Source organism: Oxyura jamaicensis, chromosome 4 (assembly GCF_011077185.1).
Source record: "Oxyura jamaicensis isolate SHBP4307 breed ruddy duck chromosome 4, BPBGC_Ojam_1.0, whole genome shotgun sequence".
Lineage (NCBI taxonomy): Eukaryota > Metazoa > Chordata > Aves > Anseriformes > Anatidae > Oxyura > Oxyura jamaicensis.
In genome coordinates this window covers 95,211,781-95,283,869 of record NC_048896.1, presented here as the reverse complement: position 1 = coordinate 95,283,869, position 72,089 = coordinate 95,211,781, and positions in this window count along the sequence as shown.

The following is a 72,089-nucleotide window of genomic DNA, read 5'->3' as shown; positions in this document are numbered from 1 at the left end:
GGATCCAGTGCTAAGCTGCTAATTACTTGCACTTTTCAAAGGGCAGGACTACAACCATTCAAGTGTTTCCAGGAAACGATTTATCTCTTTCTTTTCCATCTGTTTTTCTGTGCCTGTGGACAAGTCTGGAACAAGCTCCTGCCCAGGCTGTCTCCAAGCTAAGCCTCCCTGAGCTTGCCACGCAACGTGTTGATCATCACTGCGCTGGCCTGCACAGAGGGAAACATCACAAACAGCCTTTGAAAAGCAAGCCAGGGTTCACTCACCGAGGATAGCTCCCAGGAGATTCAGCTCCACCTTGAGTCATCTAAGCTCTGTGCCTGCTGTGAGCGAGGCACTTCACAGCAAGCTAAATGGACGGCTGCAGCTCGATTCAGCTCCTTGAACCGATGTCTGGTGCTATTTGAGGTGCTGTAGGACACCCCACCTGTCCTCTGGTGGCCTTTCCAGGAGGACACATCTCTTGCATGGCTCCAAGTGTTATAAAGCTAAGGGTCCTGTGCGTATCTCAGGTGCTTCAGGGCCTATCTGGTGCTGGTTTATGCCTGTGCTTAAGAAACTGAATTGAATCCCTGGGACTGGTGAGGAAAGAGAGAACTCTCAGTGTTGGAGGGGAATAAAGAAATGGATGAATAAACAGAAGGGTAAAGGAGAATGGGTGGGTGGATAAGATGAGCAGAAGATTCTCCACTATTTCTAGTGATTCCCAGCTAGGTGCCTATGGATGAGGCAGGTAGAGGAGGTTCTTCTAGCTAACACTTGATTTATACCAGTTCCAGTGGGAATAATTTCACTTCACAATGACAATAATTTCACTTTAAACCTGGGTCTGGCCAGCCTCATGCGTGTCACACACTCAAAAATACAAGCCTGGAATTGGTTCTTGTTTGCCACATCTAGAAATCTCAGCTGAGATCAGTTGTTTAGTGGCAAAGAGATGGGAGGGAAAGGACCCCAGGACTGAGGTGAGAGGAAAAGTAGCAGCATGGATCCAGAACTGGCAGAGACACTGGGAGCAAATCGGGAAAACAGATTTTCCCCATGGAAAAAGTTAACAGCAGGAGCTCTGAAATATCAGGTCTTTTGCCAAGCAATGGATTGTACAACGAGGAGATGGGGAAAGAGCAGTGAGGTGGCTCGTTAGCAGGGAGCACTCTATTAGGTGTCACTCTATTAGGTGTGTTAGTCCGAGCTGGCTGCTCAAGGCTCCTTCTTGGTAAAAGGCTGGAAGTGTCTCTTTCATTAGTGTTCATCCCACTCTGTCAGTGAGAAAGGAGGGAAAACTCAGCAGCCAGTTCTGGCACAATTGTCAGGAGGCTCCGATAACTAAAGCTAACAGATACAACAGAGAGACAGGGCATTTAGTTTTTTATGCTGTTTTTTATTCTCTCTTTCAGTGTGGGTAAAGTGTGGAGCAGGGAGAGGTATTGGAGAAGATGAGGGCAGGGATGGGAGGTGGTGGGCGAGGATTGCCTGCTGATCTGCTGGTTCCTCATGGCTGACGGTGCAACAGCACAATCTCAAAGCCATAGAATCACAGGATGGTTTGGGCTAGAAAGGACCTTCAAGACCATCTAATGCCACACACACCCTGCCATGGGCAGGGACACCTCCCACTAAATCAGGTTGCTCAAAGCCCCATCCAGCCTGGCCTTGAGAAAAGATTAGGGTTTTTCCTAATCCACAAATATTTGGGTTCCTCCTCTTGCCTTTAGAGAGCCCGTGGTGGTCCCAGAGCTCCCACTGCTAGGACCAGGGAGTGCAAAAGCGTCACATATCACTTAAAGCACTGCTGCTCCCTTAGCAATTCTGGCCAATGTATTTCACCTCTCAGGGCTTTGGCCTCCCTCAATAAAATACAGATAAGACCAAAGGGGACAGCTGTGCCAAGCCAGCTCGTCCTGCACCGAGACGGGCAGGCACTCCCTCCCGTGGAGCCTGAATTCCCCCTGTATCCCTCTGCCTCTCAGCTGGATCACCACAAAACAGAGCCTTGTTTTGCTTTCAGAAGAGACTTGGAAAACTTATCATCCTAAGCACGCGTTGTTATTTTGCTTTAATTACACGGGCTGCATTTTATTTTGAACTCTGCTTGGCTTTTTTTCTGATGGATGTTTTAGTGCTCTCTGGGCATTGGTATTCTTGTTTGTGAAACAGCCGGAGAGCTGTGGCTGGTGGGTGCCATAAAAATCAAATGCATTATTATTATTATTGTTATTATGATTAAGTGCTGGCTAAGCATATACAGCTTAGGAATGAAAAACATCTCTGTTATGTCAGGAATGGGGAGCAAACAAATGCACTCTACAACATTGCAAAAAAAAAAGATTACAATAATAAAGCAAGCTCTCATTTCAAATAGACTCTCAATTGCTTGTGAAAACATGTGTATTTATTTAAGCAAGCAGTGTCAGAGATAACAATCTATTACATGGTTAATTTTCAATGAATATGTTTCTAATAATCCGTTGATATATAAACATATGATAACTGTCATATTAAACCTTGAATCAGATTTATAAGATAAGGATTTTGCTGCGCTGCTATTTCAGATTCTAGATGATTATCAAAACCAGCCCAACCCAAAGATTAGCAAGTGTTTTTATCACTCCCACACTGCTCTCGTTAATTCTTAATAAAGCTGCTTTCAATAATCATTTCTAAATATGCAATTGCTGCTTTATTGCTTTGGAACTGAGTGACGGTTTTGTCGGGGGAATTGCAAATCGAGCAGATCTTGGCTCCCAGTGCCGAGATGCTGCATGCCAGTGGCGAGGTTTGGGATTGCCCAGCTTAGCAGCGTGGGTCGGGGTGCAGTGGCAGGTGTCAGAGGAGGCCGTCCATCTGCTGCTGAGAGGTTTGGCCTCACATGCAGAGGGGATACACGGGAAGAGGCCTGCAAAGCTTGTAAAACACAGCTGGCGTCCTGGTCCACGGGATACCAGAGGAGACACGGGTCTGTGGTTTATCATCAGGTCCACTGCAGGACTTGAACACTTCCCTGTTACCTATTTTTATGTGTGAGATGGTGTCATGCTAAGGCATGTCCCAAGGGACTCAGCACTCAGATATTTGAGGCTTTCACATGTCAAAGGCAGGAAAAGCCGGACAAGTGACCGGACCTGAGAGCAGAGCCAGGGCAACCTGTCCAGCAGACCTGGTATTGCACAGCCACACTCTTTTGGGAGTGCCAACTTCTTGCTGCAAGCATTTCACTCAGTAGCTTGGCAGCAGGCAGGGCTCCAGACACATCACGGTTTGCAGCGTGCCCGTGCCAGGTATTGCTTCCTCTTGGCAGCTCTTCAAACCCATGAGCCACGTGCACAGGTTCAGCATTTCAGGTCTGGTGGGAAGAGGGTCGGGAGGGGCAGCAGAAAGCAAGCAGGGCTTGCCCAGAACGCGGTCGTGTCCTCATGCTGGTGTCTGGCTCTGGGCTAGCACAGCTATGGCAGCTGTGGCCCTAGGGCTGAGCCCCTTGTTTTAACACGCATCTCCTTTCATTTCTGAGGCAGTCAGGAAGGCCCAACCCTGAGAATAGTTACGTGTTGACAGACGTATGGTTTTTGTACCAGCGCTGATCTGCCAACACAGACAGAGGCTGAGCAGCTCAACACCCTTCTCCTCTTCCTAGTCGAGGTCTCAGATACTGCTCAATGCATGGGAGGGAGCTCTTGGTGCCGTCAAGGTGCTGCCCTCAGGGGGCTGTCCTCCTCATTTTAGATAGGACAGAGGCTCAGGAAGACCATGAAGCCCAAACCAAGATAAAATGCCCCTGGTTGCATGGCTAAAAAGCCTGTGCTCTGCATTGCCCACCTTGGTGTATCATAGGACATACATGGGCCATCACGGGATGTCATAGGACATACATGGGTCCCCAAGGACCCATCTCTGAACTCTTCTGCTCTGTTCTGAGAGCTGTCCCACACATGAGACAGGGCTTCTCGCTCCCGTACCCAGTGCAGCTCTCTCCATCCTAACTTGTTTTTTCTGCTCTCCCCCCTCTATTTCCCGCAGTGCACAGCTTGCCTGGCTACGCCAGCACCTTTTGCAGAACGGCCGCAAGCCCACGGTTAGAAAGGGCAGCTAAAAGCAACACCTTCAAAGACACAGCGTTTGCAAAAATCCTTCTCTGAGGGGCTCGTAGCAATATTTGTTGTGTCTGTGTTCTTTGCACTGTGGGCAGAGTCAGCACCAGAGACAGAAGCTGCATTTTTCTCCCTTTCTCTCTCTCTTTTTTTTTTTTTTTTTTTTTTTTTGTGTTCCTCTCTTGTTTTGCTTTCTGGCAAGCCGGACTGAACTCCAAGAGCAAGCCCTGCTGCTTCAGCACTTTCTGCTTCCCTCTGAAAAGGGTTGCTCTGCTGTCATGCTTCAGGCTGTCTGAACAAGCTTCAGGCTGGTGGAGATCTCCTGCAAAACTGCTGTCCAGGGAAGGAAGGGAAGGAAAGAGAGGTGACTAATAGAAAAAGAGCAGCGGTTTCGGAGCTGGGCATGAACTATTTTACCTGCTTTTTAAATTTAATTTTAATTAAAGAGCTGATAAACATCTGAACCTAATTGGTGGTTGCAGTAAGAAATTGGTGGAGACTGAAAGGACCAGTGAGGAGAGCAGGAGAGGGGAGAGGAAAGGTCCTGGTCAGCTCTGGGAAGAAGCTGTACAGTAACATGAGGCAAGATCTCCATCGTTCTTCTCTCAGGCATCTTCTAGGTTAAAATATGGTTTCACTGAGAGCAGATTTTCCTAAAAATATGCATTTCAGTGGCTCCTTGTCTTCTTATATCTCCATCAGATCACACCCAAAAAAGGAGGGAAATTTATTTTCACTGGTCCTGCAACCTCAGCTTGGCAAACTGAGTTTCAGGCTGTGGTTGGGAGGAGAAGGGTGTAGGGAATGGATGTCTTTGTGTACCTATAAATGTCTAGGTGCTAGTCTTCTAAACTGGGAATCCACAGGCCAATATCCATTTGATTAAAGAGAGGAGAGGTCTCACAGATGTTCACTTATCAAATTTCATGAAAATGTTTGCATCAGTCAGTGCTTTTATAGAAGGAAAAGTGTTGATATGATCACAGCCACCTGAATGGCTTTCATGCCATCTATGCTCTTGAGTGCTCTTGAAATCAAAATCTCATTTCTTTTTCCAGGCACAGCCTACATGTCCTTTCCTTTCTGATATCATTTTTATCCCTAGTCGGAGTAAAGCCAACTACCTGTTGCATAGTCCTGTTGTGTCAAGCAATTCCCAGTCACGTTGGATAATGCCACGAGACAGAGAGGGCCTGAGAAATGGTATTCAGAGGAGAATGCCACCGAGGAAAAGCTGTGGGAAGACACTAACTGGCCTTTCCTCATCTGCATCTAAGGGACAAGAGTGAAAAACATCTGCCAGGGCAATTATGGGCAAGGGCTTGGTCTTGAAGCACTGTATTGCCCCCCAGGCAGTGGGCAGGAATGAACGTTGCCGAAAACAAAGTGCTTTTCCCAAGTATTTTGCTTAATTGTGGTCATGTCAGGTTAAGCTAGGTGTGAACAAAGTTTTCCTTTCAGGTAATACGAACACAAACAAACAAGCACACATCTTCTGGGGGAGACTGTTCAGTGATTTCTGTTTATGGGGTTCCACAGATTTAGATAGAGCCACATCTGGAAGTCTTCTTTTCTTTTCTAGTGGATGGCACTTTTGCCTAAGAAACAAGCAAACTAAGCACTACAAGTTTTGTGTTTGATATAAAAGAACAGAACAGAAAAAAAAAATGAAGGAGTAAAGAGAAATGAGGTGACATGTAGGCAGAATTTCACCACCACCACCCTCCCCGACTCTTGTTTTTCAAGCTTTCTCTATTTTCTGCAGATCTGGAGGGAAAAACGACAAAATAAATTGAATGCGACCAGGTGACGAGTCTTCTGTCACAGGAAAGGGCCTCAGGTAGTTGAGGGGAACTTCAGAAGCAATCAACGTTGTTTCATCTTCTCTCACCACAGGATTTTTGGTACTTTGTTCTTTGCAAATGTCAGCGGCACTGCCTAGGGTCACCTTTCCAGGAAAGGTCAGCCTGGTGCTTCGCCAGAAAGCGTCATTTGCCTTTTACTCAAAAATAACACTGAGATATTCAAGCGAGCCACCATAAAATATACGGTTGATATTCTGTAACATTGCTTTGGAAGTGGTCACTGTTAGTAGTGGCGTTTTACAGGTCATTGTGGTCGGATGAGTTTCTGCCTTCACTGGCATAACTGGACGTTATCACTTTCAGTCCTGAAAGCAATGAAAATGAACTCCGGGAAACTGGATGAAATTTGCTTTCCGAGCCTCATCTCAGGCCATGGGAAAAGAAGTGAAATTTGTCTCTGCCTGAAGACATAGCCAGGGAGATCTGCAACTCTGGAAGTGCTTAACCTCTCTTTACTAACAGGCCCGGTAGCATAAAGCCCAGAGCCTTTAGACTTGCACTTTGGGATTGCATAATTGTGCACAGAAATAGACAGATTTCGTGGCTGGCACAAAAATAAAATAATGAAAGCCAGGTGATGTTTCTGAGCTTGCTCAAGAAGAGACCCATATTGTAATGCCATTTCCCTGGGGCTGCTGCCAGGCACAGGCACTTTTGGCTGAAACTGTTGTCAGAAGCAATCTGAAGTCTTCCTACAGTTTTGGCATCAGTGAAATATTGATGAAATTGTCTCAGTTTCACCATTTTTTTTTGTCCCAAAGAGGTACATAAAAATATATCTTGAAGCAATCAGAATATTTCACTTCAGTATTTGTAATGAAGTGTTTTAAATTTTCTTCCCATTCTGAATTAAATCTTTAATTACATCTGAATTCAAAAATCTGGGTCTCCATGAGACCTGAAATAAAATGAATTTTCAATTTTGATTTACCATATATTTTGAAATACGTTGTGTCTCAGTAGATCCAAAACTATTTCCTTATTTATTTAGAGCTTCCAGTTAACTGCAAAAATCAGTTAGTCACAGGTCAAATCCAGAAGATGAAGTACTTCAGAGGTCAAATATTTGTCAAAAGGATGACTCAAAAAAGGGTGAGTAGATTTCTTCTAAATAAACTAACCGCAGAAGTCAATGGAATCAAGTTTCCTCCAATGTGTTGCATGCCCAAACACAAAACTAGCCATTTCTGGCCCTCCACAAAGCAAGTAAAATGTCAGACCAGAAGGAAAAGTGTTCAGAAGGTCCAATGCTTTGAAAATGGACAGTTGTTCAAGGACAAGGTTCAACCACAGAAATTACCAAATGACGTTCTCTGGCCTGTGCTGTGCAGGAATTTAGACTGAAAAATTGTAATTTCTCTGCCTTGGTTTTAAAACAAAAATATTATGATGCTTTCAGTGTTGGCCCTTCCCAAGGCTGGGGTTTCAATCTACCATAGGGATCAGAAAAAAATAGCTTCCAGAGGCATCCTTTCCAGATTTCCAAGCTGGGTAAGTCAGCAAGACAGCTGGAGTCCAGGATAAATTATAAATAAGTTTTCCCAAAAAGCCCAGAATATTCTGCAGTGGGAGTTCAAACTCTGCCATGACTGGTGACATTGATCTGTCCAACCTGTCTTCATATACATCAACAAAGAGCACATTTTCTGTTCCTGACTATGATGTCCTGTTTCTGGAAGTCCAGGCCCTGAGGCACAGAGCCCACCCAGATGAATCACTCCCTTTCTCCATCCATCTCAGCCCTATGGTGGGATTTTTATGGAGAATTTCAGTCAGGACTAACCAAGATTGAAGAGTTTAGGATTATACTGGACCATTTTAGGATCAGATTTCTTGGCCAGATTCAAACCCAAGGGTAAAAAGATACATATTTCTGTTTTCCTACCCCCTCAGATGCTCACCTACCTGACTGCTGAAGGGTCATCCATCAAAAGTCAATAGCAGATGAATGCAAGATCTGAAGAAACAGCTCAGGTCCATGAGTTGTTTTACTTGATAGCCTGCGAGGCCTTTGAGGATGTGGTTTTCTGAGACTCCTCAGTGGCCCCTGGAGACCAAACTAATTCACATAGCAAAAAAAGGTGACAACCTGAGGGTTTAGCTAGCTTATATTGCATAGTTGTGACAAAGGTGGTTTGAACACCTGAGGTGGGTCTGAATACCAGCTGAGAAAATGTGTGTATTAATCAAATCCAAGGAGGCCCTCTACCTTGCTCCAATTAATCATCTTCTTCCTCAAGAGAGGTGGGAGAAAGCCCCATTAATCACAGCACCCATTTTACAGATGTAGCCTACGGTGAAGGCTTGGGTGGAATGAAAAGTCACAGAACCGTAGAATATTGCAAGTTGGAAAGGAGCTACAAGGAGCATCAAGTCCAAATCCTAAAAAGAACACAGGGAAAGCTAAGAGAGTCTTGAATATACTTTTGTCTATTTATTGTGTGGGTTTTATTATTTTTTAATGATTTTTATTTTTAACAAAGCAAACAGCAACAAAAAACAAAACCAAAAACCACTTCTGAGCAAAAGCAGGATAATGTCAAACAAACACTCTGTGTTTTGCAGAGAGTCACACTTGGTGATGTTTTCTGCTCTTCTATCCTGAGAGTCTTTCATGTGATTTTTTTTTATTATTTTTTTTTGTGAAAGCCACTTCTGGCAGGAGATAGACATGCTCCAGTGTGCAGCTCTGCAGGCACGTCTTTGTGTTCCAGCCTCACTTTTCAACCTTCCAGGAATGAAGTTTCTCTTGTGTGTATAGATAGAAACCTTTTGAAGGTCCTCCATTCAAGGATTAATGTAATCATACTAAACAACCCAAACTGCCTATCATCATTCCAGCAACAGGAAAGACAAAAATAACCTTGGCAGCCAGCTACATTCAGTGATTTTGATATTAGTTCCTTTAAAGCTTGACAAAGATGAATGAGTCTTGTCTCAAGATGATGCCCCAGCACACAAAAGAGAGGGTACTTAATTTACATAAGCAAATATGCAATTTCCACACCTTTGCAGTGTATACAGCTTTATGCTGATTGTCTGTAGTGCCTGATGAGCCTCAGAGAATGGCTTGGTTTCATGAGACTTGATGAAGAGCTTTGATTAAAAGAAAATGGAGTTTCAGCAACATTTCTTCATTCGAGGTTCATCCATGGCCTCTTGGGACAGGTAAATTCTAGGGGTCTCTTCAATTCCTTAAAGCAGCCCCTGTCCTCTTTGTGGGCCAAGATCTCTATGAAAGAGGAGACAGAAAAATCTCCTCACTTTAGTGTTTCACGATGTAACAGATAACTCATTCCAAGAAGAGGTGTCAGTTGATGATCCTCAAGCAGGTGGGCATGTTTCTGTGGCCCTTAGCAGTATTTGTTTTCGGCTGGAGAAGCTGGATAGGCACTTACACGTATGAACCTTATTTCCATTGTCACTCAGAAGGACATCCAGCTCCCCCGTAAAAAGTCCGGATACCCAAATCAGAGCTGAGGATACCATGAGGCGGCAGAGCAGGGCTCGCGCTCTGATATCCAGTGCCAGCTGTATTCACAAGTTCATGGCAGCTCACAGTTCCTGGTGTCAGCCAACCCAAACTCTTTTTCTATGCCAAACTTAACATCCGTGTTGATGCTTAAGCCTTCCCGTTCCAAAACATGCCCTCCATGACTGTGGTGAGCTAGGTGGGCCCCAGCTTTCCTGCCTCTCAGTTCTCACCTCTAAAATGTCATTCATTCCCTGTAGTGATGGCATGGTTCACAGACCACAGTTCATGGGGTGAGGAATTGCCAGCAAGATCCGCCAATAGTCACACACACACACAAAAAGAAACAAATGAAAACAAAACATCAAAAAAAAAAAAAAAGAGTTTTATCTAGACATGAAAATGTCATATTTCCAACTTGTTATCTCCCTGGCTTTGCTTCCCAGCAAAGGTGGTTGTCATCCATCTGTGAAGTCCTCGGAGGAAGGATGTTATGTTCGTGTCTGTGACTTCAGGTGGATCCTCTGGTGGCCACTGAAACGCTAACATGGATGTTCAGCTCTCTCTTAAATCTGCTCCTGATTCTCCCTGCTGTATTTCATCATGCCATGAAAGTTCCCCCAAACTTTAAGATGTTCCTGAGCCATAGGTCAGGGAGCTCATTTCTTTACTTTTATTATGCATTTGATAATTGCATTCTCAGTTGGTGCCTAGATTAAGTGTCTGTTCCCCGCTTAACCTCTCCCACAGTAAAACCTGCACGGTGACTGAAAACAGAAGTCCATAAAACTACCTGCATCCCCCGCTCAGCTGCCAGCCATGAATCTCTGCAGGAGAACGCAGGTATGCCCGTCCCTCCAGCCTGCCCGAGTGCATTCATCAAGGATCCTCGTTGTATAACCCAAGCTGCAGTTATTTCACCAGCAGATTTACAATGGATTTAAAACAAAGGATTATTTACACTGCTGTGGGGCCGGCAGCAAATTAAAAAGAAATGGAGGTGGCAGAGGGAGCCGCCAGTGTGGAGACTAATTGCTATTAACCCACGGCTTCATCACTCAACTTCTGAGTTGCAGGAAAGTTATTGTTCCCAGGGGCCTCTCACACTTAGGCATTGAGAAATATTGTTGGGAAATCCAATCAGTCATGCAGTCTGGACCGTAAAACAATGCCATCCGCTCAGGGCTCTCTTCACACAACTGGCGCTGGCTTTCTTCATTTCATCATTTCTTTTCTGCTTGGGGTTGAATTTATCAGGGAAACAAGCACCGTACCTGGGAGCACTGGGACACTCTCCTGGTTTCCCCTTTCCACCATCCCCTGTTCTCGCCGCTTCCATCCATTGTTTGACCTGCCACCAGGCCTCAGAGCTGGCTTGCATCCCCTGGGATATTCCCCTTTTGTTCCCCCCCCCAGCATCATACCCCTTCCAGACCCATCAGCTGTGCATCAGGGTGGGCTTGGCCCCAGGCATCCCTGCACTGCTCACCGAGAGGGTGAGACACATGCAGCAAGGGTTAGCAAGGTGGCAAGAGCTGTTTCATCAGCGCTAGGGATGTTCAGCAGAAATTCCTGGCTGATGTGGGAGATGAGCCCCACTTTGGCCAGGAAAGACAGCATTAATCCTGCTAAAGGCATCTGCCCCAGCACAAAGGTTCATGTCAGCAGGACCAGCCCCATCAGCGTGGGCTGGGGATGTCAGCGGGACTGGGACACCTCAAAGCCACTTGCTGCCTGCAGCCCTGAGGTGCAGCTAGTCCCATTTCCATGCGTGCATGCAGGAGGGGATTTCAGTTCAACTTGCAAAATGTGAAGCTCGGGCTGTGTTGCAGCCTGTTGTGGTTTTGTGTCGTTGGTATTTTTTTATCATTTTCTTGTTGTTTTTGTTGTTTTTATAGCATGATGCTGAGGGTGTGTTTCGCATGTCCTTGGCTGCAGCATGAGCTAACAAGGTAGCAAGGTTTGAGTGCAGAAGTGCCAGAAAACACTTCAGCAACTGTGGATGGATTCAGACTTTTCCAGCTCTCATCTTCACTGCCTATAGGGTGATCTCTGAGGCTTACCATACATGGGGAATCATCTGGGTTTTGACTCAGGGCAAATACAATCAGTTTGTTCAAAAACGCTGATGAGAATCAGGAGACAACTCACATCCAGAAAGTGTTGGCAGTAGTGGGCCATAGGGATGGTAGGGAGACGGGTATTTCTTTTAGGACCTGGATGGGAAAAACTTGTATTGACACTGGCAGAGGGCTCTCAGAACCCCTTCATTTTGATTCGATTATGGCTTTGTCTGAAAAAATAAAAAGGAAAAGGAAAACAAAACCCCACAAACAAACAAAAATTGAAAAAAAAAATAAAAATTGAAAAGCAAGTAAACAAACTAAAACAAACAAGAAAAACCAAACCAAAAAAAAAAAAAAAAAGAAAAAAGAAAAAAAATGGGATTTTCTTAAAGATACATGGGAGCACTTTCTGGTGATAGTAAGTTTCCCTTACTTTTCAGTGGTCTGAATCCAGGAGCCCTAAACAAGTAAAGGGAGAATGGAAAAAATAAATTGCTTAATTGTTCCTCCTGAAGTTTGTGTGTCCTGCATGAACTAGGTGAACATGAAAATCAGGAGGATGGAAAGAAAAAAGAAAAGGGGAAAATCAGTTTAACCCCGACCAAATCGGAAATATTTTAATGGGACATTTTTTTCTAAAAGAAATTTGCTGCATTCATTTTGATTCAACCCAAAATGTTCCCTGTAACTGGCAACAAGTTATTGTCAGGTTATTTATATCTTTTTTAAAATTTTCAGGGGAAAAAAAAGAAAGCCAATTTTCAATGAACCATCATTTCAAATCAAGTATCACTGATTTAGAACATAATAGTACAGTGTTCCCGAAACAAAAGATTTCACTAGGAAAATGATGCGTTTGACATTTTCCCATTTTTCCTCACTGCTTGCTTTCCAGCAGTCATTAGGCATCACATTTTCACTGTTTCTCTCTCCTCAAGTCTCTGCACTGATGAGGAGAGAGGACGATTTCCACGGGTCGGAAGGAGACTGCCTGGCTGTGGTCCTGAGCAGCCTCACCAGGGCTGTGCTGGGGATGCTGGGGATGGATGCTCCCCCTCCGAAAACAAGAGGTAACGTATCTGGAAGGGATGGAAAGGACAGAAATCCTGCCAAGGACCTCTCACCCACCCAGTGCTGTCACTGTGTGAGCAGCTGAGAAACCAGGACCAGCCCAGAGGGGTGAATTTCTAATAACGTGTACATCCTAGCTATTAAGGTACGGCCCTCAGACTTTGCTGCACAGCTCAGTTACCCAAATGAACATGGGAACTTGCCAAGGCTGAGGATGGAAAGCTTTTAATACAAATCTACAGATCTGAGCCTGCAGAACAACGCAGGTTCTGCTTTTCCTCCGCTGCAATGTCTAGGTGTGGTATGGGACAATCACTCATTTTTAATTTCCTAAACTGGGAAAAGTGATCTTTCCTATAGGCTTCTAACTACTTGCTGACCTTCTGAACTGCAAAATCTGTATTCAGACAGACTGACTCCCACCTCCACCCCTCTGCCTACCTTTTTCCATCTATTGATCACCTTCAAAGACTGAGAACAAGCCAAGAAGAAACTCTGGACAGATGTCTCATTCAAGTTCTCCATTTCTGTATTGCTTACAGGGAAAAACTCACTGATGAATGCTGTGAAGCTCTACAGAGCCCCAGGCTGATTCCTGTTGTTGAAATTTAATGGTACTAGTGAGCAGGGATAAAGACAAGTCCAAAATAAAAACCAAACTCTTTTTCAAAATCACGAGTTGGAGATTTCTGAATTCTTCCATCTTTGGTTCAGCTCACTTTAAAAATAAAGACGTTGAGTGCAAAATGATCTGGTAAGTCCACAAGAGACATCTGCTGCTAACGTCAGCACCAGCAGTTCCTGGACGGGAAGGATGAAAGCATTTGGGGAATCAAATGGGATTTTTTTAAGGCAAATGAGAGTCCCTCAGGTTGTGAAGCCCTCTCGGTTTCATGGCAAGAGACATTCCCAGCTTCCAAGGACAGATTTTGAGAGGCTCCACTGTGGTTTCCAGTGGGAATTTTCTCCATGTTGGGTGTCTGGACCTGGTTTCTTTCAATCAATCATGTTCATATATGTATACGAAAGACCAAAAGCTACAGGCTTCTTTGGAATGAGGAAATCTTGACTGTCAAATAAATCTCAGGAACAATTATTTTCTTATAATATATTTATATATTAAAAGAGAGAGAGAGGGAGATGAACAGATTTAGACTGTAGTTGGCACTTGTTTAAGGCAACTTAACAACCAGTGTGGGAACAGAGACTCCATTGTAATCCCCTATATACACTTGCCCAGTAGCCAAAAGCAACAAACAAGCTTGTCATGAAATGGATGTGTAAAGGAAGCAATCAGAATTTGAGAGAGAAACAGAGAGAAGGAGAAAGGGAGAGAGAATGGGACACTGAGAGAGAGGATTTTGAGTGAACTTTTTGTTCAGGAAACAGTAAAAAAATTAATAATTAATAATTAAAAAAAAACATTTTTGGCCTGATTCTAAGTGGCTCTTGTGTAGTGAATACTGCAGTGAAGAGCAATGTTATGTGCATTTTTTAAAAGAGAAATGCCCTGCTGTCCACTCAGAAATGTAACACTCCAACAATGAAGATATCTGCCTGGCAGGATTCAAATATCAACATCAAACATCAACATTATGTGTTGGTCACCACCACCCCACTTCCTTTATGACATTTCAAGGGGTCTTTGGGATCCATGCAGGGAGAGGGTGAAGCAGCTCTTGTTCCTTTCCTAGCTGGAAGAGTCTGGAAAGGACAAGAAGACTAAGGCATGGAGGAAAAATTACTTCTCCCCTCCTGTCTTCTTCATGTTTAACTCCAGTTTGCCCTTGGGCTTGAGCTCCAGCCATCTCGGCTCTGCTGTTGTTGTACTGCTACGTGATGGTCTTCAGGAAGTGAGGTCTTGCTTTGACGTCCTGCTAACAGTGCTGAAAATGTCCGGGGGGACCTGGCCTGGTGGTGAGCAGAATAATTACACGCAACCATGGAGATGCAAGGGACTGTGATGACCTCGTGCTCTTTGTATTTCTCCACCGGGGCAGATGAAGAGGCCAGCACTTTTAGAAATGTCAGGCAAGATCCACTGGCCTATGATTCAGCCTCCCCAAGGCATATGGTGGAAGGACCACTGCCTGACATTTGACGGTGCACCCTGAATACGTCAGGCAGGTATCGCATCCATGCCTATGGGATGCCAAGATCAGATTAGCAGCAGCCGTGCATTCATTACAAATAAAGAACAGTTGTTGAAATACAGGGTACCTTTGAAACTACAGATGGTATGGTCTTTGTCTTGGAAAAATCACAGTGGCATGTCCTTAATTAATGCACTGATTTTATGTGGAATGGCCCGTTCCCCAGGCATGTAAGGGGTGTGATATACCAAAAGCATTTTCAAAGTCTCCAGGAGGAAGAGCATGAACACCCTGTCTGGTTCTTCCTGACAAGCGAATGTGTATAGCGGCTATGGACCTTCCTTCACCATGTGATTACTGCCAAGCCGTACTTTCCTCTAGGGAATTACTTGCACAAGGATGAGCAGAGGAGTGGTCCAGTGGCTTCCTGAGGTCCTTCTAACCTACATTATTCTGTGGTTCTAAGCCTAGACTTAATTGCATTGCCCTGATGATGTGAACTTGGCAAGTCATTTGTCGTGATAGGATTTAGGTTTCTGCATTCTTCCATCAAATTAGAAAAAGGCATGCAGGCTCCTGAATCACATGGGCTCGTCTGAAACATTTATTTAATGGTCTCAAGCTGTGCCAGGGGAGGTTTAGATTGGATATCAGAAAGCGTTTCTTCATGGAAGGGGTGGTCAGTCATTGAAACAGGTTGCACATGGAAGTGGTGGAGTCCCCACCCCTGGAGGTATTTAGGAGATGTGTGGATGTAGCACTGAGGGATATGGTGTAGTGATGGGACTTGATAGGTCAAGCTGGTGGTTGGACTTGATGATCCTGAAGGTCTTTAGCAACCTAAATGATTCTATGAGTCTATGATTCTCTAATTCCTGATTTCCAATATTTTGCTTCTCCACATATTTAAAGGGCAGACACTAATAAATCTGGCTTTGTTCACCTTTGTCCAACTCTTGCTCAAATCCTTAAGGCCTAGAACAATTAGCTGCAACGGTCTACATAACAAGACATCTTCTGAGCTCCCTAAATCCTAGTGGTAACGCATAGGTTTGCAAGACTTAGCAGAAGGGCAGGGTCTGTGGCCTGGGTGTGTTGCAAGTTGAACTCCATCCCCAGCCCTTTACAGAAACTGCAAAAATGTTCCTGTAAGCAGCTGGGGAAAATTTCGGCTTTTGCTCACTCTCAATAATTAAGCGCCAGGATGAACTGGGTGCTGAGGAGTTACCAGAACCTTTCTGCTCCTATTCAAACATAAAAGATTTGGTTTGGCAAACAACAAATGCCTGTCTACTTACTTGCCTTCCTTCCAGAGCCTATCTGGGAAAACAGGTGGAAAGGAAGAACAGCTGCCATCCTCTGTGAACACAACTGGGCTCGATTTCTAATGCTTATGTTTATGTTGTGTTTATGCAAGTTTAACAATGAAACCTTCTTCGAATGTTTTTTGGGATGAAAATTGAACTGAAGTTGGAGGAGTTAAATGTGATCTGGCCCATCTGGAAGCCTGTTCCACTGACGTTAGCAAGACCTTCAAGATTTAGGATCCTGTGGTTAGCCTTTTTCCAGAAGCTAGGTCTCAGACATGAATGTCACTTCTCTTACAGGCTCTCTGGATGGGACCAATTTCAACATCATCCTCTGGGTCAGACCCCCAGGGGTTCATCTCACTTGTCTGCTATCTCCAACAATAGCCAGGAGCGGTTGCTCAGAGAAGAATACAGTGATCAGTCCAGTGTGGAATGTTATTTCCTATGGTAGACTTTGACCCAAATACCAAGGACTTTCTGAGCAAATCAGGCAACATTTTTATTTAAACAAACAAAACAAAACAACAACAACAACAACAAAAAAAAACACAAGGAAATTTCCTCCATTGTTTTGACACACTGTTTTTTGAAAACAGACCTTTTAGGCTCCCCATGGATCCCATTTTCAAACAACACAGGTGCACAGAATAAGTTTTCTACTTCTAGCCACCATACATCTTTGCAGCCTTTTACTAGCTAGCACCAGCTCCTAGTTGAAATGATAATGCCTTCAACTTGATAATGCTTCGGTACTGGTGATCTCTGAATCAAATAACTCACGCTCCATGCAGAAAACTGTTACATGTTTGCAAGGAGGATTTTATGCTACTTTTTCTTTTCCATAGTGGCTGGGAACTTCTCAGTCATTTTTTCTAGAGATTTACACATATCACATAGCTCTCCTGGAACCAATATTTTGTCTTTGGACCTGGCTGAAGTTCTCAAGCTGAACAGCCAAGAGGTCTTGGTGTCTGTTTAGTTCCTGGTTTTCCCACCACCCAAGGGAAGAGGAGTCCTTCCAGCAACATTTCATGGGGTTACCTGGATGGACGCCGGTTCAACAGCCACACGGCTGAGTGTCGTGGCTCCATCACTGGGAGAAAAAAAGCCAGAGCGAAGGGGAAGGACATTTAGCTAAGCAGATGGGAATATTTAACCTTGGCACAAGGAAAGGTTTCCTATGCCTAAAGCTAAACCCTAGTCTGAGAACATTTTCAGCAAACATTTGTCATGTGAGCCATCTCAACAGCGACCTCAGTGTGCTCAGTGTTGTACAAAAACACACTTTTATGAGGCCTCTAAATTATTGAGAGGTTTAAGGGTGCTATTGCTGAGTGAAAGGAGTCTGAGCAAAACCCTGAATGAGGGACTAGAAGTCCCTTCTTTTTGCCTCTTTGATGAAGACAATGATAAATGTCAGGGGCAGCTTTTTCACATCAAGCTCTGCACTTTCTGGCCACCTCATAGAGCCTTTTCGGGAATTGCTCCTCCCTTGTGAAACATATTTATGATTGCAAAAGTTGACACTCATTTATTAAAATGAAGAGAGAGGGAAAACCTCCATATTTCTGAGCTTGAATTAAAACAATAACAGGGAGATTTGTAAATAGCTAAAACCCAATAATAACGTGATTAAAACTGGAACTTTTTTTTTTTTTTGCTATAAATGTTTCTTGCCAAAACCTTTGTTTCAACCAAAAGTTTATTTCTTATTTATCTTTTGAAAAGGGGAAAAGATTCAACAGAAAATTTCTGCCAGACACATATCAAGCTTCTCTCTGTCTCCATCCATACACAGCGTAGTGGAAGCCATTGAGTGTAATGGATCCATGAAAATGCATTCCTCCACTTGGTGTCTGAATGGGGTTCAGCTCAACTGAAAGAGTTCTTGGAAAACTGCCTCCTTCTCAACACTCAGGAGAGCAGCTTATCACCAAAGTAAGGGAAGCTGAGGAAAATGTTCCAGCCTGGCCAAAAGAAACCATTTGTTGCAGCAGACGTGGTAGCCCGAAGGGATGAGCAGGCAGAAGACAGGGTGTTGTGCCAGAACTGCTCAAAGTTTTTCAAGGCCGGGAAAAATGTTCCATGCAGTCTCGGGGAGCCATTGAACTCACAAGTGTGAGCTTGCTTTTACAACTTGAAAACAGGAAGTAGATAAAAAATAATAATAATAACAATAAATTCCCCTTTACCAAAACAGAAAAAAAAAAAAAAAAGTTCTTGGAAATGCATTGTTTGGGACATTTGTTTCCATATCCATGGAGGTTTTCTGTGTGTTTGGAGACAAACTAAACTACACAGCATGAGGCTCAAAGGAAGAACTCTGATGTATCCCAGCCCTAGGAGCATCCTAGAGAGTCTGGTGAAAATTTTGAGCCTGCCAAGCTCCTGAAATAGTTGAAAAGCTCCCCAGTCCATGGAGTGGGGGATGGGTTGTTAGAGCTATCGGTCCTGGGAGCAAGGGAGATCCTGATAGTCAAGTGCAGCCTTAGCATGATTGTATTAGCAACAATCAGCAATAAGTTTAAGAAAGTGGGTGGATATTGAGACAAGGGATATAAAGCACATGACACGCACAGCCATAACAATACCCCACATTTCTCTTCTGGTCGCAGGTGCTGTCTTGCTCAGCTGGGCAATTCAAACAGCTTCCCTCTGCCTCAGTTTCCCTGCAAGTATGCCGACCGCCTGTTGTTGTTCTGAGGCACTGGGATCTTCCAGGATAAGTGTGCTAACCCTGGGGGTGTCCTGCTGCTTTGCAAAAAGCATCCACCTTGCTGTGTTTTTTAACCCTGATCAAAAAATGGATTCAGGGGCTGAAACCATGGAAGCATTAGGCTGGAGATGCAGATACAGATCTGAGTTTTTAACACTGCTTAGTAGCAGGAAAAGTATGGACACATGCAAACAGTCGTGCCTGAGCTCCTATCTCAGAACCTGAAGAGGGAATAGGAAAAGCTATGGCAGAGGTAGCTGTGGCTGGTGAGATGGGAAGGAAACAGCCGCCGGTGTTGGTGCAGACCTGCAGAGACCAGTCCCCAAGGATGCAATGATCTCAGCTCCTGCTCTGCTCCTTCCCCTCCCTTTCCCAGACAGGGAATCTCCCTGCGCTGATCCCCAGGAAACATTCACTCCTCAGTTCCTTCCTGATGGTTTCTATTCTCAGGGAAAGCGGCAGCCCAGCCTCACCCTTTCCTGCAGCCCAGCACTCAGGAGAAGAGCCTCACAGTTTCTCTCGGCTCAGATGAAAACCCCTCCTTTCCTTACAGCACTAGAAATCACTGGGAATGTTTTATTTCTATTGAACTCCCGTTCAGAGGGCTTTGGCTTTCACACGAGCACAGACATGGAGAGCAGAAGAGCTTTCCAGAATAGTGGCTGGACAGGACCCATATAATTTGTTTATAGTTTGAACCACATGGTTGTCACTTAGCAGAAGTGGGGACAATGGGCTCAAGCTGTGGAGGAGATTGCTTTTAACTTTCCCTTCAGCACGTGTAGATGCATTGACCGCAGATAAAAAGCACAGATACTTTCAGAGATATAGGTCTTAGGAGATTTGGGGTTCCAGAATATGGGAAATAAATGGGGAAAATGAACATTTATGCCAAGCCATAAACATTCAACATCTGATTAAATAAAATTAAGTATAAATAAATAAATTAAATTAAATTAAATTTCCAGCAGGGACTTGGATTAGGCTAGATGGTGGCTTGCAAGCCTTTTGGACCAGACTGCTGCCAACTCCCAGTATTTCTTGAAAAGTGCAATGTACCACAATCAAACATGGACTGAACGGCCCCTCAAGACAAGATAGATCCCAGTACTGCAGCTTGGGAACCTGATGCAGTCTTGTAAATCCACATTTCCCGGGTCCAGTGAACATAGTATTCCCCCACAACAGGATGCAGGAGACATTCAGATGATACTACGGTTCTGTGAAAGCCTTGGAGAAGAGGCTTAAAGCTTCCCACTTTCTGGAGGAAGTGCTGTACACACTGATGAGCATAGATACCCTATAGGGCTACTTCTGGATATCTTCGGGTGCTTGACCTGCTGTATATAAAAATTTGATCGACTCCAGCCTTGGCAGTAAGGCTGTGGGAGGAACACGCAGTCTGCAAGTCTTGGCAGGGCTTCTCTGCCCTCTGAGTGGCAACTGCCCTTCTTGGTCTTGGATGAGGCTCTCTATGGTACATTGTATCAAACCAAGAAGCAGAATTTACCTAGCATAAAAAGAGACTTTTAAGGTAAAGAGAATGGTCACCATTATGTAGAAGAACATGTTTTTTTAATAGTTGAAAGAGTGGGGCTAGGCCAGATGCTGGGGTCTAGGTCCTATGCAGTTAGTCCCTCAGGGCTGACTGACTGAAGATATTTCAGTTGCTCATAGAAAGGCTTCACTCATGTAGCAGGATGGGCTGCAGCCTGGGAGCTGCCAGTCAGCCTTGGAGTAATGATTTTGCCCCTCTTTATGAAAGACAAAAAGTGGTCATGAGGAGAATGGTCCATGAGAAAATACAACCCCTACAGTGCTCATTGCTGGCCTAGCACCAACACTCGTGCCAGACGTCTGGACAGCATGGGGCTTTGACTTTGTGGGCTTTGCCAGCCCTTTGTATGGCTCATCCCATCTCTGCTGCTTTGCTGATCTGCTTGCAGGAGCAAACCTCTCTGCCTCCTTCTACCCTTTCAATCTGAAAGACTTGTTGTAGATCAGGACCGATTGCATTTCACAGTGGAGGACATTGCCCAGAGAGCTTCCTATTGTGCTGTAGCTACAAAAGACTCTTGGAAGAGATTCCACCCCCTGCACGTGCAAGCCCTGGACCCATGTGGTCACTGAGCAGCCCTCAAAAAACCTCTGACAGCGGCACCCTTGCAAATGGCTCAGCACAGCCCCCGATTACTGTCACAGCTGCAGCACCTCGCATTTCCCAGGGCTAGCAGAAAATGAGCCATGGATGCTCAGCTGGTGCTTTTCTCCAGCTGCTGGGGTGTCTCAGACACAGCCGTGCAAGGATGTATCAGCAGCACAGCAGCTCTGACGCGGGTCCGTGGGGAGCGAAGGGATGCACATGCTCCCTGTAATAGCTCCTCCAGCCTGCTTGCTCCAATAATAGTCTCCGTGTGTGAAATTTCACCTGACCTGAACTTTCTCGAGTTTATCCAGCCTTCACCCTGACAGTTTAGAGCAGAACTGTTTTTATGCCTTGCAGTCCAGACACCAAATTGGAGCCGAAGTGACGTTTATTGTTTCAACAGTGTTATTATATGAAGATTGAGCTCATTACAAACACGACCTGTTTTTGAGCCAGGACACATTAATTTGGATAAAATACCAGCTGTGTCCTCTCTCCATATGGCCTTATCGGAAAACAAACTGGGTTAAGTTTCATTCCAAAGAATGAAAATATAATTGAATACTTGCTTCATTTGAGGAAACTCAAATAATCATTATCATCACAACGTCTCTGGTAATCACAGTGGAGAGGGGGCAGAGGTGTTTATTTCTGTGTGTAACTAAAAATAAACCGAGGCACAATTCTTCCAGGGGAACTGGAGGGCAGCGTGGAGGAAACTTTTCTCCAGGAAGGTCCTCCCCCAAGCTCTTCAGTGTTATGGTCCAACATGACACTCTGCATGATGAAGCTGTGGTGTTTTTGCAATGTTTTCCCCTAGAAAACATAGGGCTTGTCTTGGGGAATGAACAGAAGTGGAAATACGGAGGTCTCGTCTCCTCTCCATCAGCACCCTGAGTGTTGTGGTTATGGGCTGATGGCCAAGCACTGCATCCCACCGCTGCGTGCAGGCCTCCAACATCATCACTGACAATCTAGAAAGGCAGAAATTTAGGAGTAGGAGTTGCTTCCCGTCCCCCAGCCTTGTGCATCTGCATAGTGCATGGTGTATGATGAAACTGAGCTTAGTCCTGGGTGACTTCTGACCTCAGCTGCACTTGCACCTTAAAAATGAAATGAAATCTGAAGCATGTGGATGGGGAAAGGAGCCCAAGCTGCCATCGAAGATGTCCTCTTGAAAGACTCTGGTCCTGGCTCTGCTCCAGCTCATGGGAGAGCTGTGCAAGGAAGCTCCCAGAGGGTTTATTTTCCATGCAGCACTGCGGAAGAAAAGAGCCAGGGCAAAAAACCCTGAATACCTTCAACCACTTGTGGTCGGGGATTCCTTCAGCCAGAGGCAGCGGTTCTGTACCTGAGAGCTCTCAACAGATTTTTCTTCCACCAATTTGAACCCAAAGGGAGGGCCCTTCACAAGATAGAAGACAAGGCTTTGGGAAGGGCCAGTGCCTTTAGCAGCCTGCCAAAGGAATGTCCCATCCCCATGAAAAAGAAGGCCCCTCTGAATATAGATACTGAGATGATTCAACAGCAGAGGATCTGTTTCAGGGTTCCTACAGAAATGCAAACAGCTGAAAGAAGACAGTATAGATGAATGTGAGGCATCGTCCCAGCTGACGGGTGGGCCAAGGAGGATGGGTAATAAGGTCAATACAGAGCGCAGGAGGAAAAGGAGACAACAGAAGAAAGCTGTGCAAGTTACAACAGCTCGGCTTGGAGCACTGTTTTTGTAACTGGTTTGGGAAAGAGAGGATGTTTCCTCTATGCATTTGCATGAAAAATAAATATGGCAATGATCTTTTTCCAGTAGAAGTGTTTGGGATGTGGTTTGGTTTTAATTTCAGAAATTAAAAGAAATGGTTTGCTGTTTTCAAAAACCAGATTCTTTTTCTACTAAAACCAGGCCTGGATTTTTTGTTTTTTTAAACCAAACTTTTCTGTTAAAAATAAGAAGTCAAACCTTTGTTGTTGTTATTGTTGGTGTTTTTTGTTTGTTTGTTTTGTTTTGTTTTTCTGAAGAGAGATTGAAATCTTCAAGTGGAAAGAAGTCAAAAGTCCCCAGACCAAATAAATCAACTGCTCCAGAAGCTCTTTAACTGTCTCAGAGATCGGAAAAATGGGTACACGCCAACAGCTGTATGAATGCAGATCTCACCTAGGAAACCAGGGCAGCAAAGGCAGGTGACGGTTTTGAGGACCCCCTTCTGAGCTGAAAACTGTTCAGAAGGAGCCAAGTTTGGGTTCTTTATGAGTGCTTGGGCTACAGCAACACAAATAAAAGCTTGGACCAAGAGGAGATGCTTTGATCAAACTAGGTTTTCCTTTACAGGACTCTCTGAGGTCAGCCTATGCCTGCACCTGACTCTAAGCATAGACAGATGCAGGTCCAGCAGACAAGCTCCAGGAACGGGTAGCTCTGCTGATACTAAAGCGTGGGAAACCTGAGATCTTACCAAGTGCTGCAAATAAAAACAGAAATAAGTATGTAAATAAGTAAATTAGTAAATAAATAAATATGGAGGGAAGACAGCACTGAAATTGTGGGGTAATGAAAAAATCTGAGCCAGACAGGATAATTGGAGGCTTAGCATCCAATTAATCAGTACTGCAGGGTGCTTGTCTGACCTGGGGAAAATGTTCTGGATATAGCTATACAATAACTCAATATCCCAAAGCTTAAGAAGCCAAAACCTAAACAACAAAAAAAAAGAATAATAGCCTCATTGTTGTCCTCCGCTTCTATAATAAAGCTATGGAAAAAAATAAGTAAATAAAATTACAGAAAATAAATATTTCTGAAAATTTCTGGGGGCCATCTGCAGGGTGGAGCCCATCTGCTTTCCCTGATTCCAAGACAGTTGCTGTTATTATTGCCAATGGAAGGCAGCTGAGTAGAGGAAGAGAGGGAAAGAAAGACTCATCCCAGGACGAGATCTTCAGTCTGTAACTCCATTTGCTTGTGTGGCTTTGAAGAAGCTGCCAAGCTCTAGAGCATCTGCCTCTGTACCTAAAATGGGATTTTGAATGGATTTGGGATCTTCAATTATTGGCTGTTCTGGAGGCCCTAGTATTTTTTTCAGGGCTTGTGTTTTGGACTGCAGAGATCACCAGGTGCCCACAGCACTGCTTTCTGCAAATGCAGGCAAGTGTCCAGACTCAGCATGAAGGCACTTGGCCCCTTCCTGTGTTTTGTTGTGACTCAAACACCTTCCTAAACCAAGCTGAGGCTCCCAGGAGCCCCCAGCCATTAGGTCTGTATCAAAATAATTCTACTTAGAGTTTGCTCTCAGGACCAGCACCCCACCTCCAGGTCTCATGAGGAGGACCTCAGTGCAGTCACACGGGCTCAGAGGTGAGTTAGAGCTCAGACATGCAGCCTGTCCCTCTGCTGTGGAGGGACAGGATCCATTAAGTAAGCATCAGGGATTTCCAGCCCAGTCTACAGAATCACCCAACATCAGTGGTTTTCAACAATGCATTTGGTTTTTGGTTCAAAAAATTGCTAGAATATATTAGAAAGAAATTGCACATATGTACATGTAACATAGACATTCTCATCACCCACCTGTGTATCCAAATCTCATCTCTGATGCATCAGGGTTTAATTAGAAAACACTGCTGGATCTGTTTCCATTGCAATCTAATTAAAAGCCTTTGGGATATTAGATATGGAGCTGATGGGGCTCATTTTTGACAGAGTGAATGAAATTCCCCCTGATGAGGCACCTCTTCGCACCCAACAAAGCTGCTTCCTACTAGCAAGGAGCACTGAATGCCTTCAGACAACAAGGGCCTGACCCCAAGCTGGCTGAAATCAAGGGAAATACTCAGGGCTCGAATGCTGTAGCCAAAAGCCTCTTTGCAGTAGGATTACAGCTTGAACTATCTCACTGCTTATGTTTCCCCTTTGACTGCATAAGCTTACTGGCTAATATGGTTAATTAGGAATTGGCATCAAACTCTTCTTGCCACCTGCTTCATGTCCTTCCATGATATGGTTGTGGACAGGATAACCGGAGCTAAATCCTCCACTTGTACATTGGCAACACAGGCTAAAAAATCTGAGTTAGGCTTTAGCCTGCCTGGAGCCCAGTGCCTTGTGCTGGACGGCAGCATGTCTTGCACAAAGACATCCAGCCCTCATTTCAAGATGCTTCAAGTGGTGGATAATCCATCACTTTCCTTGCTCATTTACTCCATTGGTTAGTCACCCTCTTCATTTAGACTCTGTGCTTTATTTTTAACTTATGTGTGTGCCGAAAGCTCTGTTTTCTTTTTCTCGCTGCATACCACCGCATTCCCCTCTGAAGATGAAAGTCAGCGACATTTCTGCATTATCCAGGTCACTTCCATCCACGGGATGCGGTTGTTTCTTTGAGGTGCATTTTTCCCTTCATGTGTCTAATAGTTCAGTGACCATTACAAATACTGCTAAAGTGGAAGCATTCGCCTGCTTGCTCTTTTCAGATGTCAACTTGGCAAGACAAAATCCCAATATTTCCTGCGTGGGCTTGGCTGGATTGAATCACTGAGTGGTGCAATAAAACAAACACATCTCACACAATGCAAAACAGGAAAACTATCCCCGTTCAAGGCGAACATCTCTATCAGCTTATCCCTTCCCTAAGAAAGGCTGACATTTGGTTTAAGGTAGAACACATTCCTGACACACAGGCCTATGATCCGTTACAAAAGGGAGCCCACTTCCTGGATTTAGGCTAAGGGACAGGGTTCAGGCAGGGGGCAAGCTATATATGTGTCAAAATGAGCAATGTCTTTTTGGGTCACATATACTTTTGACTTCAACACTGCTTTATGTAGGCTGTAAAATTAATAGGTGGGAACTAGATTTATTTGTCCCCCTGGCCTGGTAGTTGCTTGTTAGGTTAAACTCACTGATTTCCTGGTACAAAAGTGCTTGTTAAAATAATCTCCCTGAAAATATTCCTCTGGGACTACTTTATCTTCTGAAATCAAAAATTCCTAAATAATGAAATGTGCAAGATGTGACAGACAGACTTGAGCAAAACAAAACAAAACCCCCAGAAAAGAAGAGTGCATTCCCATAAAACGTTTGGGGAATTCAACTTGTTTCTGCTATTTTGTAATAAATGCCAGCATCCGTCCTCCATGCAGAAACACCCTTATGCAGAAGTCACCTGTTTCTCTTTTCTTCGCTGGGCTTCATTCTGCCCTTCTTGTTGAGCTAAGTTTCTCTACGGTGCAATTCCCATCAGGTCTACCTGGTTTGGATCCGTCCTCAGTCACACCATTTCCAAATTAGCCCACCAGGTTTCTCTCAGACAAGCAGAAAGATCTCTAGGCTCAACAGGGCACTTTTCCTATGTTTTCTGTGATGCTGGCTCCCAAAGCATCATTTCATAGAGTCACAGAATCACAGGGTATCCTGAGTTGGAAGGGACCCACCAGGATTAAGGAGTCCAACTCCTGACTCTGCACAGAACCACGCCAAAACCTGACCTTATGTCTGAGAGCATCATCCAAATGCTCCTTGAATGCCAGCAGGCTCGGTGCTGTGACCACTGCCCTGGGCAGCCTGTCCCAGTGCCTGACCACCTCTGGGTGCAGAACCTTTCCCTAACACCCAGCCTGACCCTCCCCTGTCCCAGCTCCATGCCATCCCCTCGGGTCCTGTCGCTGTCCCCAGAGAGCAGAGCTCAGCGCCTGCCCCTCCGCTCCCATCGTGAGGCCTCCCATCAACCTGCTCTGCTCTGGGCTGAACAAACTAAGAAACCTCATCCACTCCTCACACATCTTGCCCTTTAGACTCTTCACCACCTTCACAGCCCTCCTTTGGACACTCTAATAGTTCTATGTCCTTCTTATACTGTGGCACCGCAAACTGCTCCCAGTACTTGAGGTGAAGCCATACCAGCACAGAGCAGAGCAGGCGGATTCCTCCCCTCGGCCAGCCAGCAGTGCTGTGCCTGATGCACCCCACAGCACAGCTGGCCCTTTTGGCTGCCAGGGCACACTGCTGGCTGATATTCAACTTGCTGTCAACCAAAATCCCCAAATCCCTTTCCACGGGGCTGCTCTCCAACCTCTCATCCCCTGCTCATTTGTGCTTGTTTGCTGCTTAACTACAAATCTGAGCCCATACATGAAGACGTCAGTCCTTTGTCTCCTTACCTATCCCAGTATCCTACCACCATCCTGCCATCCATCCTCAAAACAGCCTTCATCCACCTTCACTTTTACCTACCTTATGACCCCATTCTCCTCCCATACAGCACAACTCACACAGACTGAAATGAACCTCTCTCTTTTGCCACTGAAAGCATTGTTCCACCTTATCTATCAGCCTCCTTCCCTTCTCCAGTCTTGGTCCCGTCATAACCCAGACATAGCACTGGGGAGCCCAGCTGGGCTGGTGGGGGCCTGAGGAAGACATCTCCACTCAGCAGAAAAAGGCTTCCAGCCAGGGAGACCTTGGCTGGAACCTTGGCTGGAGACCTGTGAGGTCAAATTTGCCTCTGAATTAGGAAGCTGCCACCAGCAGGTGCCCCTTGGACATGGTTTTCTGCGGATAGACACACTGTCTGGGGGCCTGAGTATGGTCAGCATGTAGATTTAATGCCATTCCCTCCTCCATCAAGGGTGACTTCACCTCTTCATATCTAGGCACTAAGGATTTCCTCCGTTAGTGCACTGCAATGGGGAGCAGCAGAGCAGCCTCAGCACCCAGGCCCTCAGTCAGCATCTCTGGATGGCCCTACTAGTGGCTATACATTTTTAACATCTCTAGATCTGCTTGTATTTTTTAGGTTTTAGCTTTGTTTTGGCTGTTTGCTTCTTTATTTGTCTGTTTGATTTTTTTCCTCAGCAGCTGAAGTGCGCATGTGAGACAGGAAGAGAACACCCTGGGATTCTTGCTGCAGCTGAGGCTGCACAAGCTCATGACACTGCAAAACCATGCCTGTGCCCCTCAGCCCTGCCTTCGTCCCTCCTCCCCTTCCCTTTCTTGCTGCAGCTCTGAGCAGGCTGCCTGTCAGTCTACACTCCCGCACCCCCCTCCTACCTCCTCCAGGTGTGGGTACTTGACTGCAATCAAATACTCTCTCCAGTAAAAGGTGGTGGAGAGATTTCATTATGGGCTGGAGCTGTGGTGCTTGGGGACCTGCTTGCACAATGGGAGCTTTGTGTGGCTGCGTTATTCTGCTGCCAGAGGAAGAAGCCTGGAGTGCTGGAAGATGCTCGTGTGTGCTGGGAGCTCATAGGTGAGAGTGCAAAGGGCATGTCCCTAATGTGACCGTGTGGAGGGCTGTGGGGAGGGGGAAAGGAGCTCATGTGTTCTCCAGGGACTGCCTGTCTTTACCTAATAACAGAGATTGAGGAGCTGGTTTGAGCTACCCAGACATTACATCAGCTTGTGGCCTCCCTCCCATTGGTCCCTGTGCTTTAGCCCCTTGAATTCGGCAGCGTATCCTTACAGTCACCTTAGTGTCCCAACCCATGAATCACGTTTGTGTCATTTCCCTAGAAGTGGGGAAGGGCAAAACCATTCAAGGAAAAACTCTGCATCTCTTCTGGTTGGTGAGGTTAACGTTGTAGCCAAAGGAAGCTTTCTTCGAGGGGATGTCAGTGCTTTTCTTTTCTTCTTTCTCTTTTTTCTTTTTTTTTTTTCTATTTTTTTTTTTCTCCTCCTTGTGGGTTTCCCCACAAGACAATTTTTTCCTGGTAAATCAAACCTCTGTCTCTACCTATATGAGATTAGATCCAGCTGCACAAAACAGGATCAAATTGTGTACCCTGAAAGCACATGTGAAGGATAAGCTCTGTCCCAAAGAGCTCTCACTCTACCCAGACAGAGGAACAGAATATCCTACCCCTCCAGGGTGGGAACCAAACCACAGAGAGATCTGTGCTGAGATTATGGCATAATTTACAGCCTGTACACAAGTAAGCAAATAAGCCAAAGGGTTGCCCCAGGGTCCTTCAGTGAAGAGAGATGGTCTGAATCACATTGTAATTTTCCTGCCTCTCTCAGCAATGGGATTCCTAATTCCGGGAGCTAATATCCTCTAGAAAGGATGACTGTGATCTTGGTGGCTTCTCCAGGGTCACTCGGCTAGCAGGAATCTAAAAACTGAAATCACTGTCCTTTGTCCAAGGCGACAATGAGACAATTTGTGTAATTTCTGAGCACTCTCTGGCCCCCTACCCCCTGAAAGCTGCAGTCTGAAAATCCACAATGCTGAAGGAGAACCAGCTTCTCTGGATTATGTGGAATAGTTTCTGTCACTTATGGCCATAGAAAAGGATTTGAAATGATTACCCAAGTGTGTTTTTAAGGTTTAAAAATACGAAGGCTAAGAAAAAGAAACAAATAAGAAATTATAATCTTTCCCTAAGGTCTTGTGGTTTGGGAAGAAGGAGAGGGCTCACTTCAGTGCTTTGTCTTCTGGACAGATCATTTTTTCCTGTCCTCTTCCCTCCCCGTAAGAAAAATCCTCTGTGTAGGATAAAACAAAGAAGCATTTGCCTCCAGCTTTCTTCTAGACAGTCTCATTGCCCAGACCCTTTGTGAGCATCCATCAGGCTTAGCTAATACTAAATCCTTGTCATTACACACACACACACACAAAAAAAAAAATAATAATTCAACACAAGGAAATCAGATCTCAGTGTATCTTGGTGCCCAGAAATGGCGAATTTGGCATAGTTACATTCTGTTTGACACAATGCACAAGAACTGAACTGCATTGAACTGAAACCTTAACTCTCATTTTTCAAATGGTTTGTCGTGGGCCGGGTCCTTCTTCCAGTCTGGCCCAGCTCTGGCTGACCATTCAGGAAGATCTGATGCTTTAAAGCAACATCTGTTTACAACAACAGCGTCTCCAGATCCAAACAACTCCTGATTACTTTCACATTTCTGATATAGATAGAGCAGCTCAGAAGCTTTGGTCTCAAGGTTCCCAGAACATCCTCCTCAAAGGACATCATTTGGAGGTAATTGTAGGGCTGTTGTTGTAAACAGTTTCTCTGAAAGCTCCCAACAAAGCAAGAATCCCTTATTGAAAACACTCCATCCAGACAGTGTTGTTTGTCAGTGATGAGCTGCAGGGATGCTGGATCCCTGGCCCTCTTATAATCTTCAGCGGTCACGAACCAGGCCACTTGGAAGGATCTGTTTGAATCGGGGGGACTTCCAAGAGGAATCAAAAAAATCACGCCAGGAGTGCAGCCTGTTCCATTTATTCCACTTTCCCTTGCTAATGAGGGTGATCTGTGCAAAACATGAGGCCCCAGAAAGGGCTGACATGCTGTCTTAAGGGCCAGCTTTTAAAAGGACTTGCGGTGCTGAACTTTCGTTGCAGTATGGGGTTAAGGAAGGACATATGTTAGGAGAGCAGCCACTGCGGGCTTTTTCCTTACCAAGAGAAGAGAGATCAACACCTTCAAAGCTGATCTGTTCTACCTGTTATAGGATGTGGTAATCTGCCCTAAAAAAACAGCCAGAGCAAACAGGCTCACAGTATAGGTACCTCTGTAAGGTGTCTGAGGTTAGCCAACAGGACTCCAAGCCCTGGCCATTAGAAGTACTTTTAAGGAACTGTCCTAAAACCAGCCAGCAGCTGGACCACACCAATTAACTTGTCCTGTGGACCAGCAATAAAGAAGGGGAGTAACCCCCCGGTGTTGCCAACTCTCATGATTTTATTGGACATCTTGCAGTTGTCAATGTTCTTTCCATAAAATCCCAGCTGCTTGGTTCAGGAGATTGTGTGAAGAATCTCAGGTTTTATTCAACATCAAAAGAAAAAAGAAAGGGGGGGAGTGTTCTACCCCTTGAGATTGTAACCCAAAACTTAGAAACATGAAATCAAAAGCATTCTGCATGCCCCAAACTGGCAAAGAAAGAAAAGGAACACAGACTTAGTTATTTTTAAGCTAATCTCTGAACCTGCAAGCCAGCCTTACAGCTTTGGTGGCCAGGGTCCTGGTAGATGGACATGTGGGTTGGCAGTTCGAGCCCCCTGTGTGGGGATATTTGGTGTTTAGACAGGGGATCGTAGGCGATGGAATTGCAGCAGCTTGGGAAGCTACGAGCTGTGAGCAGAACAACTGTAACCAATCATGTGCTGCTCTTATACGGCTTGACCAAAAAACAAAATGTGTTTTGTTAAGCCCTCGTGAAGGGCAAAAATTTTGCTGTGGATGGGAGGAACGTGAAAATGCTTTAAGATGTGTTTTTGTGGGCTAGGAAGGCACACACTGTCAGCACAGCTCAGCTGGCAAGTGGTAACTCATCACAGTGAACTATCAGTCTGGAAAGGAACTGTGTGTTTCCAGTTCTGTAGGAACAGTCCCTGTTGTTTTGAGACTGAGGGCCACCAAAGCTTGTAGAGTTACATGATGCCGTATATCCAGGCCAACCGAAGCACCCAGGGGACTTCCAGATTACAAAATATGGATAGGAGAGATGGAAGGCACCAGGTTTATCCTCCTCCTCCTCACGATATATGGGCTCGCAGTGGGGGTGATAAGCCCTGGAAAGCTTTTGCAGCATCCCCAGTGAGGCAGGAGGAGGAGTATGGTGGGTTCAGCAGGTGGCGCTCCTCCCTTGACTAAGTGCTGACAATTAGCAAATTAACTTAATTAGGGAGTGATTGGGGCTGAGGTTTCTCCTGCCTGCTCACCTGGCTGCTGCCTGCATGTGTGTGGGCCTCGTTATTGCCCGCTGAGCAGAAGAGCTCTTTGTGCTGAGCGGGAGAGGGGGGTGGCGATGCGCTCGCCAGGAGGCCAGGAGATGTGCTGGTGTCAAACCAAAGCACAAGACCAAAGCTGAGCATGCCTTACTGCAAGGTAGGAATCAATGAGGGACAAGCAGTCAGGGGGCTTGGGGTACTGGCTAACTCATTGCCCTTGCCCCAAGCAAGGGACTTGCCTCAGTTTCCCCATCCACACCACCAAGCTGTGGTAATGGCCAGCCCTGGGGACGATGGTGAAGGGGGATACATCCCTATGTGCTTGGAAGCTGCTGCATGCAGTCATCATTGCCTCCCCCTGCTTCCCTGTGCTGTCTTCCTCCCTTGCTCACATTTTGAGGCAAGCTCTCTAATGGCTTGCTCTTAATTAGGGTGAACTCTGAGTGCCCTGCTAGCACGCCCTTTCCTTTGTCAGCTAATTGGCCGGGCTTTCTGATCTATTATGTAAATAGTCTAAGTCTCTGTGGCACAGTGTCCTAATGCAATGCATTCCTGGGAGCCTGGGCTTCTGTTTCATGGGATCGTGCTCCAGCCTCAGGCAAAAACAGCAGCAACAACAAAAACCAGGCAAGCCTTTGGCTCACTTTCTCGAGGCTCCAGAGACGAGTTGCAGAAGAAAGTGTTCTGGGCAGCAGTTCAGGGCATGCAGATGGGGAGAGGGTGCGTGAGGAGGCTGAGGACAGCGGGAAGAGTTAAAGGCTTCCCTCCTCCTCCCGGCACAGCCGGCTGGTCTCTGTCCTGCGGGCTGGCCCACGGACAAACCGGCATCACCTCCCGCCCTGGGTGGCCAGGGCAGTGCTCACACCTCCCAGCCCAGTCCCCTGGTGCACAGGTAGGGCCAGGGTGAGCCTGGAGCTGTCCTGTGTCACATCCCCAGGGAGGAAGGAGCAGCCGTGCTCTTCTACTGAGCAGTGGAGGAAGGGCTCCGCTGTGTAAAGACCTCCTAGTGGTGCTGTGTCCTTCCTCCTCTTGAGAGACCAGCCACTGTGTTGCAGGGTGTCTCGCAGTATTGTGCACATTTAAACAAAGCTACAGATGTTTAACCAGGTCAGGAGTTTGTGTGGCCAAGTAGTGTTTAAGTGACGGACCTGCTCACCGAGACAGACAAGTCAGAGGACTCTGCTTCCCATCCACCTTTTGGAGATGCCCTGGTAGAACACACCCTCCAGTGTTAACAGGCAGCAAGGGGCCAGCTTCCTAAAGGAGATCAACAGGCCCTGCTTTCTCCAAGCACGAGCAATTAAGCTGAGCACCTCTGTTGTGGGGTCTTCTGCAATGCACCACATGTCACCACGTCGTGCAAACGTTGCTGCTTTGGCAGGCAGCTCCAGAGAGGTAGCCCAGATGGCATTAGGGCTTTCAGCAGTGCCTGACCTCATCCCCCAGCGTATCAGCCAATGTTTTCTGAGGGGGGGTATATACAGGGAGAGAAAGGGAGGGAGAAAAACTTCAAAACTATAATTATTCCACAGACAGGGAGAGCTATAAAATAAATGAGCAAAGTCCCTGCTCCGATAAATCCGCTTAGAAATCCAAACCCAGTAGCAACAGTGTAATTTATGTCCCATTGAAAGAGGTCCAGATGAAAATTGATGAAGTCTCTTATTTGTGTAATAAATCAGTTTCCATTAATGTAACCGATACGTATATTTATAAACACAGGCTGTACCCTAGGCTTGTTACTCGGGTTGTTGGAAGGGGGGCTAGGGAGAAAAGGGTGCTCTGAACCATAAAGTCCTTACTGATAAATCCAGAAAGACAATCTGTGAAAAGATAGTGGACTCAATTTATGACACCTGAAAAAGAGCCAAGTGTGAGTAAATCTTCTGTTCTTGCAGAAATAAATCTGGTAAAGTCTTCTTCCTCTTTCATGTCTCTGGAGGGGGCCGTAGAGCCAGTTTAAAAAATCCAGATAATTTCAAACAGTTGTTTGCTTTGACCACACCTCCGTGCTCCCAGACCCGTAAGTTCCATCACCCATTTTTTTTCCTGTTGCACACCATGAAGACCTTTCCTGGCCTAGGTCTTCCTGAGAAGCAGCAAGGTGGCTTGGTTTTGGAGCTGGTCATTCCAAGTTCATCTTCATCCACACAGTGATGTGTGGAGCTTGCAGAGGACCACTCTGCCAGCCATGGGGCAGAAAGGGTGACAGATTTATTGCAGTGGTTCATTTCTACGTCAGCCAGTGAAGGGTGAAAGGTTGTTGCATTTATGGTTTGATTTGTATTTCTGGTGTTGCCACAGCTTGTCAGGTTCTTCAGAATACACACAACATGTCCTTGCTGTGCAGAGGGCTGTGGCTTGCAAACTATTTAACTAATGCCAGCCTGTCCTGGAATAGCATGGCCTAGAGCAGAGCCACAGAGATGCAGACAGGCCTGGGATCAAGTTAGGGTAAGGCTGTACCCAAGGGGTTATGCTGGCATGATAAAAAAACGAATTATAACACCAGCCATCCCTCTCATCCTACGAGCAGAGAGCAAACCTTGCAATCTTGCATCTGAGTAGCAGACACACCACCCATACTGCTGGCTGTGCAGGCAACTGCTGGTGCGAAGGCAATCGCTCGGGCCTGACGCTTGTCCCTTGGCAGAGTTTGTGAGCTCGGTGCCTGAGGCGAAGTCTATACTTATAAACAAAGCAGGGCCAGGACACGGGCTCACCCAGGCAGCTGATTGTCAGCACAGTCTCCAGTTTTGTCTCAGCCAATCCACAGTCTCTTAGCACGCTTCAAGTGATGGAGGTTGTCCTCAGCACCCTTTTTGTTTTTCTATTTTCCTTTTTTTTTTCCCTTTGTGAAAGAAGACAGCCCAGACATATGAGCAAAGGCAAATACAGGAGTTGTGCACCTACGATGCAATAACTCCACACAATCCCTCAGCATAGCAGCTCTGTCCTTCATGAGATCTTGATTTGACAAGGACCTGAGCACCTGCTTAGACTTTTAAATTGCCTTTGCTTTAGGAGAGGATTTGGAATAGGAAAATCCACAAGTCCTTTCCAGACTCAGTTATTATATAGTCATGTGCCTGTGCTAGCCCAGGAGCCAAAGGGACCTTGGCGTGGCTCATTTATGAGGACAGACTTATCAAGGGTGACCCAGCTTCCTATCGGTGATCCCAGGGCAGGTTTGTTGGCGGATTACTTGGTGATTCTGCAGCTGGGCTCTGCTGACCCATAGTCACATCCCAGCGAGGTCTCAAGGACCCTGTGCAGGTTTGTGCCACTGCTGCTAATCTAAGGGGTGGAGTGCTGCTTTCCCTCCTGCACAGCTTGCACAAACCCTTACATAAGCCATGTGCCTGACATTTCTTACAGAAAAATTGCATGAAAAAAGCAAAGTCTTATGTTTCTTTCGTTCTACACACTTTCTTGCCAAGGTGTATTGGATGCTAATGATCTTACACCATCAGCTGAAAAAAAAATAACTGGAGATGAAGGCAAATAATCCCTGATAAATAATTATTTTGCCTTGTTAGTAGCAACAGTCAAGTTTAGCTTTCGGATGATGACAACAGCAGTGGTACACCGTGGCAGTCTGCTAAGCACACAGCTTCGAGGTAGGTTTGTGTCACAGCAGCCAGGTGCATTTTACCCCAGTCTGGCACCAAGTCCTGATGCCACGTGGGTTGGAGGTGCCTTGAGGGGGAAGAGCTGAGCTTGGTGGCACACATGGCTTTGCACAAGAGCACAGAAGGTCCAAGCTGTGGCTAGGGTGTGCCTGGCGTGGGAGTCGCAGCTGCATGGGGAGTGCCGTCCCATGCCAGCCCAGGGACAAGAGCAGCACTGGGGAGATGCTCCAGCCCTTCCTCAGCACCTGGTGGAGAGTTCATGGGAGCTGCCCGAGGAGAGGAACGCACACTGGGAACACCGAGAGCCAGGAGGCAAACACCAGGGTTATCACAGGCACCATCGTGAGACTCAGGCTTGTGGTCTAACGAAGCTGGGTGATCTCAGCAGCACCTAATCACCCAGAGTTGAGGTTAGGTTCTGGAAACGTTTACCAGAGGAGATGCAAGATGCTTTCAACTAAAGGCATGAGGCTGTAGGAAGAGATGGGCTCTGGGTGACCGAAAGGCAAACATCAGAAGGGGATGAAGGAAAGGTGTTAAGAAGGTATTTAAGGAAAGGTTGGATGTGGTGCTTAGTGACATAGTTTAGCAGGTGATATTGGAGGTAGGGGGATGGTTGGACCAGATGATCTCGGAGGTCTTTTCCAACCTCAATGATTCTACAATTAGAGATTGGTAGAAAAGGACATGTCCTTTTCATTCAAGACCTGAAACCCCAATATCAGTCTGACCCCCAAATGTCCTTTTCATTACTGCTAGCTGAACTATGGAGTCTGGTGAGTGAATCCTGAAGGGCACCATGGTGGTCCCCTTGACACAGGCAAGGACACAGGAAGACATAGCTGACTGTCAAAGGGTGGATGGTCAGGTCTCTGGAGTTCTCATATAGCATTCTACCCCATGGTGTTTTTCTGAGAAAGCTGCCCTGAGGAACTTGCAATTTCCCTGAGTGTGGAGAATAACTTTCACTGCATACCAGTGATGAAGACACTGAGCTTTGGCTTAAGGTAGAGCAAAGCAGGCTAAGACTGTAGGAAGCCTTAATTCAGATGCTGGTTAGATGATTTCCACTCATGTTTGGGTTTCTTTCTGCAAGGCTCTTTTCTTAGTGCACAGGGTGGACCTGCTGTGCTTACTGTCTCAGTGTCATTCACACTGTCCCTAGACTTGCTTGGAGGAGAAGCTGGAAATGGAATTCCCACTGAGATCCCTGGGATGAGTTGGCCTACCCTAGTTGAAACTGAGTTCTGGCTAGGTCCTTACCTCTACAGGCACCAACGGAGTGTATGGTTTTTATAAAGAAAAGTGGAAGCAAACACCAAAAGCATGAATAGGGAGCAGCTGAATGAGATAAAATGAGGTTTCCAGATGGTGGCAATGAGCAGAGAACAAACAGCAATGCACCCTGCTCACTGGTAATATCCCACCTTGGCAATCCACGTTGCCTTCCTGGGATCCCCAACAGCGCAGGCACCTGCCCCAATTCCATGGGTGTAACTCCAAGGCTGCATCCTTGGACTTGCATCAACCAGAGCCAAGTTCAGATCCCCATTTCACTTTGAGACCTTGGGTAAGTCATCCAGTCATGCCACAACTTAGTTCCTCTCCTATAAATCTGGCCATACCTCCTCTCCCTCAGCTCTTCACTCTGTAAACTCTTTGCAGCAGACTGTCCTTGCAATGGGTTCACAGAGTATCCAGGTGTATTGGGGTCCTCATTTAGGCTGAGACATTGCTGTAGTTCCTTATTTTGGAGTATTTTTGCCCTCACCAGCACAGAGCGTTCTGGGAAGTGACCCTATTTTGCTAATTTTGCTTGCGCTCCCCCTGTTTTGGCAACGGGAGCTCTCCTGTGTACATATGGGTGTGGGGCAGGTTCCAGAAACAGCAGCCTTCAGCTGTGGGTTCATAAATCTTTCTGCTTCCATACCGATGCAGGGAACCTCACTTCACCTATCCAAGTGCTAATTAAATAAGGGCAGCGAATCATCAGCATGGGCAGGTATTAAACGGCTTGTTTACAAAAGTATATTGTTTGCAGGTCACGATGACACTTGTTTTTTCACTTTCACACAAATTCTAATGACTTTTTTTACTCTTTGTTGGGGGCTCACTGATACTAATGCTGATGGCTTGATTGGCAGTGCTGTCTATGGGGTGTCTCAAGGGATGCCCCATGCCTGCAAACCACGGGCATTTTCAGCCTGCCTGACACAAAGCATTGACATGCAAAGCTTCAGCTTCCTCTCCAGAGACAAAAGACCAAAATGACAAGTCTGTTAAGATATTTTTTCCTCTCTCTTTAACCATCAACTACCCTCCAAGCCAGTGGTGCACTAAATCTTACGTCTCGGGGCTGCTGTAGACTTTGTGAATCCAGTTCCTCTCACTGTGCTCCCCCAGATTGGCATTTTCTTCCTCCAGAGTCTGGGACATGACTCACCGAGGAGTGTCACCCTTGGGGAGTTGCAGAAGAACATTGCATCAGCCCATGCAAAAGTGTAAATGTCAGGATTCCCATGACATTTGGCAGCTGTTCGTAACTTCACAAACACCATGGAGGTGACTTCTGGGAACCTCTAGATTTGCAAGTGTAGCCAGGTCCCATTACTCTAACCCTAAAAGCCTGAGCTAAACTCTGATGCTCAAACCCACCCAAGCTGATGGGAGCTCTGGGATCACCAGGGAAATAGAGAGGAACAGTGCTCAGGAGCATGTTCAGCAACAAAAACTCAAACCTTGTAGCTGGATGCATGGATAAGGCTTGGCACAAGGAAGGGAATAAGGGAGAGCGTGAATAACTTCAAATCTTTTCAAGTGAGCAGAGCTGTAGGAAGGATGATATTAATAGGCAGTCAAAGATGGTGTTCTTTGTGATCCATAACAGAAGGTCCTTTTGTTTTTTTCTTATGACCACTCACAGACATCCTTCCCTGTCCTTTCTTGACCAAGACATCTTTTCTAACAGTTCACCTTGAATTTCTGGAGAGAGCAACCCAGCCTGCAATCTGATCTGGTGCATGTGGCCACACATGGCTGCTCCTGTGCAGAATAAGACAAATGTAGGAAGGGAAACGTTTGAGAATTGTTTGAGCAATTTTTAGTGGCCGTGGTGGATCTGGGGACAGTCTGCCCACATAAGTGGTGAAGTCTCCATCTCTACAGATGTTCAAAACTCAGTTGGACATCTGAGCCTGAAGTGGATTGCGTGATGTCCAAAGGACCTTGCCAACTTATCTTATGACTCTTGGTTTAGGTGGACAGAAACCTTCAGCTCTCTTCCAGCATTGGCCCTGAATCTCTCTCTCCATTTGGCTGATGGTGTCAGCTTGATCTCCATGATTAGAGTAGGGGTTAAAGATTTAATGCAGAAACATCTGACAGAAACATGTGATTTAGGCATCTACAGCGTGGAGGTGAATCTCCCCTTGATGTTTGAGCTCTGCTCCTATTCAGCTGTAACTTCTTGTTTAAAAGCAGGGTGTTTAGGTCAGTTCTCTCTAATATCTGTATTATAACCAAGGCATATGCTATTTTCCATATTTCCTATGGCTAGGAATTCAATGATATATGCATCTCAGTCCCCATTAAACATACTGCATGATCATCTGTACTTTCAGGTGTGTGCAGTGACCACCACTGATAAACTCCATACGTCAAAATCATACTCTTTTTTAGATCTTTTCTAAAGCAAGAGTAACAAACTGTATAGCAGGGAAAGATACAAGTAATAATATTTTACAACTACTCTGTACTTTTGAAGTGACTCCAGTCAAAACAGACTCCAAAGGCTCATGGTTCCAACAGAGGCACTACAAAACAGCTACAAGCCCTTCTGCTTTGCAAACAAGAAAATAGGGGTTCCAAGAGGTAAGGCTAATGCCTCGCTATCACACGGTACCTTGGCAGCTGAGAAGAGGACCCAGATTTCCCTGAGTGCCTTGTGCCTGAGCTGCAAGGCTGCTAGGAGCATGCATTGTCATTTATTGTGTTTGTACACACAGTACAAGCTCTGTTGGACCCTGACCTAGGAAAGAGCCTGCAGCCCTGGTTTTAAAAATAATCATGAAGCAACTTCCCCAGAGGCATTAAGCAGAGCAAGAAGCTTTAGCTGTGCTCTCTTCTGCAGGGGCACATGATCCTCCCTCCACCAACTGGCAGCTTTAGACAGATTCCCCACCACTTGCTAAACATAGCCCAAAACAGAATGCATATGTAACATGTCAAGTGTTAGCTGGGACTAAGCATTCACATTATGCAACCGAGTCACATGCATGCATGCGGCATACATCAAGCAAGCTTCTGCCCTGGTTGCAGCAATAGCCCTACCTCCAGCTGAGCAGTAATTATTGTTACTCTGCAAGATGAAGGAGGTAAAAGGCTTCAGCCACCACTCCCTGCTGTATTCAGAGCTTTTCGGTAACCTCAAGCTGGGAAGGAACAGGTGGCAGCTTCTTATTAACTCCATTCCATATCTACTTCCACACAGGGCCTTCTACCTGATTAGTTTGGTTCCCAGTGAATGGGTGCAGTGAGGGCTGGGATCCCCATCCCACTGTCACAGCCATCCTTGCGGGGAGGTGCTTGGGTGTTCATAGTCCTCAAATCGCTGCCCGCAGTTCCCCTCTCCATGAAGATGAAGTGAGGCAATTTTGGGGAAAGATCCACAATGCACTGGCTTTCTGTAACACAAGGTGTTTGAGTCCTGGACACCTTCAGGGGTGTAACTGCTTACACCAGGGCTGGACCAACTCGTCAGGCAGTTGTCACCTGAGTCAGTTTCTCAGGGAAGATGTATCCAAAACTGACTGATGCGATATGCATCTTCCAGGCATCAGGGCCACTTTAACAATCCTAGACATTCCTTTTTCCCTGAATTTCTGATTTTTCCCTGCATTTCTGAATTTTCCCTTTTGTCAGGGAAAACAATCTGTTTTCTATAAAAGAGGACTTTTTTTTGTTAGGCGTGACAATAAGTAGAGTGGAGTTGGTCCCAGAACCTCTCCTCACTCTGCCCTGGTCACCTACAGCCAACCCCTGGCAGATCAATGTGAGGCACCCGTCAACTACCCTGAACCACAAGCAGCACACCCAGGTCTCTCTCTGCCTTTCTCCTTTCTGTGAGCCATCCCTCAATCTTGTGTGGGATCTAAAGCAAATTCCTGGGAGGTGAGGGAAGATGCATGTCTTGTGTCTGCGTGTGCGAGACAGAGCTGCCTGCCGAGTGCAAACACGGGCCTGAATTTGGGCCTGCTCCGAGCAGGCAGCGGGCTCTGATGCTGGGCAGGATCTCAGTCAGGGCATCCTGCCAGGGTGCTGAGATGCTGAGCTTGTCCAGGTGCACGGAAACTATGGAGTTTGCCCTCCCTTTTCCAGAAAGTTGATGTTCACCTCCAGTGGAGGTACAGCCCTTTTGTCCTTTCCCATGCAAACGCAGCCACCGAGTGCAAAGAAGCAGTCCCGCTAAAGGGCAAAGGAGAGGCTGAAACCCATTTAGCTCCGTGGCAGATCCTTGCCCATCATGCACAGTTCCTGTTAGCCTGCATGTAGCAAGAGGCCACGGCTGTGTGGGACCTGCGAGGAGACACTCTGCTGGGAAACAGCAAAGAAGGAATATTGCATGAAGAGGTGCTGCAGGGCTTGACGTACATTTTAGCAATGGCAACTTGAAAATGCTCCATGGATTCAAATGGATGTTGGAGAGCATTAAGAAATACTTAGAATGTATTTGGCCTCAGATGGAAATTCAGTTGCAACTTGACTGAAGTTTAATCCTGACAGTTAGCTGTGCAGCACAAGGGATCATCTTCTGCTTTCCCCCAGGGGCAATAAAGTTCCTGTCTTTGTTACTGGACGCTGTACTTTGGTACACTAAAGGCAAACTGCACTAAGACAACTGAGTAATCCTCTGAGGTAGGGGAGGTTGATAGTGATGACTAAGATTTAAAATCTGCCTACTTTGTACAAGGATTTCATCACCAAGTTGCTGCCTTTCCCAGCAAGCTTAAAATCCATAAAGGATTGCATGAAATGCTTTGATGAGGCTTAATTCTTAATTGTTTTTGAAGTTATTTATGCATTACCTTACATATAGCTTAAATGAATTGCACAAAGTAGTCGGAATAATTAATTGGAACTGAAATCTGGCTCTTCTTCACTTTCCCATAACTTTTTATAGCTATTTCTCTTTGTGCTAAAATTTCCCTTAATCTAACTCTCTCTCTAAAGATTAATATGCTTTGGGAGAGTGGTGGTAAAATTGAAGACTATCGAGATAAAAATGTTAATGTAAACACATGCAAAAAAAAGGGGGGGGGGGGAAGGGAAGGGAAGAAGCTAATAAGGGGAAGAAATCATAAGGAGAAAAAAAAAAAAAAAAAACTACATTTCTCTAGATATTCCCAATTACAATTCTTGGAAACATAAAAATTAGAAATAGTCTCTTCACACTTGGCTTGTTTTGTGGATTTATAAGTTATCTCTAAGTTTCTTTGTCCTTTTAGAAAGAATTGGCTCAAAGATTTAAAATTGTAGTTGACATCTTTGAAAACAGGATGCTTTGCACCTACCTAGTAGTAATTGCTACAAACATTTCTGGTTTGAGTTTTATCATTTTGTGAGACCTACAAATATAAGTGGGAAGTTTTCAAGGCTTTAGGTATGTGTCCCTATACAAGTGTGCGTGTGTTGCAGGGTCTGACAGAGGTAGAAACCGAAGTCTTTTAACTTACAGCACAGTCTGAGAGCATTTCCCTTCTCAAATGAAATGCAGAAAACCAAAAATTTCCTGAAAAACTAAAACTGGGTGGAAAAGTGCAAAGAAATGGGACTCGTTCACTGTTGCATTTCCCTACACAGCTAAAGTTTCTTTTGTATTCCGCAATTTTAATGTCTTACAAGTTGAAACAAAATTATTTTGCAGTGGAATATGGTCCCCATGCTGGCATAGAATTTTCTTTTCAGCGAAGTAGTAGTTAAGTAGTATTTTTCAGTGTAAAAGCATTAATTTGGGAACCATCCAGCCAGTAGGACTGGTTGTCTGTGTATGGGGGTAGCTATGTTATGCTCGCAGTGTGCAGCCCTAGGGTGTGAGTCCCGCTCAGATGCAAGGTGCATAGCCTGCTTTAGAAAAGTTCCTTCACAGCAATACTCGGTTCTAAGACGTGCTGTGTCCACACATTAATATCACAGAAACTACCCCCGGCTTGGCTAAAACTCAAAACCAAGAGCTAAAACTCCAGGGCCCACGCACAAAGTGACCTGGACTCAAATCCTCAAAGTGTATTTTCCCCATGTTCAGTTTTGCTTTTAAGTGACACGGGATTAGGCAAATACCAACTTGTCATTCCATTTCTCATGGTTTGCAGGTAGCCCGGCTCTGCCAATGCAGAACCTGTGTTTTCAACAATAATCTGGGCTCTTAATTATTTCACGTCATGTGAAAAGTCTTAGAATCAATTTAATCTCATGTACTTTGAGAACAGAAGCGAGAAGATTTGTTAACAGCTTGCTGCAGAACAGGGAGGGGTAGTGGATGGGGAACTTCTTCCATCTGGCCACAAGTGCTAAAATACAAGGTTTGGACGCTAATATGCAGGGCTTAAAGTTAATTTGCAAGCACTGAGAAGTACATCCAAGGACACAGAGAGGTGTAAGGAGAAAGGCTGCGGAGGCTTTCATGAAAGCTGACTTTGTGTTAGGTCAGCTGTCTTCAGGATGACAGGTTTCAGGAGAGGCCAAGGAACAGCCAAAATGTTTATGATTTCCTCTGGCAATCTGCAAGAGCAGTTTATATTACATGCAAATAACAAAGGTTAATGAAATGGAAAAGTTGAGAAATCAAATGCTCAGAAATTAGAAAACGCTGAATTAAGAATGTAAATTTAACCACAAAGCCACATTGTCCTCTTTATTCCTTATGAGACTTTCATATCATATCTTTTAGATGCCCAAGTAACAAAGCTGATGGTTTTTCCAACTACTTAAACCCTTAAGAGATTTTTTACTGTATATCTAGTGAGAAACATAACTAAATGATATTGAAATATGTATTTTTACAATAGATTTATGCCTTTTCTACATGCCAAATTCTACTTCTCTAATGTAGTAACAGTTTATACCTGCTTTGGATGGATGTAAATGGCTATATCACAGAGAAATGGCTCTGCAGTATATCTAGCACAGCATTACTCAAACAGCAGTGATGCAGAAGCTCCTTCAGCTCGCCCATGCATTGCTTCCCCTCACTCCCTCCTGCAGGTCCCAGCTCTCTCACCCTCTCCCTAGTTCATCTACACACCCTGTTGCTGCTGTTGGGTTGGTTTTCAGTGAATCACTCACAGCCATCTGATGGCCAGAGCTTACTCGAAGGAGGTGGCCAGGTCATATGGCCAGGTGTAAGCAGAGGGCACAGCTGCCCTTTTTGGCAGCTCCTCAGCCAACTGCAAAATTTCCCCTTTTGTTTCTTCGGGTTGCAGTGAAACCTGGAGGCACCAACCAAGGCCACTGCCCCATCTTGCTATGTATGTGGAAACGGGAGTTCAGAAAGTGTCACAGACTAACTCAAGGTTGTGTTGGAGCTGAGGAGCACAGGGAGGATCTCCTGACTCTGTCCTGCACTGTACGAGGAAAACCAGCAGTCGCCAAGCTTTTATACAGTCCTGAAACTGGAAATGGATCCACCCAATGCAAGTCACTTCCAGACAGCATAGGAGGGGATTCAGCTCTCTTGCAGAAGGTACTAGGAAAAGTATGGGAGCAGGCTGCTGGGGAAGGGGGCAGAAAGGAGGCTGGGTGTGTTGTCCTAGGGAAGGGACTGAAACCACTCAGTGGGCCATCAAGCATTGTCATAGAATCATAGAATATCCTGAGTTGGAAGGGACCCTTAAGGATCATCAAGTCCAACTCTTGATGCAAGTAGACTGCTTTGGAGTGCCCACCAACCCCTGGCTGTGTCCCGGCAGCAAGCCACACCGTGTCTTGAGCTGGGGCCAAGGCAGAGCAGCTCCGTGGCCCTGGGGCCACCCTGGGCTTTGGTGCTTCTGCAGGCGCATGCAGAGCAGTGGCTCCCATGGCTTCCAGAACACGGATCAGCATTGGTGCTGAGCTGCTTCAGAAGCGTTAAAGCAGGTCAGGGTACAGGCTGGGCCTGCGTTAATTCTGCTCCTGCTAACCCCAGATCTGGAAGAACCAGGAACTGCAGTTCACAGACACAGGAGCCTCCTGGAGCAGGGCCAGCTGAAGGCTGGAGGATGTCTGCCTCAGCCCAGAGGTGATAAAACCAGCTGAGAGCCTTTGCAAGAGCACGGTGGCCTCAACCACGTATGATCAGGGTAGGTCTAGGCCTGAGCTTGTCAGGCCATGCTGCAAGGAGCAAAGTCAGATGTCACAGGCTCCATTTCATGGAATTGGCCTCCCTGGAGGGTCTCCTGTCTCCCCATTCAAGAGGACATCTTTCTGCAAGGCACATCACGTCCAGCACATCCCAGCAAGATTTAGCTGCTGATGGGGTGTTTCTATTGCTTCATTTTGTTTTGTTAATTAAAACATGGAGTACTGAAAAAAAATGCAAGACATCTATTTTATTTTATTTTGCTGTGCTTTCTCATGGAGCAACCTCCAGGGAAATAAAGGAGATTACAAAAAAAGAGGAACAATATCCATGCAGAGGCTGTGGGTTCTTGCAAATTAAGTTGTAAGGAGGAGAAGGGAAAGAACAAAAGGATGAGGCTCCTGATAAGCAACTGCTGTAATCATGCATGCCAAAAATGCACATTGGGGTGTTTTCTGTAGGAGCCCCTTTGTGGAGAAGGAAGGCAGAGGGAGGAGGTGTTTGGAAGGCACTGCTCACTCTGTGTTTTTTGCAGAAGGGTCCTATCCTTCCCCAGGTCTCAGGTACACAGCCGTGGCCTCCATCACTCCCTTGCAACGCCCCACCGAGAAGAAATAGTTTAATGCCTCACATTTCAGCGGTGCACTCTGTTCTCACCTCTGTATCCCATGCATGAGGCTCTGTATGCCCATCGCACAGTTGCAGGAGTGGATTCCTTAAATCCCAGTGGCTGCTGCAGCTCCCCCAGGAGGAGCCCCCCAAGCTCTGGGCAGCCTGTGCCAGGGCTCCGGCACCCGCCCGGCCCAGCAGTGCTGCCTGAGGGGCAGGGGGAGCCGCCGGGGCTCCGGGCTGGGCCCGCGGCCTCTGGGCCTGGCCCTGGGCACCACTGAGCAGAGCCTGGCTCCGGCCTCTCCGCACCTCCCTGCGGGGCTTGGCGGACACGGACGGGATCCCCCTGCCCTCCTCGTCCCCAGGCCGAGCAGCCCCAGCTCTCTCAGCCTCTCCTCACAGGACAGATGATCCAATCCCCACCCCAGAAGCTCTACATTCCCCCACAAAAATATTAATAATGAATTTATTATCACCTAGTTTCCTACAGAATATGAAGTAAGCCTACATGACCACACAGTCTGTTATCTCCCCCACCAAATACTGAACCAGCAGATCAAATGCAACCAGCTTCAAAAGTGAGGAGAGAGGTGTTAAAGCTATGCAGCCTGCACAGGTGTCATGAAAATGGGGAGAGAAGCAGGCCCTCGTGGTGCTGCACTGTGGGAAATGCTTCAGCCCTACAGAGAATCCAAGAATAAGGACACATGTCCTTAAAGAATTAGCCTGTTCTCATTTGGCGTTTCTCTGCTAGCTGTTTGAATACAGTCCTTGCATGAGGAATAACTCTCACAGCTTTGCAGAGTGAGTCCTCCTTCCCCTTAGCATTAGAAGATTTTTTTCCCCGGTGCTTCCCCAGCATCCCCTAGAAAACAATGGGTAAAACCATGTGGTTTTTGAGGCTCAATCTTTCTGCTGCAAGTCCTAGCAGGACAGCCTGATGTGCAGGCAGGGAGCATCTCTCCACTAGGAGGAACTGAATCCTTCAGATCACCTTGTGCTAATTCCTGTGTCCTCAAATGACATGGGCTTTAGACCTGTAATCTTCATGGGCTTGGCTGGAGCCCACACTCCTTGAGAAACAGGGCAACCAGCAGTCCTGGTCCCAAAAGCTGTGTGCTCACAGGGCCAGCACAGACCTGCCGCAGCTCACACTCCCATCCCCACATCCAGGCTCCATGCAAACATCTGAGACCCAGGAGTGGGTGATCCCTCCTCCACAACCCGTTATTATAACAACTTTCCTCCATGTCCAATGCTCACCTCTTCCTTACCATTCACCTTACTCTTTCCCTTTAGGAGCTGGATTCAATGATCCTTGTGGGTCCCTTCCAACTCAGGATATTCTGTGATTTGAGATAGTCTATGAGTCCTCTCTGTAAAGCACCATCCTGTACAGTAGAGAGAAGAGAAACCAAGACAGCAATCCCCAACATGACCACCCATCAGGAGTCAACAGAAAGGCTAGGAGCAAATTTACAAAGTCCCCTGTTTTGAAACAAATCTAATATTTAACCTACTATTAAAAAACAAACAATCAAAAATATATCGGAGGAAGAGGCTTAAAACTAGATTTGCCAAATCCAACTCAGTTGGGGGGGGGGTGTTAGACATAGGTTTTTTGTTTGTTTGTTTGTTTGTTTGTTTGTTTTTTCTCACTGTGAACTTGTCTTAGAGTAACCAAGAAAGCATTGAGCAAAATCCACAGTTGCTTTAGGAAAAGGAAAATAAAAGAAAAGCAGTAGTTTGGGATATTTTCTGATTCCAATGTGCAAACTTCTGAGAAAAATCTCTCCCTCATTCTTTCCCTAATGAGGAATCCTACAGCTTAGAAAAGAAAAACATTTGGTCAAATCTTGGTTTAAAGAACAAAAAAAAAAAAAAAAAGAAAGAAAGAAAGAAAAAAAAGAAAAAAACACATAAAAGTGTCCTTATCAATGAACTACTAACAAGCAGAAAATGAGCAGAATGAGCCTTTCTCACCAAGTCTAACGAACACCTCAGATTGTAGAGTTGGTTCCACATTCAGTTGTCTGAAGAAAATAAGACTGAGGAAAGAAAAGATTAGTGTCAGGCTAGAAGTATTAGATGATTAGCATTGTTTTAGGAAGCAATCTGAGATGTCATCTGGAGATATGCTACCGATCCATCTGGGGGGAAAAGGAAAGAAGACAGAGGAGAGGGAGGGGAAAAAAAAAACAACCCAACAACCCTGTTTTGTTTCTCATTACTGCTCTAATTCTGGTGTAATTGAAAACGGACTGAATGTGTTTAGGAACATGTAGGACATCTGTTTCTCATTGGAAGAGCTCCGCTTTTTCGAGTGGCGCCTTCCATCTTCATCACAGTCCAAAGATTCCCACATCACGACTTGTCCTCTTTCTTTCTCTCTCTCTTTTTTTTTTTTTCTTTCCAGAAAATGGGAGGTTGAACTTTCGACTCCATGTAAAACAGTTGGAGAGAAACCATGATAAGTCCCTGGGGACCCATTGAGCCTTTCTTCCCATTATCCTACTTGATTCTTTGCAGCTTCTCAGTTCTTTAAATACAGCCTTGAGCTATTTAATGCTGGTGGCATGAAGAAAAAGGGGAAGGGACAAGAGGAGGGGGAAGAAAAGAAAAAAAATGGAAGAACAATTTGTAAGGTCAGACATCAAAACAGAGAAACAAAGACAACAACACTGAAAGCTGTCCTTAAGCTGGGCCAGGACATTGTGCTTTGCCAAAGGGGATAGATCTGCACAAGCCCTGGTTCATGCAGTTCTGGCTCTCCTATGTGTGGAGGAAGGAGTGTAAGATCCAAGAAGATTTGCTTGTGGGTTAAACCAAAGGGCAATATCCTAATTCTCCTCCTGGACCCACACACTAAGTCTCCAGTGTTCATTTTGGTTTGGATGACTGCAGAACTGTCTCTCATAGGAAATTCTGGAGGCCCCATTGCTTAGACAGAGATTACAAGTTGAGGAGACAATAAAGAGCTTGTGGGAAAAATCACTACCTTGGCAGGGAAATGGGCTTCACGGTCTGATAACTCATAATACTCCACCATTTGGAGAAGGTCTGCTTGTAGTGAGAGGGACCAGAGCATGACCGCAAGCTAGCAATGGGCCTTGATTTCATGAACAGCTCCATTCTGCTTTAATAACACTTTCCATCAACACGGTTAATTCACGACCATCAGCCCATGAGACAATGACTGCTCTTCCCCATCTACGCCAGCCTCAGAACCCTCGCCTCCAGTCAACAAAGGGGAAAGAGGATGTCTTTGGCTGTGGTGCATGAAGAAACACAACCACAGTGAGATGTAGGAAGGACCTTGGGAACGCCAGGCAGAAACACCACTGAGGAGAGCCCTCCTTATGGCCCTAGGTCATGAGTAACTCTGGGCCTGCAGGAGAACTTTGTAAACGAATACAACAACCAATGTGGTCTCTGCCTGGCCAGTGCTCACCATGAAACCAGCAGGTCTGATTCTCTTGGGCTGCCACACTATGCCCTTCTGAGAGAGCAAATGAGCCTCGGCATGGTCATTAATTATATTTTCTCCTATTACAAAGTCTGCTCAGGTGGCCAAAGTGAAAAAGTTCCTCTTTGGAAAACAAAGGCAGACTTCACTTTTGGTTTTAGTTGGACTCAGGATTTAGTCTTTATAGCCAAGTAGCTATGACTGGAATATGTTCTGCCTGAGGTGTCTGAAGCAGAATTTGTAAGAAATCAAATGCTAATGAAATTACGGCACAAAAGGAATGATCTCTTCCTGAAAAGGACATGCAGAAAGCCATCAAGCTGCATCAGAAAATGCTGATGAAGGCATCTTACTGTCAATTAATGCCATTTCATTGACTCTAGTGTATTGTTGGAATTTTTAATAGGAAACCTTAAGAGAGGTGATTTTTTTTCCTCTTTATTTTTTGACTGGAAAGTATTAAATGATTTCATTTTGATAACATTTCAGTCGCCCCATCTCAAATTTATTATCCACAACATTTTGGCATATGTTAATATGCTCTACTTACAGATATGTTTCACAGTTTTGCAAGCTGGATATTAAAATTCTCTTTTGATTTTATAAAAACAGCTGTACTGACTTCTTGAAGCAAAATGTTTCTGTATCATCAAAACTGTACATTTTTATTATTTTGATTTTTTTTTAAATCTGTCTGGACAGAAGACTTTGGTTTATTATTTTCTCCATTTAGTTTGAATAATGTTTGAAATTTCAGAATTTTCCCAGGAATAAGGACATCAGAACATTTTTTCTCAATCAGCTTTAGAAAGCTGATTCTGTCACTGACTTATATATATATACATATAAACAGTATATATTTTTATAACAGTATATATAAATACAGTTACACTATACACTTTCAGAGGAAGTTCAGATGGAATTAGTCCACAAGGGGAATGAGTTCCCTGGCCAGAAAAAAGTATTGAGTGCTCTGAAAAAGATCAGGTCATGCTTTAAAAATAATAATAATAATAATAAAAAATAAAATAAAATAAAAGAGGTTCTTTGAGTCTTGGTCATTTAATCATCAGCTACTACTCCCAGACAGTCAAAATCTCTCACTTTTTAGTCTGGACTTTTAGCTGTAGGTAGAACATGTATATCTCTTAGGAGGGTCCCAGTTCAATGCACATTATCCTGCAACATGATGGCCCTTACACTCTCAACCATTCAATAAAAAGTTAAACCCCCCAAAAGCTTCTGAATTCATTAATTGCTCTGTTGGACAAGGCGGTCAACCATTACACATACGATAATGCTCATATAGATTAGTATTTCAAGTGAAAAATATAGACAGGCATGACAGAGCTACACAAAAAAGAGACATCAAATATAGGAAAAGTTCTACTTAAAGAAGCTGGGAACAGGCCAAAAAAGAAAATAAAGACATTCATACATGGAAAAGTATTCATTACTAGGAATCTTTCCAGAGTAGGTGGAAAAGGAGCTTTAACCACTTCCTTAGTACAGGGCATCAAACTTCTATTGTATGCAAAAATAGATGTTATTATTTATCACTGATATTAGAGCCAAGGAAGCCTGGGGTGGGACAGACTAAAAAAGTTCAAGGGAATCTCTACATTAAAAGCCTTCAACTATAAGTTCATGAGATAGGTGAGCACAACACCAAGATTAAACAGCATATTTTAACTTGTTTGCCAAAATATGATCATGGTGGCAAAACCAAACCAAAACAAAACAAAAAATAGATTCAAAAAGGAAAAAAAGAAAAAAGAAAAAAGATCCTAAGGATCCTTCATGTGGATAACATTAAATGTATTACCAGCTGAAGATGAATTTTAGAAAGTAAGCTGAAGTGTGCCTGTTGCCTGTTTGCTGGTCCCACCACCATGGTTCTCATCTTCTGCAGGTCTAGGTATTACCTATGCATGGCATGAGGAAAATTCCTTCCTGAGGCCATCCCAAAGGTAGCTTAACAAGTGGTGGGGTACCGTGAAAGGAACCATCTTCTCAATGCCATTCTAATTTGTAAGCTGAGCTCATCCTAGCATTGCTCTGTTAGGTATCGGTTCTGCTGCAAAAGAAAATGCAGTCAGATTTCTAAGTTAAGTGGTAGTTAGTTAAATTGTAGCCAAAGCTCAGTTCATCACCTCTTAATATGATACCCATCCCACTTTACATTTTTCCTCTGATTTAGGTATACATTTGCATTATTCTGCCTCCCATTAGCATCACATTATTAAAGTTTGTGAAGAAAAATAGCTTGGCTTAACTTGGCTTAGCTTGGCTTGGCTTGTTTCCTTTTCTCTTGGAAAATGTTTATTTCTGTACAAATTTCTGACTGAATTTTTGGAAGAAACCTGAAAGTGATGGATGAGCAATTTCCTAAAGGTAATTTTATATTGTAAGACCCATGAATGCTAATCACAAGCAAACCCAAATCATGAGGCACTCAGAAGAAAGAGGATGTAACCAGGGCTGGTAATAGACGCCGTGTGGAGGTGGAAGTTGCACAGAAGTCCCACCTCTCTTCCTGACATGGCTTAAAAGCTACTCAGAAATGTGCTGTTGGGTAGATAGCTTTGCAGGATGCAGCCTCTGCTCTCCCCCCATCCATGTGCCCTTTTAGGTCTTCTCATTGCTATTGCTGTGGCCCCTGGCATCCAAACATGAATAAGATGTCCCAGCTTCTCTAGATTTAACTCAACACCCAGACCATAGGCTTCGAAGTGCAGTTACCCTTCTCATTGCCACAAAAAAACTTTTCCAAGCAGAGCCGGGGGTGCTACAAGTGGTGGCCCTGGGTATTTCAGGGGCAAACAGTACTTGACACAGCACCCATCTGCTTTCTGTCATGACTTAAAATGGCTTTACATGCTCCTGAAGTAAAGAAGCCATTGCTTATTTATATCTCAGACTAGTGATATAATACCAGTTCTTCCAGTCTTTCTCAACAGAGCTGCTTGAATAAATACGGTGTAACAGAAGACTTGTCCAGACACCAGCAAGGACCAGAAAGAAGGATGGGCCATGATGCAGCAGGACTCACTGGGGAGATGCATATACTTTTCCACAGGGCAAGGCGAGAGACTGCAAGCCGTGATTTTCTTCTCTGCATTTTTCCCCAGAGCAGAGCAATAATTTCAGGGATGTTCCTTTTAGCACTGGACATCTTCAGTGGTGGAGATTGTCTTTATCCATCATTTTACAGTGCAAGAAAAGGTACTGATGAAGAAGCAAGAAGAGACTGATGCTCACACATTCCCCCTTTTCCCAGGAACTTCTACTGTTTTCGCTTGGAACCAGAACAAAACCAACTACTTTTGAAACTGCCTAGATGAGGGAATTTTCACTCCAAAAACATAGTTCAAGAAATTCTTTGGTTATTTTATGGGGGTTTAATAGTATTTTATTATATTTATATTATCTCTTCCTATGTTATGACAGGTACTCCTGGCATGCCATGATGACCTAAAATTGTTTAAATATTCTATTTTTATTTTCTTTTCAAAATCATTATGAGCAGCTGCTACTTAGCAGTGAGAGAAATACCTTATCTTCCCTTCCAGATCAAAGTATCTCCTGTTTGTATTGTAATTAAGGTGTTTCATTACTTATTAATTACAACACAAACAGGAGACACTTTGATCTAGAAAGAAAGATAAGATATTTCAGCTAGCACTAAATAGCATTTGCCCTAAAAGATTTGAAAAGGCAAACAATAGAAAATAAGAGAATATTTCCACGACTGTATTATGACATGCTGATAGTCACATTGCCTAATGAATCCTTTACCACTGACACACCATGGAAAATTTGTAAAAATTATCACCCCAGAACAAAGATAACAAAAGTAAAAAAAAGAATCTCCAGAAATCTAAGAGAGTTCTGAAATATTTTCCTTCTTTTTCCCCCTAAAATTCGTTTTCTTCCACTGATGTTCTTTCTGTGGGATTTTTCGCTGAAATCTCAATGCTTCCATGAAAAAAGGCCCTGAAGGTGGGGGGTAGTGGGGGGGACTCTGCTGTGTCCAAAAAATACTGTTCTCGGTTCAGAATGATTTTGGCAGATGTTTTCCAACCACCTCTCACAGCCAGGCCCAGGGCTGGCTGCCCGTAACGCAGTGCAGTCAGGGGCTTTTGCGGTAAGTCAGCTGTCTCCAGGACAGATTCCTCCTGCTTCAACCTCCTTGTCATCTCTTGTCCTGCAGACCCTGCTCAAAAATCATCACAGCAGTGCAAAAGGCACGTTTATTTAATGGCACGTAGAAGGATGAAATATTAAGGGCCTTTTTTGCTTCTGCATTGACCACAAATAAATAAATAAATAAATAAAATGAGGTTAACTTAGTCCAGATGCTTAAAACAATTAAAACAACAAAGGCTGGAGCAGAGGCCAAAGACTCTACAGACTACAGACTGTTTAGATAAGTCAGATGCACAGGGTGGGCAGGCCCTGATTGCATTCACCCTGGAGTACTCAAGAGCCAAGCCAGGCAATCTCTGACCCATTAGTGATTATCTGGGACAACTCATACGCTTAATACAAAGTGTGCTCGCATCTGTGTTTACTGGGCAGAGCTTCTTAAATATATCTTTAATCTTCCAGCCTACAGGTTCTTAATGTGCCCATCACCTTGGAATTTAGGCACCGATCAATCAATTTCTTCTGCCCTTGCCAGGAGCACCCAGGCTCATAGGACGTTTGGGGACCGCCCAGATGTCTAAGGATGCAAAGTCCTGCTTCACAAGTCTTTGATTTCTAGCCTGGGAGGACAGGGAATTAAAACAGTACAGCGTTGTAGTTTTGTGTTTAATTCCTGCCTTCTCTACACTGGGGTCCTGAACACTCCAGCTGGCATGCACCAGAGAGCAGCAGGGGATGTGTGTGCATGAGCACAAGGGAACTCAAGAAATTGTGGGAAAGGTAAGCATAAAGTCTGCCTTTAAAAGACAGAGGGAAGGGCCAGAGGAAAAAAAGTCCAAGGGATTGTATAGTTGTCACCTTAACTTTAATGTCAACAGAGATTCTCAAATAGCTGATTGAACATGCCTTGTTCAACCCTGGAGGATAAGGAAGTGATAAGAAATGAATTTCCTAAGAACAGGTCATGTCAAACCAGTGTAATTTCCAAATCTGGCAAGGTTACCCGTCTTGTGGATAAAGCGGAAGCAGTAGAAGCAATATCCTGACTTTAGTGAGTCTTGTGGATCCCTCCCAGGCAGTGGTTTCACAAGACACTAAAGGAAATTGTTATCTAAATGGCATTTCCACAGAGCGCAGCACATCACATTGAAGGACCACACTCAGTGAATCGCTATCCACGGCTCAGGGTACAATTCCGACTGCAGAGCGCCACACCTGTGTTTGGGTGCCTGCACGTGGGTGTCTGCCTGTGCACTGCTCAGGGTGGGACTGCTCGGCAGGGCCTAAAGAGCAACACAGTAGTGTCTAGGGCAAAGCAAGAAGGGTGCCGAGCAGCTCCTCATTAAACAAATTGACTTGGGATGCCTTCAGCTGCACACACATCCACGTGGTGCTATTCCAGGCATTGGGGGATATTCCACCTGGCCTCTGCGTGCTGCTCCAATGGGCACAGGTCTCCTCAGGTCCTGTGCCAGACCCACACGGATGTCTCACGTCCATTTCAGCATCTCAGCTAGCACTGCACACCCCTGTACAGATTGCCAAGGGAGCTTTAGATGCTCATTTATTCAAAAGGAAACACACACCCAGATTATCTGAAGAAACCCATCCACAGACTCTTAACTTTAGATATTTTAATTTCCACATTGCTCCCATTTCTAGAGTGGGGTTCAGTAGTCCAGACATAAATGTCTGGTGTCACTTCATGCACCATAGTGTGCCTGAGAAATCCACATGGGACCGGTGGATACACTACTTACAGGAGACACCTTTTCTGGAAAAGCAGATGAAGAAGGCAGGATAAAACATGATGCCTAATATGATGCTGGACATCTCTGTGGGCAAGCAAATTGCTGGCAAGGTGGGAGAACAGCCCAAGTGAATTGGAGTGGGGGATTGGTATACACCTCTGGTATTCAATAGTGATAAATGCTGTACTAGATGTTTATAGACCATGCAGCACTTTCAGATGGCTGTAGCATGAGCAGTTTTGCACACAAGGAGGCCCATTCATCTCTCACTCTGAAACATCTGATTGATTCAAATGTTTTCTTTCCTTACGCTCAGTTCTAGACGCAATTTAGGCTCATTAAAGCAACCAGTTGGCTCCTGTAGCTCCTATCTAGCTGGGACCTGTGTCACAGGTATTTAAGTTCTCTTCCAAAAATACCCTGGTATCTCATCTTCCTTTTGAACTGTCACCTACTAAAAGTTCACTCTACCGCATTTTCTTTGAGGGCCTGGTGTCCTCCCCACCGGGAGCACGTTTCATCCAATGGAGACACACTTCCAGGTTCATTGCCTCAGCGCTGTTTGTGCAACCACTTGGCAGAGTTTAGGATCATTTGTAATTTTTTATCTCACTGTTTTGATACGGAGAGTAGCTCAAAGGCACTGTTTATTAAATTTCTCCACCCTTGGCGTTACCTTCAACGTGTCCTTTGCTGCATCCCCAAGCAAGTGGAAATCACTGTAACAACCCTGTGCCTCTGGACTTCTGTCTGACAGTATTCTGGTTCCAGAGATGGGGTGAAACCCAGATCTGGGAGAATATGAAAACTGACATTCTCCTAGGCATTGAGCAAGGGTTCGCCTTGCCTTGACAAGGGATTTGTACTGCATCCAGATTCTCCATGGAGTGGAATATTGCTTTTACTCTCACATTTTTCTCTTGTCTGTTGTACCTTTTGTTGCATGATGCCAAACTGGAGGCTACAAGAAGAGCAATAAGAGGAAATGTGCATCAATATTCTCACCTCTGGCATGAGGACTTTTGTTAGTGCTCCCTCTCATTTTTCTGAAACCTCAGCACAAAGCAAGACCAGGAGCTGGAAGCAGCCCCCACAGAGGGAGATTCCTTGCAAATGATTCCTTTGATTTTGGCCCTGTAATTTAGCCTCTCCTTGCCTCCATTTCCGATCTGTTGATGGGGCTGATTGAATCCGAGTCATAAGGAACGTGCATGAAAAGGTGAGCAGATCCAATAGCAGTAGCCAAGGGCTCAGTGTAAGAGTGGAAAAATTTTCTCCGTGCAGTTTTGTGGTACTCACCTCTGGGAAGTAGTCATTAAACACACAGCTCTTTGATTTTGCAAGGATTTAATTTTTTATTTTATTTTATTTTTTTAATGTCATGTAATAGCCACTGTACAGTGTTCCTCTTTGCTTTGTGACCAGGTGAATGGGAGCAGCAAAGCTGAGGTGCCCCTGGAAGTGTATTGCAAAGTGCAGAGCTGGAGCTGGATTTGGAAGTGGAAAGCTTTCAACCCCTTAGAAACAGGCAGTCACAAATTGTGAACTTTCACTTCTACCCCTTCTTTCCCTCAACCTTTCCCCCCACACACATCATCACCTCCCAACCCCACACAGAAATTTCCATGCTTTGCTTTCTCGGCACATGAACTTGCAGCAAGTGTGCGATGCAGATCGGGTTGTAGGATTGCAATTGGTGCTGAGATTTATCTGTGCTTCTTAATGGCCTTTTCTACTTTCCTTTAAAGACGCAGTTCCTGACACAAAAGGATTTTTGAGAATATTTCTGCTGTGGGTTTTTTTTTTTTTCACTACTTTTACAGTGAGCAGGACCAAAATGTGTCCTTGTCTGCTCAGATGCATCAGAAAATAGAACCCAAAATGGGGAAGTGAAGAGGAAGCAGGAAATAAGATACACTTTTTATTATTATTATTTATTTATTTATTTAGCATCCGGCAGTTCTCTAACAGTCTCTGCTGGCCCTAATACCTAAAAAATCATTCATTTGCCAGTCCTCCTTGTCTGAATCAGCAGAAGCAGGGTTAAAAAAAAAAAAAAAAAAGGATAGGACTCATGCACACTGACTTGGCACAGACTTCCAAGGGCCTTGAGGCTAAAACAAAACAAACCAAAAAAATGAGAAAAACAAGTTTTGTTTCCAAATAAACAAGTTTCCTCTCCCCTCAGGTATGGGGCTCACTCAATTAAATTACGCTCATCTGCCAAGGCCTGTGCACCATGTGGATTTGGTTACTGTCTCTGCAAGAATGTGCGCGATGCTCCAGGCCCCGCAGAAGGCTCGGGCTGACCCCACCCCTCCCCTCCAATGCCCTTCTCCATGCGATCTGCATTTTCTACTTGGCTGCTAGGGTTTTTTGTTGTTTGTTGTTGTTCTGTTGTTGTTGTTTTCCGTATGCCCAGCCCAGCCCGGCTTGAGCCCTGCGTCTGGATCTGGGTTTGATTTTAATTGCTTGCAGTTAGATTCGACGTGTCTGTGTTCGCACAAAGGCGCTCGCTTGGCAGAGAGCAGGGGAAGGTGGGGGTGCTGTGAAATAGCAGCTCTTGCTCATGGGATCTTTATCGAGCAGTGTTCTGACCAGGTTACACCATGGATGGTGAACAAACCCCCCTCTGCCACGAGCAAGCTGGCTGCAGTCTTCCTGCTTTGTGTCCCCTTCTGATCCATTGTGCAAGGTTGCTGCACTCGTTACTTTTTATTTTGATCCAAAATCACCTTTATTTTAATAACGGCTACCATCTACTTCTATAGTCCTCCCCACAGATGCATTTCTGAGACCAGACAGCAAAAAACAGGGCCAATATCTCTCCTGTTGAAGTCCCTCTAACATAAGACTATCAGAACTAACTTCTGTGGGCCTGGTGACTTTTAGCGCCCGAGATCCTCAGTGAATTGGAAATGCATTTGTACTTTCCACCGAAGGAATAAATACACCTGACATATTGGGTCTTGATTAAACCAGCTGTGTGCATCACCAGGTGAGCCTCAGATGTCACTTACTGCACAGACATGCAGATTTCCAGGGGCTGAAGCAGATGATAGGAGGTTCATGAGTCTTACCCTTGAATAGGAGTGTTAATTTTCACAGCCAGCACAGGAGACACTGGTGTTCACTTGCTGCCAACCAACCCTTTGTAACTGTGATTTCTCCCACTTTCTTTGCCCCATGATGATGGGGCAGGTCATCTTCATCAGGCTGGTGTTCAGCATCTCTGAAGTCTTGGAGTATCATCTCCTGAGCTCTTACCTCTGACACACTTTTGAAAGTTTCCTGCTAATTTTTCTTAATAAAATGACCATCCCACATCCCCCCACCCCAACTTCTTCCAGATTGGCCGGTTTTACTTCTACTGGGCAAAGGGAGAGGAATCTTGAAGACAGATTGAAGCTATCTACAAATGTCATAAAAAGCAATGGTTAGGTGGAAAAGACAGACATAAATCAGTGCACCCTCAAAGGGAAAGGTCAGCCCATTTGCAAGCCTCAGAGTTATCAACCCACCGGTCAGTCAGCACGTACTGGCCAGCTAATCAGCACGCAGCGAGCACGGGCCCATCCTCAAAGCACATCGCCTTTCCTTCAGGCGTAAAATGAGGCAACAGAGGAAGGAAATGAAAAATAGTCAAAGGCAGAGCTTCAGTGTGGTTTTGCCTGAATACCAGTTAGGATCCTTGGGACAGGGTCAGCCCTGAGTCCCTTTTGCCATGTTTTGACATCGCTGATATTTAATCAGTTTGTCCCCAAACCAGAGATCCATGAAGCTCCCAAAAAGGCAAAGGCAGTTGGTTTCAGCAGCAGGGAGCTTGGTGGTGCCCGTGATGTTGTGCTGAGCAGGTCCTATATCTGCAGCCCCTCTCCCAGCACTTCTCCCATTCCCCGCTCTGCTGAGTGTCTTCACCCATCCAGCTGGGTCGGAGGTCTGAGGAGCATCAAAGGACTTCAGGGCTCAAATTCAATGCCTATGGCCTCAGAAAAAAGAGAGCACCAGGCCACACAAAGGAAGAACTCCAAGCTCTGGAAATACCTGCAAAACTTCACCGTCTCTGCCATGTGCCTGCAGTCAAGCAGGATGAACCATTGCCTCAGTCCATTTTGCATTTGGGAAAGAAACCTTGCACATTTGACCTTTCCTCTGTTTTCATTCTCTCCTTGCTAGGGAAACCCCTGTTGACAATAATAATATTTTTTTGCAGGTGAAGGGTAGGTAATAGCTGAGTAAGGACCTTTAGGCTGGGTTCAGGATGAGTAAGTGGAAAATCCCTGAATTTGAGCCTGGCTGTGTGAATTGTTCATTTCTCATTAGAGGAGCTCCTGCCAACTCAATTTTCCTGGCTGCATAATGGGGCAGCTCCCAAAAGTAAGATAATTAGCAATGGAAAGGTGCTCTGGCTTTTGTGATTGCTGCGGATGATTCAAAACGTTTTTACTGATCTTAACTATCTTAATTGACGCAAGCTGCCCACCTCACAGGTCAGTCTGGTGTGTCCATGTGGAAGCTGAGGCTGAGATATGAAACAACACGTCCTCCCCTGGAAGGCACTGGCTCCAGGCTGGCAGCTCGGATGCCTCCACTTTGCCGAAGCTCTCTCCTGCAGTGTGGTCACACCGGGTCTGAAGGATTCAGATCAGGCTGGGAAACAGGATATTTTCATCTGCTGTGTGACCCAGTAAAATTTTGCTGCTCTGATCGAACTAGAATATCTTTGGGGCAACAGTAGCGCCTTTCTGTTTCCTCTATCATGGAGGAGTCCCCATCCAGCTTAGTACTATTAACAAATAGTTAACAAATGAAAAGTAATAAATGGGCCTCGATACTGAGGAGACAAGCCTTCTGTTTTTCAGTGGTGTTTGAAGAAGTGGGAAGGGAATTCAGTGCTGATAGGGACCGAGACACATGTCAAGGCAGAGAAGGCAGTCTTGCTGTGAAGTAAGAGGCATCCCAAAGCCATGATAGGCCAAGAAGATAACAAGTAACATGGAGAAAGGGGTGGAAAACAAGGCGAGTTCAAGGCCCCAGCTTGGGAAGGAAGACATGGAGGTGGAGGAGGTGTGGGATTGTGTTGAAAGGGGCGTGGAGGCACAGGGTGCGGTAGGCAAAGTGATGCCAGAGGCCTCAAGGAGTTTGGCAATCTGTGGGTAAGAAAGGGCAGGACAAATTGTGGCAGGGTCACGGACAGCATCTGTCCCCTGCGGAGCGCTCCGAGGCAGTACAGTTTGGGAGAGCGAAGGAGCAGCCATGTGGAGAGCTGCAATATCACACCCATTGCCCATGCCGTGCTGCAAGGAATCAGCCAGGGGAATGCAAACGAGAAAGTGGGGCTGAGAGTCTGAACCAAAAAAGCAAAGATTATCGATAAATCTTGAAGGATCGTTTTCCTAAAGCTGGGCCACTCTGTTTCTCTCAGGTAATAGTTTGTTTGCTGGAAAATTAAATTAAAATATATATATTATTTAAGCAGCTTTGGGTAACCAATTAAAATAATAATAATAATAAATAAATAAAGTCAGAGAAATAAAACAAAGACAAAATGGAACAGTTTAACTTGCCCATCTGAATTTTTTTCTCCTTATGAAATTAAATTATGGGAACATGTTTACAGATAAAAACCACAGTAATTCATCATGGTCAGAGGATACAATCATTCATCCTGAAAGAGAATTCTAGCAGCTTGCTTGCTTGAGAAACTTCATTTTTCTCTTGAGTTTGGTTAAGAACAATTCTTTGTTAGTTTAGCTCCCAAAACAACAACTCACCTATTTATGTGCACAGTCCCACTATGGTGGCCTTAACTTAAGCCTTAGTTTTCATTTGGGAGCTGAAGAAATTTCATCTTTCATCTTGTCTAATTGATGGTTATTATGGGCTATCTTAAATGACCTCCCTGATTAGGATTATCTTTAAAATAGTCTTAAGTGGGACTATATCCATCAGTGGCTCAGCACCTAGAAACAACGAGCTTCCTACACAGCATCAGGCATGTTTGATGCAACTGCAGGTTGCAAGAGGGTTTCTTAAGAAGCCTGACACCCCCAACAAACACTCTCTTTGATTGCAACCCCAAACTTCTTGGATTTAAAAGATTTACCATTGTGCAGCTTTACAAAAGAAAGAGAACTTCGTACCTCATGCGCACACCTCAGTGACATCAGTATCTCTCTCTGGGTTAAGGCTGGTGGCTACAGACTTTCCTAAAGTCAGAGGAGTTCAGAGGCCTTTAGTCCAAAATACCCAACTCAGAAAGGCCTTGATTTGGGTCATCTTCAAACCAGGTACTCTGAGATAACACCACAAAACAAGTGAGGAGGCCCAGGGCAGACTGAGTTGCTCAAGTGTCTGCAGAGAAGTGTAACAAACCTGGTGAAAGGACTAGAAAACAAGAGTTATGAGGACTGAGAGGTAACTGGGGTTGTTTAGTCTGGAGTAAAGGAGGCTGAGGGGACATCTCATTGCTCTCTACAACTACCTGAAAGGAGGTTGCAGCGAGGAGGATGTCAGTCTCTTTTCCTAGGTGACAAGTGATAGGATGACATGGTCCCAGGTTGCACCAAGGGAGGCTTAGATGGGACATTAAGAAGAATTTATTCATGAATAGGGTGGTCAAGCACTGGAACAGGTTGCCCATGGAAGTGCTGTGGAGGTATTTAAGAGATATGTGGACAGAGCATTAAGGGACATGTGTTAGTGATGGGACTTGGCAGGTTAGGTCGACAGGTGGACTTGATGATCTCAAACATTTTTTCCAACCTAGACGATTCTACGATTCTGTGACCAGATAGAGTGTTTGGAGAGACCTCTGAGCATCTTCAGCTTCCCCAATGGTAGAATGATTGTTATCATTTCTTCCAAGTTAGCTGTGTGAGTCTCTGACAAGGAAGACATCAGTCTTCATGTTGGATGCTCCACATGGATTGTTATCAGAGACCTGCCTTGTGTGCTTTGAAATTTTACTTTGAAAAGTGCTCCGTTTCAGCACATCCTGGGGTAGGCCATGAAACCAAGTGTCTGCAGCCTGGTGTTTTGTCTGGCTTCTGCAGAGGGGTGCAAGACTTCAGGTGATGGGTGTACGGACAAGGAGGCTGCTGTAAGGCATTGCTCTTTGTCTGCAGAGTAGGGAGAGCAAAAAGCTTCCACCAAAGGTGACATTAGCCATCTGCAGTTTACACCAGGTGACATTAGCCATCTGCATTTTACACCAGGTGACATTAGCCATCTGCAATTTACACCAAGAAAAATCCCATGATGCTTGACAAAATACGTCTTCTGTTTGAAGCCAGCGCCTTGGAGGTCTGGACTGCTGCATCCTTCACAAATGCACACAGATACAGAGACAAAGTTGCCTCTCCTCCCTCTCCCTTTTCTCTCCTAGGGCTTCTGCTTGTGTGCCAATGACTCTGAGATGGTCAGAGGGCTTCCTCCAAGGGCAAGAGCATCAAATCTTGGATAAGAAAGCAGAGGCACGATAGCAGGATCCCTGAAATCTTGGGGGAGAGGGAGGGGCTGCACAGGCATCCAGACAGGCTGAGCCTGTGGGGGCAGGTGCTGTCCGCCCTGCCCTAGGAGGGCTGCCAGGTATGGGTGCAGACAGGCCTCGAGGGAGTGGTGGTCAAAAGAGGCAAATCAAGTGTTGGGACGTTTTAACGAGGCAAGGTTTATAAGGAGGGTGTGAGCATGCGGCTGTGTGCACGCACATCTACATTAGCCGGCCTAATAAAAGGTGCATCGCCTCTCTCTGCAGACCTTGCTTCACGGGGCTTCATCATGAAGACTGCGGCAACGCTATTAGGAAGGAATAGGAGGAAAAGAGTAAAATGAATGTAGTATATCTCTCACATACACACAAAGATAATGTATAACTCCACAGGGAACTTTTGGCTTGGATAAGCCATTTCCCTGGACATGTTCAAGGTCAGCTTGGACGGGGCTTTGGGCAGGCTAACCTAGTGAGAAACATCGCTGCCCATGTCAGTGGGGATGGACGAGATGATCTTTCAGGGTCCCTTCCAAGCCAAACCATTCCATGATTCTATGATGCTATACAGTGTGCAGTTCCAGTTTCCTAATTCAGAAAATGCAGAACAGAAAGCCAAAATGTCACTATACCTAAGGTGACAGGGGTGACCAAAGGTCTGGGTACCTTCAGGGTAAGAGCAGAGTGAGTTTCTAACCTGGAGTTTCTAACTGGACTTGAAAAGCAAACCTTGGGTGGGAAGAAGGGAAACGAGACAAAGGTCTGCACAAAATCACAACTTTCCTGGAGAAGGTGAATGAAGAATGACTGTTCCCAAAATCCCAAGTCACGTCCCCGGATTCTTCTGGTATCAGCTTCAAAACAAAAGGAATTGCTTTTTATCACAGTGTGTGGGTATGGCTGGGAACTCATTGTCCCAAAACAATAAACTGGTTCAGAAAGAGATCAGAGAAACTACCAGAGGGCAGGTCCACCATGGGCTGTGCAAACACCAGGATGGAAAACAATCCTGTTGTGTGCTGGCTGCCATGCTTACAGCTTTCTCAGCCTGAATTCAGTCCCAATGTAACCATAAACAACGTATATAGACCAATTCAATTGCCCAAGACACCTCAATGTAGGGTCTTAGCGACTTTTCAGACACTCAGGGGTATCTGAGACATCCACGAGGGGCTGGCAAACAAAGGCCCAGCTGTCCTCCCGCAGTGACAGCTGGAGGCAAGTGGGCCACTCTGATCTGGCTGTGTCGGTGTGGTTGACTGATTCACCCCCTCCAATGACACCGTGACAAATCACCACTGAGTGCCCTGGGAGTCCATAGCACAGAAATAAACACAAATCCAGACTCCTACACTTAGGATTCAGCTGAACCCCATCACACGTCTCACACCAGGCAAGATAAGTGTTGCTTTTAAAGGTGATGGAAGGTAGAGTGATGGAAAGGTTGAGGGGAGAAGAAGCGGGACTTGGGCGCACTCAGGCTGATGATCTACAGTGAGGTTTGGTGACTGGGAATGCCTCTGAGCACAGACACTTTCAGAAGCTGTTGGGTGAACTCAGACCTGCTGGAGCCCGGTGCTCCTACAGTAGCTCCCATCTTGCAATGGGAAGACAGAGGAAAAATGGCAAAGAAACTTCCAGCAGAGTCTAAAGAGATGAACCTTTTCTATTAGTAAGTTGCATGTATGACTAGCCATGCCTGACACCCTGTTTAAGAGGAAATGAGGGTACATACATACATATATTTTCCAGGGAGAAGAATTACAATAGAGAAAAGCTAGATAAGGAACCCAAAGAGAAAAAATCCAACTAGACTCAAGACTTGAGTGAGTGCAAATAGACCTTCTGCTTCTATAGGTCTCCTTTATCTGTAAAGCCTTCATTAAACCACTTGCTATCTGCGTAAAGGAGCTATACTGCCAAATAACTTGGGGGCTGAGACTGCAGTGGAAGACCAGCCTTGGCTGCCAGCTGCACCACAGGACCACCCTAAGCAGGAGCAATACCTGCTGAGCTCACTGGAGCTGAGCAAGCTCAGAGCTTGTTGGAACCCAAGACACCTCACCTGTAATGTGTCTCTGCCAGGCACAAGGCCCTGAAAGCCTGAGGGTTTTGTGAAAGGGCTTCGTAGTAGAACTGTGAGATACCACTCAGGATGAGAAGCACACAGGGCTGGGCGACCACTTGCAAGCCCTCTGCAAGACCCTGCAGCAGTTTGCGTTTCCTCCGTTTTTTCCTGAGCTGGATTTCTTCCCCTTTCCAGAAGCAGAAGTCAGGAGTAATTCCTCCTGGAGAAAATGCAGGAGGGAATTTCAAGTAGGCAGAAGGTAATTACCCAGCCTGGAATTTTTCCAGGCCATCCGCTTAACATGCGAGACAAGGAGAAAACAAAAAATGCAAGGGGATCTTTGACCACAGGCAGTCCCAGGAAGTTGGCCTGAGCACACTCCCTTTATTTGTTTGAGCACCTAAATTGAGACTAATAGCTTTGAGCAGTTCACAGGTTTGAGTCAGAGAGAGACTGTGGTGTGCCTATGCTGCAGAAAACCTTTCTTCCCCAGCCTGCTATTCCTCTGGGAGGAGACACACCTCTGATAGGAAGGCAGGTGCCTGGGGTAATGGGGGTGGGGAGAAAAGTGCTTGTCAGGGTTTAATAAAATATATTGTCCACCCAACCTATGATTTTCTTTGGAAACCCAAACAGGGAATTTTCCAACCACCTGGCATTCGGTTTTCTATTCGCATTAACCTTGGTGATGTGCCCTGTGCTGAGCTCGTCTCCCCAGCATGAGAAATGAGCGGGATGGGAGATGGAGCCACCTCTCACGCCAAGCCCATTCCTTCTAACCTCTGCAGCTGCAGGTCCTCAAATTCCCCCTGCTCAGTCACCATGCTCTGGGCTCTGGGCTCAGGCTATAACTGTGCTGGTGAGTCAAGACCAGGGCTAATAACTGGGGCTCCGATGTCAGGCACAAAGGCGAGACCCTGTGGCCACCACGCAGCCACCAAGACCCCCTGAGAATGGGTGGTTGGTCACAGCTCCTGTCTCCTTGCTACCTACTCACTTCTGGGTGAAAATGTAAGGTTTTATCTCACTTCAGGTTTCAGAAACCCCATCAGAACAGCTCAAGTGGGAGACTCACAGGTTGTCCGTGCTCAGAGCTGTTTGCCATGCTGCAGCCCTCATCGCCTCATGGGTGACTGAGTGCTTTTGTCCCCTTGCATGCACACCCCTACAGTACGCACCCTTTCAGCAGTAAAGAACCAGTTACAGAGAAAATACAGAGCAGCTCCCCAGAGGGAGTAAGAGCTCCCCTTATTCAGAACCCTTCTGTTCAAGACTGGGCCTGGGATCTCCTACTAAAACCAAAGAGGCTATTTTGACCAAGATCCCCAGCCCACATCTGCTCGCCAGCAGGTACCAGGGGAGGAGAAAAGCACGTAAAGCCTTTGGAGTGTCTTGGCTGAATGCTCCAAGCCCTGGAAGTCACCTCAGTACAGAGAAACTGAGACCCAGCCTCCCACGCCTCGTGTTAGCACGTTCTCCTTGGAGCACCGAGTCATAGCTATCACCCAGCCTATCGCGCCATCACCCGCTCTATCTACCTGCCCCACAGCACGAAGAACAAAACCATTGCTATCAGATGTTCTCTAAACCTCTGCTCAAAGCCCTCCAAGGCCAGAGTTTCCACCCCCTCCCCAGGCTGCTGATTCTCGCTGTTCATTATCCTCACCGCTGCGGTGGTTCCCTTTTCCCTTTTCCTAATTTAAATCTTCCTTGCTATGATTTTTTTCTTCTACTCAATACACAGAGAGCAACTTATATCCTCCCTCCTTGCAGCCAGCTTTTATGGCCTTAAAAGACGTACCTTTTCTCCTTCTCCCTAAAATAAAGAGCATGATTTTCCACCCCTTTTACCAGGCCATTTTGTCCCCGAGATAAGTCTGGGGTTTGGTCTCTTTGAAGATACCCTTGAGCCATCCTTCTTTGTGTCCGGCTTCCACACGCCCTCACACATTGCCGGACCCTGTGAGCACTCTTCCTTTGATCGCCCCTTGGTAATAAGGGGCTCGTGTCATCTCAGGCACTCTCACAGGCGTGATTCCCACTGCAGAGATCTGACCTGTACTTTCACAACAAGGCATTTCGGTTACTCAAGCAGAGAAGTTCCTGGCAGAGGCAATAGGCCGGATTTGCCAGGCAGCTCAGTCATCAGCAGGGAATGGGTTACGAGGGTATAACAGTCACATGGAGGCGTTTGGGTTCCTACCAGAGTGCCCTGTGTGTTGGCATTAAATACACGTATTATATATACTGTGTACAGTAACGCTCTTTTACATCTACCACACCACACTGAGGGCTTCCCTTTCTCTACAAGTAGGGAGGGGGTCACTGTCCTGCTGTATTATTTCATCAGCTTGAAACAGTGCATAATTTCCAATTCAAGCACACAACTCCCCTGGAACAACTCAGTTCCCAGTTCTCTCACAGGGCTAAGGCTCATCCCAGTAAGAGATGAAGCTCTCACAACCCAGATGCTCCTGCCCTCCGCATGAGGATGGACACCAGACATCGTGTCCCTCATGTGGACTCAAGGACCCTTTCAGCCCAAACCTGGGACCTTTTCCTGAGTGCCAGCACACGCTTGCCTTTTGCAAGAGCAGAGGAGGAGGAAGTGGAAGTGATGCTGCCTCACACCTCCCAGCTGACTGCCGGGGCTTGGCTCACTCACACGGAAAGCAGGAGCCCTGGGTTCACGCTCAGTTCACCTTGCAGGGAGGTCACACCACTCTGCAGTGAGTTTGTTCTTTTTCATCTTCCAGATTTTTTTTTTTTCTGCTGCTCCATGGCACGTATCAGTAGCAGAGGCAGAAGGAGCATTTAACTGATAACAGTTGCTGATAACAATGCTCTCTGAGGAGGATGAGACTGTGGCTTTAAACCCTCTCCAGGTGAGATCTGAGCCCAGGGTTCCTCCTGCCTTAGTGAAAGCTCTAGCTACTGTATAAGAGCTGGGTGATGGTGAGCCCTTTGCCACTTTCTTTCCGGAGATGCAGCCTACCCCTGACTGCAGACAGGGTCAGGCAGCATAGCCGTGGCCTGAGCCCCTCAACATAGACTTCTTTCTGCTTATTTCTGGGATACCAGCAGGGCTGGGGTGGGAGTCATGCTCAAAACTGGATGCACAGGATGTCTCTGGGCTTGCACAGGCCAGGAGCTCCGGCCACGTGGAGGCATTTTGCAGCAGTGACTGGGTGCCCACGGGTCGGACAAGGGTCAGGAGGAGGGCAGGGGAGTGCACAAGGTGAGTCTGCAGCACCGTTTGGGGCTCGCGATGTCTCCATCCTGTCTTCATCATCCTGGGAGCTGTCCTGAGAGCATGGCCCGGGGTAATTCACTTTGCTTCACAATGACTCAGGTTCCCATGAGGTGGGACTCACACTTCCCTGCTTCAGAGGAGTAAGGCAAAGGTATATGTAAGCGATGACAATCGCTAAGCTGTTTAGATATCCAGCTGACATGCAGCTGAAGCACCCGGGCTGTTTTATAGTGCAGCTTGCCTTGGCCCCAGCCGGGTTCCTCTGGCTGCAGTAGGACTTTTCCCAGAGATGGGGTGCTGTGCTTGTCCTTACCATCCACCCCCTTTGCTTCAAGAGGCCGCGAGGAGGGCACAAGGCATCCTCTCACTGTCCAAAGCTCTGCCTCATGATCTTGGAGCAATGGGTAGACTAAAAGCCAACACACGTCTTCTGACTGGCTGCTTACAGGAAAAAAAGAGGCCCAGGAGTAGCTTTGATTTATTGCTTATAAATGACTTTCCACACAGTATAGGAAAGATGTTTTTGGTGCACATAATTTCACAAAAGATTGCAGAAAATCTCATATATCCAAACAATCCTGCTCAGCATCTCCCAGGACTTTTGTATAATGGGAGCAGGAGTCAGCGCAGGGAGAGTCCTTGCTCACCAACTTATAATCGCTTAAGGAGTGTCCCCTAATATAATTAACGAGGATGCTTTAATTAAGGACCCAAAGTAATAATGCTCAAAACAACTCCATCTGCTGCAGGGGGAGGGAAGACACGTATAAATATATATATTATATATGTTATATATCTAGAAATAAATGAGGCTGTGGTAGTGGGTGCTAGTTCCAAAGGGTGAGGATGTGAGTCTGGTCTGTGTCCTATCATTATGCACTGTGAAATCACCCAACATCAAAGGAGCATGAAAGGAATGTGGTGAATGCCGCCTCACCATAATTGTCTGGAAAATTAAAGTTCAGTTGTGCCAGCCATTGTGTGTTAAATATCCTTAGGCAGGAAGGTTGATCCTGGAACAAGTAGGTGTGTCTAGCAGCCAGGCAAGGCAGCATTTCCAAACAACTGGCACTCTCCGGATGATTCCCTCCTGATCGGACACTGGGTTTCTTTCCCGTATTGGCAAAGGGTCGCCCTGGGGCTCAGAGCACGAAGATGGAGCCTAAGGAGCTTACTCATCCTTCATGCAGTCTTACCCGGGTCAAAAAATCAATAGGAGTTTCCTTGAGTAAGAAATGAGTAAACAGCCACCGAAGCCAGGGAGAGTTTAGCCAAGGGAAGGCTTAGAGAGAGAACTTGAAGATTTGTCCAGCAAAAAGCCCGGCCAGGGTTTTGCTTGGGTGAATTTGGGGCTAGGGAGAGGGGCTGAGTGAACAGCAGCCCCTTGCGTTTGTCAGCTCTGTGCGTTTGGCCCTGACTGTGATCCCAGAGCCCGAAAAGGGTGACAAAAAAGAAAGGAAAGCCCTTCTCCTTCCTGCCCACTGGGCAGCACTGGCCACAGCCTCGCAGGGCGCACCCCGTGTAACCGAGCGCGTGATGCCAGACGCCAGCAGGGCCAGCGCCCGCCTCCTGCGCAGGGCAGCACCGGACGGCTTGCTGTTCTGGAATCCACTTTTCCAGCCCTGGCTTAAATGATTCAAACAGCCGTGCGTCCGCAGCTTCCTGTGTGGCGAGCCTTTTCTCTGCACCGCAGATCTCAAATGGTAGCCTTCCTCCCTGACCTGAAGTGACCCCTGTTGGAGTGATGCTGATTCCTAACTCATTTTTGCCCCTGTAGGAGCCCAGAAGCTGAGTTGCATCGCCTGTTTGCAGCCGGCAGGACTTGGAGCCACACACCACTTTGTCAGAGCTTCATCCACACCTGTAAATGGCAGGGAAGGAACAGAGGCTGGTCAGTGTCTGGAGAGGAACTCTTAGGGGAAGAGGCTAATGCTTGTGCTGGAGGAGCTGCTCCTTCCAAGCCAGCACGCACCGTGCTGCACTTTTGAGAATCAGTGCAACAGGCCCCAGAGAAGCCGTGGCACTTTTTGCAAGAGGAACATTGCTCTGCTGCCCTGGCTGGGCTTCAGCTCCTCTGTCTACTCCCGCTTGCTTTTGCAGTTTCGTTTGGAGATGTTCCTTACCTCCCCTGGGATGTTTAAAACTAGTCTGGACAAAGTACAGGACAGAGGAACAAGCACGTAGGGGCAGAGGGATGGAGTAAATTACTTAATGAGTTTTTTCCCAGCCCTAACGCCTGTGATCGTATGACTTCACCTCCTAAACAAGCTGTTGCTTAACACTGCTGGCACAGAAGCACTGCTGCGTTCCACCCCAGAGATGACCGCGTTTCAATGGGAGGTGAGCAGGCCCCCCTCTATTTATGGCCTGCAAAATGATTTATGATCTATTGGAATGAAAAGTGCAATATGAATGTCAGGTATTATAAACTGTTATTACGCTTCTGCTTCTGAAAATGCTCTCCTTTGAGTTTCTGAACTGTTTAATGGCAAGATAATATCCACAGCAACAACCCAAATTACAGGCTCCTTTAGGCAACTCATTAATATTGTTTTATAAATGAACATAATATTCCCGGGCAAAAGTTGAAAGTGCTTAAACCCTCTTCTTTTATTTTTTAATGGCAAAATACCCAGAAACAATTTTCAACAACCAATAATTATGATTATTAATAACTCACATTTATGTAGTACCTTTGATCATAAAGCATATTACAAACAATTGTGTATATACGCAAGTGTACACACACGTGCAGAACCAGTATCTCAGCATAGCACCGGGCTATCAATCCTCATATCACACACGGCAGCAGAGGTCCCAGAAAACGTTGTATAATTCTGCAGTATTTGCCCACATCAGCCTATATTATTAGTGGGATAATCACCTTGTCCACTCTCAAAAATCATCCCTGTGCAACAGTTCTGAAAGAGTATCGTACGCAACCAAAATTACACCAGGAGTGTTTTGGGTTTTGTTGCTTTGATTTGAGGTTTCTTTTTTTTCTAGGCTGCAATATGATTAGCAACGCTGGAAATGAGCCAGGTTTAACACACCTACTCTTGCAAAATTGCCAGGGGGACTTTGAATGATTACAGAAGTGGCCAAATGCTTAGTTTTCCACCTCAACCAGGGATGCTGTTTGCTTCAGTAACACTTGAGACAGGATGGTGTTCCTGCTTCTGGAGGAGCAATCCATGGGCAAAACAGGCAGAGAACAGATGCAAGACTGTCATACAGGACATAGCCTGAAGTCACTGCAATTTAGCTGAACAGTTTAGATAGTGTTGCTTCCTTACAGGGTTTTTCTTAGCCACACAGATCTCAGCATCCCTTGACAACCCTGCATAGGGCAAGAGGGACTTTGACACAGGAGATAAAATTGCCTCCTCCAACCCTGTCTATGAGAAGCAGCAGAACTGGGGCAGTGATGCTTCTGGTATGGTTTTGCAGTCAAGTCCTTGGTGGTTGCTGCTTATTTACCTCCTCTTGGCAAGGCATGACCCAAGAAAGCATTGGAGGTGCTGATCCACACATGCGTTAGGTATTTCTGACCAATACCCAGTACCTAAACCCACTGCTCACCTGGTTCCTGATACCCTTGTGAGGCCCGAGTCCAGCCAAGATTTAAATTCATATTAAATTTTACCTGTAAGCAGAGGCAGTATCTGAGTCACAGGGGCCAACACACAGCGATTAAGGTAGGAGCCCCAGACCTCCTCCCACCTACACCCTGGATGAGTTGCACTGATATTTATCTTGTCCTTGTGGGGCTCCTTCAGCCTCAGAAAATTCCCCTTGTGGCTCAAGAGAAGCACAATGATAGTCCTCCCCGGGAGAAACCGGAGCAGCGGGTCTGAAGGAAGCAGGGAGTGAGGACGCTCTGAGGACGCTGCCCTTGGGCAGGAGAAGTGAGGAGGCTGAGGATGAAGAGCAGAGGGGCAGGAGGCAGCATGGACAGCTGCCCACGCGTGGTGCACCAACATGCCGTGGAGAGGCACTTGCGGCAGCACAGCCTGCAGAAGGTGAAGCAATCTGTCCCCTGAAGTCCACCCCAGGAAACCTTCAGCGTGTGCTGGCAGATTTCCAGGAGGACTCTGATGGAAGAAAATCCTGATTGGGGTGGAAGGGAAGAGCAGAGGCCTGGCAAATGTGGGCAGCGAGGGAAGAGCGAAGGAAACGGGGATGGTTTGTCTAGGGAAGACAATGGGAGAGAGATGAGAATCTGCTCATGTGAGGAAGAGGAAAATCTAATTGCTGTGCCCTCTCTGGTTAGGACGAGGAGTCCTGAATTTAAATTCCTGCAAAAGAGATTGATGTGAGACACTAGGGAAAACACAGATAAGGAAAGAGAAGTACCGGAATAGATTGTCAGGAAGGGGGTAAAATAGCCATCACTGGAGGTTTTCAGGAACTATTTAGACAATATCTGTCAGGAATGACGTAGGTAAAGCTCATCCTGCCCTGGGGCAAGGAGGTGGACTGGGTGACCTCTGGACTTCCCTCCCTCTCCTAGCTTCTATGGTTCAGTGACTTCTTGGTGCTGTTTATACCCTTCATCTTAGCCAGACCCTGCCCCATACCAGACCACAGACCCAAGAAAGGGACAACCCACCAGAACACAAGGATAGCAGGGCATGGATACACACCAGGACCACAAGGGTTTTATTTCTGGGTGTGTTGTTCACATGGGAACACACCACGGATTGGGGCATTCCCATAGGAATGAAGGTCTCCCTGGTGCAGTGCATCACAGGGCAACAGGGCGCTGGGACCTTCAAAACCAGGCAATGCCCAAATAGATGTCATACATGCTCTATCTGCTCCCCACCTTTGACCCATTTTAC